At 42.6% G+C, this 72089-nt stretch overlaps 1 protein-coding gene across 1 annotated transcript; it reads left to right on the top strand.

Annotated features, from left to right (window-relative positions):
• Nucleotides 1-20718: 20718 nt before the first annotated feature.
• Nucleotides 20719-67254, top strand: LOC148028105 (protein MID1-COMPLEMENTING ACTIVITY 1-like). The gene is made up of 3 exons (XM_087689788.1): nucleotides 20719-21368; nucleotides 21469-21977; nucleotides 66344-67254. The coding sequence occupies exons 2-3, from the start codon at nucleotides 21570-21572 to the stop codon at nucleotides 66638-66640; spliced, it is 705 nt and encodes a 234-aa protein (XP_087545914.1). The 5' UTR covers nucleotides 20719-21368; nucleotides 21469-21569; the 3' UTR covers nucleotides 66641-67254.
• Nucleotides 67255-72089: the final 4835 nt, after the last annotated feature.

Here is a 72089-nt window from a genome sequence, read left to right as displayed (position 1 = left end):
GGATTCTTAGAGCAAACCACTGCTGTAAGAACATGGAAGGCGAGCTTGCCATCTGTGTGAGCTCTTGCAACTCGTGCTCAGGAATAGAACGAGGAGGCTTACGATATGAAGTGATTAGTCTTCTAAGGGCAGCTTGCTCGTTTGAGATTTCGTCGTTTGCTATCAGTTCAGTAGCAATTTTGGAAAATTTACTGGTCATAAGTTCGTATTCTTCCCAAGTGCATGGTAATGCACGAACATCCGAAGCAAGTGTTTTATCAAGAAGACCTAGGTCTAGCCTCTCATAACTTCTAGCAAATGTAGTGAAAGTTTTGTCCAACATCTTGATGTAGGTTACTAAGTCATCCCCAGAAGTCGCAGCGAGGTCTTTAGCCAAGGAAAGGAAAGGTCGTACCGCGTAGGAAGGTTTAAGACCTGCTGGTGGGAATGGTGCAAATGGACTGGATAGTGGTGACTCCATCATTGGTGTCATAGGTGTGGCTTTGCATTCCGAAGCACTTTGAGGTGCCGTAGGAAGCTCTGGGGACATGGGAGTTGTGCTGGGTTCTGAGTGAGCAGTCATGGGGGTATTTAAGTTCTCTAGATTACGTAAGTCTAAGGCTTGTTGCGTTTGCTTTGGTCGATAGATGAGCTGGGGCTTACTAGCCACAGCGGGCAATGGTTTGCTGACTATGCCCTGGGCCCCATGTGTGCAAGCCTCCCTCACTAGGGTGAGATTGCTTGTAGATGAGCTTTTAAACTTGCCATTTTTAGGCACCCAAATCCAGGGGTTGCCCTCGTAGTATCCTTGTGCTCGCAAGAGATCTTTGGGGATCCATCGCGGCGTGGTTGTGTGTCTACGTCAATAGCGTCTAGACTGCCTCTTAGGCCGTGATGGCTGATTATTTTGGCATTTAGAATCACGTTTGGGTGGTCTACCCGGATGTGGTCTTTGCCGATTTGGCACTCATATAAGCTTAGACTCCTTGGCCTTGTGAGCACTCTTGGTGGGTTTGGGCCTAGGGTCGAGAGCCTGGCATGAGGCCTTAGTTTTCTTCTGTTTAGACTTGGGCTGAAGCGTGGTCGTAGGGGTTTCTACCGGTGGCTTCGTAATGGTAGAGAAGTCAGGACAGCCCTTGCTGAAAGTCGTCACTATACGCACATTTCCTATAGCAAGATGAATGCGGTTTAGGTTTTTCACATTACAATTCGTTTGCTTCTTGAAAGTATGACCTAATAGTGACATATTACCAGCTCCTTTAGTGTCAAGCAACACATGGAAGAAAGCTGGTAAACTTTCAGACTTGATAGAAACGACTACCTTGCACTTCCCTAGGAGTGAATAAGCATTACCCCCAAACGGGGTGAGTTTGGCATTAGTGGGATGTAGTTTCGGTTGACCAATGCGTGTCCAATGGTCATGCGTCAAGATGTTGTAGTTGGCACCTTCATCAATCAAGGCATCGAAAGAATACGTCACTCCTACTATGACTGTGATTCGTAGATACGTCGGTGCCACTACTTCTTCGTCCTGATCTGTAAGGTCGGTTATAGTAGCCATGTAGACGTTCATTGGGGGTTCTAGCATGGGTGGCTCATGTAATGGATGGGAAGGAGGATAGTACTTCTTTATGCGGCTGCCATTAAAAAAGCCTATTCCTTTGCCTTCAAGTGTCTCTAACTCAACATTCCCTGTTCTACCAATCATGCGTACTCTGAAAGGCCCTAGCCCCCAAAACTTCATCTTCTGTTTATGTCCTTTTACAGAGTATAGCAGAACAAGGTCCCCTTGTTCAAAGTCTCGTTGTTTGACATGCTTGTCAAACCACATCTTTCGTCGAGCCTTCTCACAAATCAGAGAGTGAGTGGCGAGAAGTCGGGTCTCCATTAGGCGCTCTAACTCCACTAAGCGATTGGTCCAAACCTCTATTCCCTCCCAACGCTCCTGGACTACTATCCTTAAGCTAGGGATGAAGAATTCTAAGGGTAAAATGGCTTCGGTTCCGTACGTCAGCCTAAAAGGCGTCTGTCCTATAGTCATTTTATAAGTGGTGCGATAGGCCCACAAGGACGTTGACTAAGATTTTATTCATGGATTCAACTTGGCCATTAGCCTGAGGGTAATAGGGAGAGGACTTCCGATGAATTATTAGGAAGGTAGAGAGCAGGTGGGAAATCACCTCATTAATGAAGTGCGTGCCTTGGTCGCTTACAAGTTCGATTGGACAGCCAAACCGTGAAATGACCTGCTCCCACAAGAACTTTGCAGTGGTTCTAGCATCATTTTTCCTCGTGGCTTGTGCCTCTACCCACTTCGTTAGATAATCGATTGCCACTATGATGTAGCGAGCTTGGGAATATTGTGCCGCAGGACTGATAGGTCCAATAAAATCCAATAAAATTGATGTTCCATTTTTCAAAGGGTTGTCGGGCTATGACAGGGGTCAACTCCATCTTGTCTTTCCACACAATCACTTTGGTCCTTTGGCACTCATCGCAGTGCTTTACGAATTTAGTTGCATCGCGGAAAAGGGTGGGCCACCATAGTTGGGATTGTAGCACCTTTTGGGCTATTGTGTCCCCACTAAAGTGTCCTCCAGCGATTCCACCATGTGCTTCTTTCAATGCATCGTGCATCTCATGCTCACATACACATCTGCGCAATAAACCGTCTTGTCCCAACCTGTAGAGTTGGCCGGCTACTATCAGTTGGTATGGCTGAATTTTCAGGATAAGTCTTCTCAGCCTGGCCTTCTCAATGGGTCTCTCAGCTAGTCCGCTCTCTAGCACTTGCACTATGTCATCGGCCCAGTGCAGCGTCAGATCAACTTTAAACAATTCTCTCTCGCTAGACAGGTTAAAGAGATGAGCATCTGGTAAATCGTCAGGTATGCCTTGTCCAGCGGCTTCTCCTGTGGGTATGCGGGACATGTGGTCAGCCATGTAATGCTGCTTTCCTTTGCATACAACCACAGAGAAGTCAAACTCCAGTAGAAGGAGTAACCATCTAGCTATGTGTCCCGTAGCGCAAGGCTTGTTCACAAGATATAGCAAGGCTTGATGGTCAACAAAGAAAACAAAAGGAGTGGCCAACAGGTAATGCCTAAATTTCTTTACCGCAAATACCATGGCCAACCCCTCCCTTTCTGTCGTGGAATAGTTCATCTCGGTCTCTGTGAGCTGCCTGCTGGCAAAACTCACTGGGTAATCTAAGTTATGTTCACCAGGCTGGCATAGCACGGCTCCAATAGCGAACTTAGAGGCGTCTATGTGTACATGAAATGTTATGTTCCAGTCTGGGGCTCGTAAGATTGGTGCAGTAGTAAGAGCCTTTTTCAACTCCTCATATGTGCGTTGGCATTCCTTAGTCCACTCAAAGACTATTAACAGCTTGTACAATGGTCTATCAATTAGTGCGTAATTTAGTACAAAGCATCGATAATATCCAGTGTGTCCTAAGGAAGCACTGAACTCCCTTGTAGTTATCGGGTGGCGGTAAGTCAACAATGACTCTGACTTTAGAAAAGTCAGTGGCAATGTCGTTCCTTGACACTACGTGCCCTAAGATGCATCCGTGTTTCACCCAAAACTAGCACTTTAAGGGGTTCAACGTGAGGTGGTACAACCTACACCTTTCAAAGATATCTCTCAATTTCTCTAAGTGTTCGGCCCAACTAGAGTGTACGCATAAGTCGTCTACAAACACTTCCAGTTTGCGCCTAAGCATGGCCTTAAAGATAGTGCACATTAGGCATTGAAAAGTCGCAAATGCGTTCATCAGCCCAAAAGGCATGACAATGTAGGCGAATACACCCCATTCTGTGGCAAAGGCAGTCTCGTGCCTATCGTCGGGGTGCACTTGCACTTGATTATAGCCCGAGAAACCATCCAAAAAACTGTAGGCTTCTTTACCTACTACCCTCTCAAGCATGTGCTCGGTGTAAGGTAAAGGATAGTTATCCCTCTTTGTAGCGGCATTCACTTTCTTGTAGTTCACGCACACTCGGATTTTTCCATTTTTCTTCATGATAATCACGATAGGCGATACCCAGTCCGTGTGCTCGATCTCATATATGAATCCTACCTTCATGAGTTTATCAATCTCCTCTTTTACTGCATGGGTGTGTTTGGGATTCATGGGGTAAGGTCGTTGTTTCGTTGACACTGCATCAGGGACCATTGGGATATTATGAGTCACAACCCTAGGGTCGACTCCCTTAAGTTCATCCAATGTCCAGGCAAATACGTCAATGTACTCTTGCAAGAGTGCAACAAGTTTGGTCTCCTCATCCTCCGTCAAGTCATCTGCAATGAATACAAGTCTTGGCTTTTCACCTTCCCCAGCCAAGTTAACTTCCTTGACTTTGGCGGGCCCCTCGATCAGTTCACTAGTTTGGCCTTGTCTTTTCGCACCTAGCAGAATCACCACTCTGTCACCCTTTTTAAATTTTGTAAACTGTTTGGGTAGATCCTGCAGTTTCTTTTGCCTTTCTACTTCTGAGTCCTTTGCTTGCTTCCTGGTCTCCTCCTTTAGCCTCCTGCGCCTTAGGTGGACTGGCAAGTCTCCCTTGGTGCATTTGACTTTAGAAGGTTGTGGTATCTCGGGATCACTCTCAGTGCTGACTTCTGACTCTGAGTTAAACTCGCATTCCTCACTTGAGGAAGGTATTTCCCCAGGGGATCGTAGTTCAGTAGGTGCATCCGTCTTGAGCACTGGGATTACCCATGGTCATGCCACTCCGGCTTGCTCGTAATCCAAGGCTCGTATGTGTTCTAGCTAGGATCTGTCACACTCCATTCGCATGACTCCTTTTTCGTTCTGACTGGTCCTTCCTCTCCTAGGCCTCGAGTCTGCCCTGATTTGTTCTATCGCTTTTCCTTCCGTGTCTTACTTTATTGTATCTATCTCTTCTTCACTCTCCTCTCTCGTAGAGCGACAGTCCTCATACTCCTCATCATCAAAGTCCTATCCTTCTGACTGCTCATCATCACCTAAACTTTCCTCTCCAGTATCCTTGTCATCAGTAACTAAAGCCTAGTTATATAACAAATTCAAGTCGTGGACCTTGGTCCATTTCCATTCTGGCTTAGCTAATAGATCACGTAGAGGTTTTAAGTTAGCAGCCAAGTTGCCTTCCAATTTATTGGTCAGATACTCTATGATTTCGTGAAGCTCTAGTTTGTTGTTGGGGATATGGAACGAGGCTGGTTTGCCTAGGTTGAGTGAGCTTCCTGCCATCATGCAGAGTGGCACAATTGGCTCCTCAATTGGCATGGTTGCGGCTTTAGTAGCCTGCCGATATAGTTCTTCCTCATCCGAGAATGGTAGGTCAATGGTTGCCAAAACGTGCATCCAATCCCTCTCATCCTCAGGGCAAGGAATATATTTAGTGAGTGATCCATAGGGTTTGGTCATTTGAGTATTGCCTTTCAGCATAGCTGAGATGGCATCTAGGTCAACAGGGGTCGTCTTCCAAGTGTCCATCTCTACCCTTACTGCACTAGTTCTGCTCCCTAGGAAAATCAAAGCATTGCCCCAGTCCTCAATGACACGCGCATTCCTCATCCAAGGTCGGCCTAATAGCATGTCGTAATCCACTCCCTTCATGACAATGAAGTTTACAGAAAACTGCACACCGGTAATCTTTACTAGCCAATTCTTTAAGACCCCAAATGGTCTTACCTTCGTTCCATTTGCTAACGTGACGTTAAACCTGGCAGTCTCTACAGGAGGGTTTCCCCATGCCTCTAAGACTGCATGGCTTAGTACACTAACACCTGCGCCTGTGTCTACAATTCCTTTTCGCGTCATATCTCCTAATGCTAGGACGGGTAAAACTGCATGCATTTCAGTGCCTTCCCAAAAAGCATTAATGTGCAAAGACTTAGGAGTTGAGTGTAGAGTTAGACTTGGGATCTGTGTAACTGCATCATGATCTTGCAGATCAGCACCTGCAAGTCCTGTGTGTCCCTCCATCAAGTCTTTTAACTCCTGCCATAAGGAATGATTCTGCCTAAGTAGGTCTTCCAAGCTTAGAGTTACTGGAGTAGACAACAAGGTTGTGAGGAGGCTACTAGGCTCTTGTCTTCCCCTGAGGCTAGCATTTCTAGGCCATGCATTCTGTCTGCCCTGGCAAGTTTCCCCTTGGCCTTATTGCTGAGTTGCCCCCAGTGGTGCAGGTATGCTCGCAGCTTGTGGCTTTGAAGGTGAGACTGGTGTGTTCACGTTGGAGAAATCGTCAATAGGATCTTTTAATATGGGTTCAGCATCCTTGAGGTGCTTTTGGGCATCCTTGACACACTCCTTGACCTTAGATATAGCCTCGAGCTGCCGTTTGGGATGGGGATATTTCCCTACCTTGGCACTCCCTAGCTTGGCTATCTTAGGAGCTGAGGTCTCCGCCTCTGCGTCTGTGACCCTCTTTCCCATTACTAACATAGTCGCTTCCTCGATTTTAAGAGTTATCTTTGCATCGGTTCTCTTTTTCCGTCTCCTCCGGCTTTTCTCTCCTATTGAGGTTGCATCAAGGTTACTTGGCCTTGGCAAAGAGATGCCTGCCTATTTTGTTTGAGCTCACGTCATAACATGTAGTGGGATGGGTGTATCCTCACTGTCAAAGGTTTCCACTCCAAAAAGCCCCAAAGTCACCAATGGCATGTTGGTAGAGCTGGTTGATGGCTTCCGCCTAGGACAGTCAGGAAACAGATGTGTGATTCCACACTCTGTGCATCGGAGATCTGCTTTGTCCTTGTTAGCTTGTTCTCGTTCTGGGCAACGTGATCAAATGTGGCCTGGGTGGCTGCAAGTCCATCATGTGACTGGATCTTGGCTTGGCCCTCCAAAGCCTCTTCCTCTTCCTCTTCCTAAAGCCATCACCGGCACCGGCCGATAGTCCATCAAGACTGGGTTGCCCTCCTCGTCATAGGATATGTACAGGTTGACATATGTTTCTTCCTCATTAGGCTCCTCCACAAAGTGAACAGGAGCATCGCTAGATGGGTGGGTTACAAAAGGCCCTGGTGGTCTAGGTATACCAATTGGGTTCATCTCCAACCTAGGTACTGTAGGTCTTGAGTTAGTCGGTGCTGGGAGAGCTAACTGGGCTCCCCTCCCAAAGAAATTGGGTGGCCTATTACCTAAGTATGGAGGGTTGTACTGCTACGCATATGGGAATCTCCTCGACATTCTGCAATGCACTGCATCATGCCCGAATCTACCGCAATTTGAGCACGGCCGAGATCTAGGATTTTGGCACTCAGCTGGGAGGTGATTGCCGCCGCAGTGTATACATTGTACATGCGATCTCACAGGCTTCCTTACCAGCTCTTGCAACCGTGCAATCTCCATTCTCATTTCTGCCATCCCCTTGTCGTGATCTACACTCTTTCCCTTATCCTGCACACTAGCAGTTGCTTTTTCCCCCAAAGTAGTTGATCTCTCAGGGTCCCTCTGGCTTGCACTCTCTCGGTTGGTAGTCCTCATGCTAGTTCCCTGAGTTGATCATCTGCGCGTATTGCCTCCTCGAAAACTCTAGCTAGCACATCTCGTTGCAAGGTGGAGTTACTAGCCAAAGCCTTGTAGAGCTCCTCACTCCAAATCCCGTTCATGAACACTGTAGACACTGCCCTCTCGGTAGGTTGCTCATTGGCAGGGATTCTCTCGTAGAGGCTACACACCTGAGTGACGTAATCCCTAACGTCTTCCTTCTCCCTTTGACTGATATTCATCAACCTAACGATGAGGTTATCCGAATACCCTGCCTCCGAAAACCTCTTGGTGAAGAGGCCCTTAAGGCGAACAAAGTTCGTACGTTCTGCGTCATCTAGACTAGAATACCAGGTCCTCCCCTTATCGCCTAAGCACAGGCCAAAAGCTTGAGCTTGCTGCGCAGGGTCAGTAAGACCGTTTGCCTCACATACTTGCTCGAACTGCTCCATGTAGCTGTACGGGTCACTGCTAGGTTCATATCTAGCTAGTTGTTTTGCTACGATGGGGATTCTAGCCTGCCCTTTAGCCCCTTGCGTGACTCCCAATCCCGAAAGTAGCACAGTGGCTAGGGCAGTAGCGCTCTGTTCAACGGACGTATTGTCCAAGAGTTGCTTTGCTACCAGTTCGCTCAATGTCATGTCAGCCTCTGCTGCATGTTCCCTCTCTACATTCGGTCCAGATTTGGCCGCTCCAGCTAGGTCTAGCACTCATCTAGCCTCGTACATATCTACGTCTTGCTGCAGCCTTCTAGCCCTTTGCTCATGGTTGTAGGCAATTATGCCTTCTAGCGCTCTCTTGATTGCTCTTCTCTCTTCTTCTAGGTTTGCTACCACTTCCTCTACAGGTCTGCCCTAGATCACGGTCCTAGTGAGTAGATCATAGTTGTGGACCAGTTCCTGGACTGAGGTTGGAAATTCTCCTAAGTTTAATTGGTCCTCTCCTCGTTCGCCTCTTGATCCCGACATTGTTTCTACTTCAAGCTCCACGAGGTTGTCAATAAATCCAAGTAGCTCTGACAACATCCAATCCTCTATATTGTTGCTTTCCGTGTCTTCATGTCTTCTCCAGGTCCTACTAGTAGGGCACTCAAGCACCTGTCTAAATCTTGGGGTCTTCTCCTACTAGTGGGTCCCTTAATGTTATTAGATATCCTGATGTGTTCCTTGTTATTTGAAAGCAGCTGCAATCCTTATTCACATGTTATGCTTAGTGCTTTCGTGGTGCTTGGTGCGAAAACATGCTTTTCTCTTTTCTTGCAATGCAAACTTAGTGGAACACAAGAGTGAAGTGCTGATACAGAAAGCGTTTAATGCAAACTCCACTCTGTTTCTCTCCACATTCTTAGCCTGATTTGAGTTCTAAGCTCGGTTCCCGACTATTCTATGGTCTTTCTGAAGGTCTGTGCTGTGTTTTCTATTCTGCTCTAAGTTCGATTGGTCTCTGAGGTTCTAATGGTCAAACTGGGTCTTGGGGGTGTTCAGGGTTGTGTCCTGGGGGTCAAGTCTATGGCAGGGTCAACTAAAGATCCTTATTATTTCTTCTGGCAGGATGGTTCGATTCCCAGAATCGGACAGGGCTGGTCCGACTCTAGTAGTCAGACGATCCGATTCTTGCAATCGGACAGGGCTGGTTCGACTCTAGTAGTCAGACGATCTGATTCTTGCAGTCGCGGACAGAGTGGTCCGAGTGCCATGTGGCACGTCCGATCGGACTGTCCGATCCAGTAGTGGGGTCCGATTCTAAAATTGTTTGGTCCAATCCGAATGTTGGATGTTCCGACTAGCACGCAGTCCTACTCCCTCAGTTGGACGGTCCGATTCTTGAAATCGGACGGTCCGACTCCAAGACTCGGGTGGTCCGATTCTGGGAATTGGACCACTGAGACCTAGTCCGACTGCGTCTGGCGGCAGGCGCAATTTCGACGCGTTTCGATCCTACTTGACGCCTGCTACACACAATCACAAGAGACTTTCCAGATATGATTAGGGCACTACTAAGAAGCACCAAACTCACGTGGAGTAGCACAAATCGATGGCACCCAGAAATTTGAATCTGGTCCCTTGTTTCCTGTTTCCAGCAGCAGCAGCCAAAATCTTCTGTTTTCTCTTTTCTTAACCTAATCTAACCTTAATCTAGTGCAGCCAAAATGCAAAAAAGAATGGTAGTCCTACACTAATGCTTCCAACAAACCAAAACACTTACTTGTTTCACGGATTAAAACCTCCTAAATCTCCTAGCTATCTCGAGCACCGGTTCGGGTTGCAAACCCTACTTCTATGCTCGATTTGATGCGCGCGGCGCTCAAGGCTCAATTCTGTCGGTCCTAGCAATGGAACCAAAATGAAGGGGAGCTACAAGCTCTACCCCGAGACCTACAGACCACTTATTGCTCAAGTGTTTTGAACCGAGCGGCCATGGCTACCTCTCACATAGCCGACGCGCAATGCCTACCTTACAGGTGTAGTGAGCTTACCTTGATGCTCGATCGAGTACCCTCCTCTTTCTTGCACACCGGTAACTCCACGATCCTTGAGGCAAGCTCAAGCAACCTCAATCCCTCTCCCATGAGCTTCATCCTCCATAGCCACACACGAGACAAGAGAAGAGAAGAGAGGAGGGGAAGATGAAGAGAGAAGATGGAGAGCTTCTTCTCCAAGATCCCTCACTCTCACACAATCACTCCCTCACACTCTCTCAATCCCTCTCTCAAGCACAAGCAAAAAGGCAATAAACAAGAGAAGAAGAAGAAGAAGCTTTGGCCACACACAAGAATTATCTTCTCATTCACTTTTTGAACTTTATATACATACCCTACTTTTCATGGGTGGTCATCCCCTTTTTTACATGGCCGGCCATTAGCCTAGGCCCATTTCTCATTTCCCACTGTTCTAATCTATCCTATTCCCAACTAATGCATACAATTTGCACAGGAGTGAGCCTGGCGCTCTTTTACAAGGATTCAGGAGCGCTTTCACACTTAATGGTGCGCTTTTTACTCTTTTACTTTCCTTGGGCGACTCTAAGACTTCCTGAGGGTCGTGCCCGTGCTTTTAATTTTTTCAGGGTCTGGTTACCGGTTAAGGCGCCTTTTCTTCCTTTCGTCTTGCGCCTTTTGCTATTTCCTTTTTTCCATTTCCCGCTCCTTTGTGCTGCGGTAAACATTAGGTAAACAAGTACTATGTAGACATGGCTTGACACGTAAAAAGATTGATAAGGATATGTAGAGCTACATGATTCTATTTGACGATACGCTAGAGGCTATGGTTGAGAGATTATCCACCTTAGGAGAGGATATTTTGAGAAAACCCTCCAATAGCTACAATGTAAGTTTTTTCCACACAAAAAAAAAAGAAGAAACATTGGAAATGGTCTTAAGAGTTTGTTGCACTCACTTTTATTGATTCTTATCAGTGGTAGGACCTTGTTTCCATCAGCTTAGGCCATGTACAGTTTGGGTAATGTTATTCAGGTTTAGCGACCAAGGCATGGATTCTCAAAATAATTAGACTTTGTTTGCAAAATTTGAATTGTATATTATACTTAAAGGCACTCTTTACATTAACTTTCCTCTTATCCAAATGCAATGATGAGCATCCTGTATTTAGGTGGAGGAGTAATAGTTCTCAACTTTCAGCAATACAAGTTTTTGTGAAGATTGCATCTCCTTAATCTACCCCAATTGTGCCTCCTATATCAATGGTCCGAGAAGCCAAAGCCTATCCTCTTAGGTATAATCTTCTAGTTTATTGAGTTTATTTTAGTTAAAATTTGCATGTGCTTTGGATTTTCTTTATATGTTTGGATACCTTTGTTCTTTAGGTTACACCACCTGTATGAGGTGATATTGATCATGATGGTTGTATTATCGTGCTCATAGGAGGTTTGGTTTTCTTTCGACAAATGCACGACATCGTCAATCTATATATGCCACAAATTCATTTATAGTAGTGAATGTAAGTATAAATGCAAGCTTATTTATATAACGTGAATCTAACTCTTATATTAACTCTATTTGCATCATTGTGATAAAATATAAAGATCAGGATACCATGTCAAAGAAGTTTGTGATTGCACAATGGGAGTAGGAGTTCATGATAGGCTAGAGTCAAAAGAAAGTATTGCATGACATCACTCTCCTATTGCAACATAGATGAATGGTATGTTCACATTCATTAAAGTTAGGTTTCTTGAGTGGTATTGATAAATAAAATTCGAGGGAGAGGGAGCTTGAGAGAAGAAACTCGAGATGCATGATTATGACTAAAATATAATATTTCATACAAAAATACAAAGGCAACTTTGGAGGTTAATATTTGTGAGAATGCCTTTGGAATGGTTTCTCCTTGAATGAGCTTACGTAGACCACATGTTTTGAGCAACACATGTCCTAGTTGACACATTTCACTATTAGTAGTGATCCTTCCACATGTCATGCTAAATGCTACTAATTCATCCCTCATCAACTACATTGAATGAGATTTACACACCTTGGGGTGGTAGGGTGAAGTGTTTCCACACAGTCATATTGCAAGACATCTAGGTTACCCTTCCTTCCTTACCAAAACTTTTCCTTACTCCCTTTGGTCATGCGAAACCTTCCCACCTTCATAGATAGAAAAATCTACATACACATGTGTTTAACCTTGGTAGATAGCAAATCCTACAGAGGCATGTGTTTAACTTAAGATCATATGTTGACATTAATGCTTTTAGTGGTTGGAAATTTAGACATGCATGTCTTGTTACTTTTTCCATAAATGCTACCTTGAACCTTTAGCAATACAATAGTAATGATAATGATAAGCGGTTCATAGGAAGCATATAAGCCATAATATGCATGTTCATCACAGAAAATCAACAAGTGTGTAAATTGGGCTTGCATTGAAAATGCCAAATGAAAGATGCTCTAGAGGAGGGTAAATAGCAAGTGGCATGCTCAAATAAAGAAATTTTAAGCCCCAGGGGAATTGAATCATTGTTGACCTTTAAAGGCCATCATCACCATAGGGCTCCCCACCCCTCTCTAGTTCGTCAGTAAGTTTACACACCAAGGGAATCAAACTCTTATTGACCTTTAAATGTCATCTCACCAGAGGGTTCTCCACCACTTTCTAGTTCGTTAGTACGTTTACAAAAAAGTACACATAAAAATTGCTATAAATCGGTCAGAACCAATCATCACACATAGAAATATCTCATATTTTTCTTTGTCAATGTGGAATACCACATCCCATCCTAGCACCTCGTATACCTCTTAGACTATTGTTAGTGTTTCTTAAGATAATAACATATGACAAGCCCATAGGATTAGTGTAAAGCAAGATGCTTTTGTTGACATATCAAGATTCCAAGGATTTAACTTCAATTTTCTCTTTGCAAAATCTACTCAAGGAAATGCCTCCTCCAATAATAGACATGAGCAACCTTCTATCAACACTCTTTCCAATTAAGAACAATCATCCTTCTTTGAAAGTTTCTTCTAGATTTAAAGCTAAGATTGTCATGTATAATGGATCATGATGTAGAAATATATTGATGTTGTATTGAATCTCCACTTGCATGGTAAAGAATCACAAATTATGATAAAATATGTTATGAATAAAGATAAATGAAGTATTTTGCTCTACTTGATCATTACATATTTTTTGTTCAAATTTTAAAAAATTGGAAACATGCGATCAAGGAGAACAAGAGACTGCCAACATTTTTTAGGAGTCATTGAGCCACTTTTGCTAGGAGGTATAGATGTCATTTCCTCAACAACAGGTATGAGATTAATGAGAGAGCATTAAAGGCTAGGATAAAATAATATAAGGTGTCCAAGATGCAAAAACTAGGCAAAAGCTATATCCCACCTTTGTTGAGATTCAAGCTCATGCTCACCGTCACTGACTCTATCTTAACAGTTGCAGTCTTAGCTGTAATCATTTGCCATGTGTGTTGTAATAAATGGGTCAGAGACTCAACCATTGTTAGTGACATAGTCAGTTATTAGTGACCTAGACTATTATGTAGTGTGTGACTAGACTTTGGTCTATGGGGTTCTGAATAATAAAGATGAAGAACATGAGAGTACTCTACTCTTTGTGTGTGGGTTTCTCTCAATGTCTGTGTCTTTCTCTTCCCCCTAAAACTTTGACATGGTATCAGAGCCATGAAGCAATGAAACCCTGAGCTTGTGAGTTCATCATTGGAGTCACAGAAGTTGGAGCATGAAGAGGAGAATACTGAAGTGGATCTACAAGAAAAGGAAGTTATGGCCAATTTGTAGTGTGGCTTGCTTAAGGCAAATTAAGGCATTCCTGATGCCAGGAGGCATATTCCACGGTGGATTCCGTGAGACCACGGTGGATTCTGTGAGTTTTTTAATTCCATGGTGGATTCTTGAGGTTTTGTGATGGATTCCGTAAAACTATATTTATTTGCCAAGCCTCGTACACAAGGTGGATTCTTTGTGCAAGAAGTTGACGGAGACGCATGTCCTTTTCGGGTGTCATGTTAATTTAATGTGCACGTGGGTGATTCCATGGTGGGTGATTTTGCAAAATACATATTTAAATTAATGGACGTTTATGAGTTTAGAGTGCACTCATATTAAATTAAGGTTAGGATATAGTTCCAACCTATTTATTTATTTTATAGCTGAAGACTGCTAGGTATTCACTTTTGTCGATTTAATTTTATTATTTTCTAACAATTGTGAATGATTTAGTTGATGTGTAGAGCAAGCAACTGTGGCGTTGGGAAGCATTGGGCAATAGCATGTATTTAGATTACCTAGAAGAAATTATCATTTTTTATAGACGCACGTCTTATCATTAAAGGCGTGGTGCTAATATTTATTTAGGCGTGCTTATTTATTGAAGAACTTGATAACTATTTATTATTTTGTATGTGCATGGGCACTCAGTTTAAATATTTCATTATTGGACATTGTATTTAGGCACAACTCCTCTTGGGCCGCCCAACTGCTTTATTCTTTATTTGGACAAAAATCAAACACAAAAGCTAAAGCATGCTAATTGTAAAATTGGACTATTTTTTAGCTTTGAGATGAATACATACCTTGTGAATAAATTTTTGAGCTTTGAGATGAATAAATTTATAAATACATATCTTGTGAAGCGCTCACACAAGGCATGGGGGAAGATTGTACCCAATTTGTCTTTTTGTCTCATGTCGTGCAAACTCTCTTCTTGTTTTTATGAGTTTTAGTAGAGTTTTTGTTCTTGGGGACCTTCCGGCGCTCACTATGTATGCATCCAGCATCTGATTCGCACACCAATTCCAGGTGGACCTATTGACATGTATTGGAGCCTCTGAATGAGCCTATAGTAACCAGCATTGACATAACTTGAAAAGCATGACACTCTTAGATTTGCACCTTTTTTTTTCCCTGCAAGTGTCAAGAGTTTCCAGCCATCAAATGATTGGCATTGACATACTTAAACATCAATGGAAGTTTGACAAGAGCACAATAGCAATAGGACATATGTGAGCATCTTGAGAGTGAAAGGAGGTGCATTTGTTGAATGTATAGGATAGGCAAGGTGCTGTCATAAACTCTGTGATAGCTTGTACTTGATAAGTTGAACTCATTGAAGCTTGAGTTGCTGGCCATTAATGCTTGGATGATGCCACATGATTATGGGATGGTTTGTGAAGGTTATGAAATATAAATGCTCAAGGTCTGGCTGGTTACAGTCAACAGAAAGGGTATGTGGCATCTCTACTTGATGTATGTGCAACCTATGATGCCCAGTTGGATAGGTATCAACTACCACATGGAGTGATAAATGTCTGAGATGATTTGCAACTGTTTTGAAGTCTGAATACTTGTGTTTACAACAAAGAATTCAGTGTTGGTCATAACACAGAACTGGTTGAAATCTATCCTGAAATTGGACAATACATATTTAGTGGTTGCTGGAGCCTCATGGAGCATTGGTTGGCACCTATAGGTGCTTGGATGTTGATGGATATATGTCAAAAGGTTTATGAATTGAAGTGAGCACATTGAATGCTCAAATTTGGATAGTTTTTTACTATTGGATTTATAGTGAGCTGGCTGTTTACAGCTTGTGAAGAGTTTGTCTAACATTACTATTGCTCATATGAATCATTATTTATGCTCCTATGTACTCATGCAGTGAACCCTAGAGGTTATGGTGTGTATCTAGGATGTTTTGAGACTAACTTGAGCTAAAAATACTTCAGTTTATGCAAAGAATTTATTGTTGGTTACTCACAGACTGTTGTCTATCCTAAGTTTTGGGAAGATATCTAGATCAACTATATGCTACAAATGTTATCTACTTTGCATGCTATTACATCTCGATGTTCTACATGATTGGGGATGTATTTGACATGCATCTAAGCTAAGACACATTGGTTACTGTAGAGATTTATTTGTAGAGAATCAGGTAGCACGCTTACAGGCTGTATACAACACTGAATACTATAGTTGCAGATATGGCAAGTGCTTAGGGCACTGAAAAAATCACTCAAATTATGGGAGGGAAGCTTGATAATAAAAACTTTGCTTTGTGGAAGTTTAGGATGCAAAATTTCTTGATTGGCAAAGGCTACTGGGATTTGTGTATAGGGGTTGAAGCAGAACCTAAACTGCTTGAACAAAATCCGTCAACAGAGAGCTCATCGACAATGGTTGGAAAGAGTAAGCAAAGTGTTACACTGGTTCTCTTTATTCATTTTTTATGTGATGGCTATGCAAAAGTTGTCATTCCCCAAAAGATGCTTGGGATATTCTCATGAAGAATTATGGTAGCATTACTCAAGCAAAGAAGATATAGCTGAAGCAGTAGTTTAATAATATGTCTAGAAATGGCATGAGCATTCAAGCATATATGATAGAGATAAAGACCATAGCAAATCAGCTTGCTACTATTGGTTTCAAAGTCTCAGAGGATGACATGATTGTGACTACATTGAATGGATTAGGCAAGTAGTACAAAGCATTTGATACTTCGATTTCTGTGAGAGCAGATCCCCCTGACTGGGATGAATTACTTGCATTGCTGCTACATGAGGAAGTCAAGCTTAGCTTGAATACATGTTCGAGTACCCTTTAGAGCAGTAGAGATACTGTCTTGTACTCTAATCAGTGAGCTAGAGGTGGTAGAGCTTGTGGAGATTTTCGAGGTCATGGGGACACTCGGAATACATATGGATAGCAACAAGAAAATGCATGGCAAAGCTCAAAATGCCTAGGGACAATGAGGATTTGGAGCCTTAAGGCAGGGTGACATCACCTAGGAGGCAGAGGTGGCTCTTGGAAATCACATGCACAGTTTAACAGGGATAAAGACTGTCATTATTGTGGAAGATATGGACACATAGCAAAGGACTGTCATAAATAGCAAGTAGATATGGAGGCAAAAGGCAAACAACATGAAAATTATGCATCTTCCAGTGGTACACAAGATGATCAAGAAGATAGGCTATTTGCTATGCAATATGTTTCTAAGAATACATCTAAGCAAGGCAAGGATGACAAGTGTTATATAGACTCGGGAGCATCTAGTCATATGACTTTGCATGGTGAGTGGTTTGATGAGTTGACAGTAGGTTCCCATGGACATGTATGCATTGGTGATGACACACAACATGATATTAAGCATACATGTGTGGTTCAGTTAATCATGCTGCCTAATGGTAGAAAGAAGAGTCTATATCATGTACTACATGTGCCTTCTATTACTAAGAATTTATTGTCGGTTGAATAGATGGTAGAACAGAATCTGCAAGTCAGATTCAACAGAGATGGTTGCTTTATTAAAGAATATGGAAATGGCTACAAATTGATTACTAAAGGTAAGAGATATGGCAAAAAGTTCACTTTGGATGCATCTATCCCTAAATTGAAAGCAGCCACGTTTGCCCATGATAATGGAGTAGTTTATGTATAAATCTGGCACAAACACATTGGTCATGTCAATATTTAGAGGCTGAAAAATATGCAGTAAAAGTAGGTTATACTTGGTCTGCCAAAGTTAAAGTACATTGATCTAAGACATGTTTGCTCCGCTTGTCAGTTTGGGAAAAAAGCAAGGTTTTTGTTCATGTGACATGTCATAAACAGTTCTTGACCTTTGCAATTGATACATTCGGATGTATGGGGTCCTGCCCATAATGCATCTTTTTTGGTGCCAAGTATATGTGTCATTTATTGATGATTTGAGCATATATACATGGCTATATATCTTGAAGCACAAGGATGAGGTGCTTGACATATTCAAGGATTTTAAGATACATGTTGAAAATGAGTTTGGATGTTATATCTCATGTTTGAGATTTGATGGAGGTGGAGAATATGTCTCTAGGGATGAAAAGAACTTGCTAAATGCTTATTGGGCTGAAGCAGTTGTCACTGTTGTTTATGTATTGAACAAAACACCTACAATTAGAATTCACGACTTGACTCTGTATGAGAAATTGTACATATGAATTAACAGTGAATTGGGCATATGATCAATTATGATGCCCGGTTTAAGACAAAGCAGGTATGTACCACCTCATGAGAGGCAAGCGCAAAGTGAACCGCAACTAAGAATGTCTGAAAGGGTCATGATACTAGTTGATAGGCTGACATACAGTGGGTTTTTAGCTAGACATTATGCATATATGACTAAAGTATCAGGTCATAAAGAGCCTACAAAGTTCAGTGAGGTAGTTGCATACGAAAATTGGTGTGCTATCATGGATGAAGAATATGCAGCACTGGCTGAAAATGAAACGTGGGATTTGGTTAGTTTGTGTGAAGGGAAAACACCCATTGGTTGTAAATCGGTTCATAAAGTGAAATGTAAGTCAAATGGTTCATTGGAAATGTATAAAGCTCGGTTGGTTGCAAAGGGATATGCATAGTAGTATGGCTTAGACTATGAGGAGACTTTCAGCCCGGTTGCAAAGATGCCATAACTATATATAGAGAATGTCACTATCTATAGACAGATGGTGGGTAGCCTGATTTATCTCACTATCACCTGTCGTCTTGACCTTAGTTATGCAGTGGGGCTGATTAGCCAGTTTATGCAAAAGCCTTGTAAGCAACATCTAGAGGCAGTCAGGAGAATTATGTGGTACATGAAGGGTATTGTTGATTATGGGTTGTTTTACGAGCATGGAAAGTTACTTCACTTTAACAAGTTATACAGATGCAGATTGGGCTGGTTGTGCCTATGAACAAAAGGTCAACCAGTGGTTATGGTTTAAGCCTGGGTAGTAGCATGATTAGCTGGAGTAGTAAGAAGTGGTCGATCATTGCTTTTATCTAGTATAGAGGTAGAATACAAGGGTGCAGCCTTAGCAACATGCAAAGCAGTTTGGCTTGTGAAACTACTACAAGACTTGGGTATATAGTTAGACAGGAAGGTCACATTGCATTGTGACAATCTCAATAGTGTGATGTTGGTGGCTAGCAATCCTGTCTATCATGCTAGATCCAAACACATAGAGGTTCATTGCCATTTCATCACGGAGATGGTACTTGATGGACAGATTGATCTACTCCTTGTGAAGACAAAAGACCAGGTAGTAGATATATTTACCAAATCACATGATAAAGAGAAGTTTTTGCATTTCAAGGAGCTACTTGGAGTACAACAGTTAGTTTGAGCTTGAGGGGGAGTGTTGAGATTCAAGCTCATGATTATCGTCCACCGACTCTATCTTGACAGCTGTAGTCTTAGCTGCCATCATCTGCCATGTATGTTATAATAAATGAGTCAAAGACTCAATCATAGTTAGTGACATAATCAATTAGTGACCTAGATTGATATGTAATGTGTGACTAGACTTTAGTCTATGGGGTTTTGAATAATGAAGGCGAAGAACATGAGAGTACTCTACTCTTTATGTGTGGGTTTTTCTCAATGTCTGTGTCTTTCTCTCTCCCCCTAAAACTTTGACAACCTTTTTATGGATTCTCCACAAAATATTAATATTTGGTGTTTATTGCAACTTATGATAATGTCTTATCACCCTACGATGTTGAATTTGAAAGTTGGGAGAGATATATGGGTATCCCCCCTTGTTTGGAATTGGTTGAGGAGCTATTATTTGTGGAATATCTTGATTAGCAAGAATAAAGCTATCTTTGAATATAAATTGATCAATCTGGTTTATGGTTTGAAATCTAATATTTTTTGGCCATGCATAATTTGATGTTGAGAAGCTCCAAGAGCAAATGGAACTACACATAAACAATAAAGAGGGATAGGAGGTAGAGATCGCAATAATCTTACTTAAAATCAAAAGAAAAGCAAGCTAGATAAAGGGGATAGAACCACCCCATTTTCTAATGTCTCATGCTGTAGTCATTTTGAAAAAGATACGAGGAGCCACCTTGCACTAAAAGCATACCTTTAAGTAGCTCTAAATATACATATACTTTTAATGCAAATCTATTGCTTCCTACAAACAAAGAGATGTTAAACTAGGTTGCCATAATGGGCATCCAATTAGACACTCTAGAGTTATATCATAATTTATGCTACTTTTTGGCTGCCCAAAATTTGTCATTAATAATTAGGGGCTATTGGTATTTTTAATGTTCGATTGGGAAATTTAGACTACAAATTGGGCATGTGAGCATAGCCCTCAACTCCCCTCTAATTGTGTAGGGTATGGGGCTTGAAAGAGTGACACTCAACACCCCAGTAAAGTCATAATTTTTGAATGTTTTGATCGGTCGAAGAGAATAATAGAGTGACTTGATTGGCTCAATTGCGAAGTGGAAGATGAAACCCTTTTGGCCCCTCATTGTCACTCAAAAATTTTACACAATGGTCATTGCATTAGCTTGAATCTTGTCAAATAAGTTTTTTCCCATGGCTCTCGTTAACCTTGCGAAGCCCCTCCATGCTCAACAGATCAATATCCTTCTTCAGTCGCCATCATTGAAGGTGCTGAAATTTGGTGGCACTCTTCTAGCTCCTTTACCTTGGGTCTCCCTTGCCAAGCATGATGCCTCTTGCATGATCTCCAAAGGGTTGTACCGCGTTTGCAGCCTTCTTTTGCATGCGACGGAATCCATACCAAAGAAAGGAGTAGAGACCTAAGAAATGACAATCTGTCCACGTGAACATGAATGCAAAAGGACAGGTTAATTGGCATGAAAAGTCGTGTGTCGTGATTCACGAGCCTAGGCCTAGCCTAAGAATTATATAAGGCTTCTCCTAAAACCATGGATGATGGTCCTACCTTCGGGAATTGCCTTTAAAGAATCTGTAGAGAGCACTCAGCAGCAAACTGCAAACTGGGTGGTTTCGCCTCATCATTGTGAAAGGATTTGGGGGCCTGGCGGGGAGCTCAGGAGAGGGACCCATGAGTCATGACATAGCAAATGAACCCACCAAGAAGGGGCAGGAGAGGACACTTGTATCGATGTCCTCGCTAGCCATTCAAGTCGGTTAAAGTAGACCTGTCTTGAGATGCATGGGTTTTGGCTGCAGCATCCTACCAGAAAAGAAGGGCTATCACCACTCCCTTTGCAACCATCTGTCTCATGTCCCGTTCGATACATTGACCCCCTTTTCTCTTGTGTTGATTCTCCTCTCTCCTCATATCCCTTCCCACAACATGACTAATTGGTACAATGTAGCTCATCCGGCCTAGCTTTATGCCTTCTTGTTCCCTGTTATGACCCTCGTACCAGATTTCCGTGGAAGCTTTACAGAAGAGCTGGATCTTTGTCTTTATCAGGGGTATAGTGCATTTTCAAGTCACACTTTTCTCCCACTGGAATGGATAGCTTAGACTATATGCTTAAGTTCCTACTGGTTATGATGCCCTACTGCTTCATACTCTGTTTCAACTGGTTATGATGACCTGCTACTTTTCTGGAGCAGTCCGAGTTGATCCGGCAGTAAGGCTACCGGTAAAATTTTCTCTGTGTGTGTGTGTTTTTCTTTTTTATAATGCATTTGGGCGTTTCATAAGATCATCATTATCATCGTCATCATCTTGATTGTGACCAGTTAAGGAAAGCACTTCCAGACTATGTGATTCCTGATTAGTGAGAGCACCAAAGGCTCATCATTCAGATCGCACTTGGCAAAGCACAAACTTTCAGAGGGAGATGCCTTACGTCAGCTGGAACTCTCTAGGGGAAGTTGCCACAGCAGCCCAGCTCACTGGTCTAGATTCTGTCAAGCTGGTAGCTCTGATTGTAAAGGCAGCAAGCAATGCTCGCATGCACAAGAAGAACTGCAAGCAGTTTGCCCAGCATCTCAAACTGATAGGCAACTTGCTGGAGCAGCTGAAGCTCTCGGATCTCAAGACTTGGCCTGAGACTAGGGAACCATTAGAGGAACTTGAAGAGGCACTGAAGAGGGCTTATATCCTCGTGGATAGTTGCAAAAACAAGAGCTACCTGTACTTGCTAGCTTTGGGCTGGATCACTGTGTCCCAGTTCAAGGAACGTCAGGCGGAGATTGACAGATTGCTCGGTTTGATCCCTCTCATTACTTTGGTGGATAAGAACCGGGTTAGTACTAGGCACACTCTTTTTCCCGTTACAGTTTTGTACCATTTGCAAACAGTCATACTGGTTTGCCCCTCTGACTCGCACCGACTGTATGTGTCAAGATGAACATTGTTACGTTTGGTTAATACTCACTTATCATAGCACAATTCAAAAATGGTTTCCATTGATAGGAAGGTGGGCATATTTGCTTGCTTTAAAAGAAGAAGAAGTGAAGAAGGTAACTATATGCTCATCTTTGGTGATAGCTTGGTCGTCCTTGGAATGATATCTTTGTCTTCCCTTGGACATGGTTATGCTCTGCTCACTTCTTAAAATGATCCAACATTTGGAAATTTACTTACCAACATTTAAGTTACTGGATGTTGTTGCCATGCAACTGTTTGTGGGTTTTGATCTCTTTTGGTTTTGGCATGGAAGCAAATTAGAGGCACCAAAAAGGTCTTCAGTAGTGATGTGCCCACTCCTCCGTCTCCAGCACAGGTGAGTAGTAACTCTGTAGGAGGCTTGTTTCCCTCGAGAGCCAGCTGTTGACCTTGGTGATATTCACATGGATCTGGTTTCTACCATTCAGAAGGTTCCTCACCAAAGGAGAAAAGGATACTTGAGAATGAACATGACTTGAATGATGCTGTTTGTCTATCAATACCACAACAATGTCATGATGACGATGATGATGATTACATTAAGTCTTTCTTTCAGATTGGATCTACCTTCGTTTTGGGGGGTATTTCCTTCTATTAAACTCTTGCTTGCCACTCATTGAAGAGCAATGGAGTTTTGTATCTTGTCATCCTAATTTAGTGGTGGGGCACTCTAAACTTTCATCTCACACTTTCAAGGTTGGGTTTCCATCTTAGTGTGGAACTCCTCACATGTACAACCGAGGCCCACGATGTAGAACTCTTGTGGAAGGAGCTAGGTGAGATGGGGGATTGTGAGATGAAGACATAGAGTTTCCTGTTGGATGGGAGGGGCTGCTTTATTGTCAAGGGAAGGTCACGTATATATGGAACTCGTCACCTCTTGTGTGGGGCGGGGTTGAGTTGTGAGACTGATAAGAGGGGAGGGAGAAGGGTGTTGAGCAACCAAATCATGGCTGTTGTAGTGCGGTACTACCTACTTTTTCTCTTTAATAATAGCCTCCAAATGAATTATTTGTATCTTTTGGCTTACATTTTACACAATAGGACAAATGCACCAAAATTCCCTATACTTGGCCACAGCTTGACTGATGACATGGCAGCTGTACGGCAGCTCTGAATTGCAAAATCAAGCCTAGCCTGGTGTTGCTTGGCTGAGAATTGGCTGGAAAGGGTTGTGCTGCAGCTAATGCAATAGTAGAGGAGGTGGTTGTAGGTGCTTGGCTGATGAACAACACCATGAACTAAGCTATTCGCTTGGAGAATGGTGTAGACAGTAGTAAACTGGGCACCAACAATTTGCAAGACAATAGGAGCCACGACACAAGCTATACCCAAAAAGGTGAGCCAAGTGGAATCCTAAAGCATGGCTTGTCCGAGAGGTCTCACCCTAGAGCAGCTAGGGCATTGGACAAAGGGTGCATGTTGGCTGCCCAGTGACCTACCAAGACTATATAGATGATTAGAAAAGTACCTCTATTTTAACCCAAGAGGTCCCACCCCAAAATAGCTAGGGTATTGGTCAATGGGTGGTTGTTGGCTGCCCAAGGCTCTACCAAGACTATAGAGGTGATGGCTATCTTCCCTTGGGATGAAAATTTGTGTCTCCATTGTCCTTGGATTATGACTAGTCACATACCTAGTGAGGGTACAAGTGCAAAGTCAAAGTGGAACGTGGGAGAGGTGGAATTTGGTCTGTTGGAAGGAGCCAAAAGGCACACCTTGTTGTCCTTGGATTTGTTGATCAGGAAGATTCCTTGTTAGCAGTCAGATCAGATCCTGTACAGGTGCAGTCGGACAGATTTGTCCAGGTGCAGTCGGACAGATTTTTGGCTCCTGTTTCCTGGCTATTTATAGCCGAGATTTCTGCAGTCTGGTCACACTTTTCTGCTCGCAGATTACAGACTGGTGGCTCGTGCAGATTCCATCTCTGTTCGCAGATTTCAGACAGGAGACAGTGCAGACTGCAGCGGGCTTCGAGGTGAACAGCAAGTTGCATCGTTGAGGTGGAGACACGCAGTCCAGCGCACTGCGCCCGTGTACATATCTGCATATCTTTGTACACAGCACACTTTATACAGCAGATCTTCATCTTCCACTGTCTCTTTCTCTCTCTTCTCTCTCTGCGTTCTCTCTCTCTCAGTCCTACGCTTCTGCACCACTGCACTCTGACATGGTATCAGAGCAGTGTTGAAGGGCTGATTGAGTGCAGAACCAACTTGAAGAGGAGTTTCTATCGCGACACAAGGTTGCGTTTTCAGCGTTTGAGGGCAGGCAGGAGGGCTGCGCCTCGGAACAAGGCTGAAGCAAGCGTGGGCGTGCAAGAAAGGAGTCCAGGTGGTGGATTTGCTGCTGTTTACTGCTGTTTGACGAGGAGGAAGTTTGAGTTTTCAGCTTTCAAGTGCAGGTTTTGCTTTTTCATCGCCTCCGACGGGTGAAGAAGTTTCAGGATGTGAAAGAGCCCTAGCAGGCTGAGTTTTCACAGTCAGAGGGGGCTGCTTTTGCGTTTGTGAAGGCATTACAGGTAAAGATGTCTACAGAGATTGACTTGGAGTTCCAAACGATTATGGACCGGAAGGTGCCTGTCTTACCGGCTCTTCCCGCAGATCAGAAGCTCGATGGCGACAACTACCGCATCTGGCGCGTCATGATGTTGGCCATCCTTGAGTCCTATGATTTGGCAGAGCTTGTACAGGAGATCGACCGGCCCTCGGTAAGAGATGAGTCCAAACTCTCTTCCGATGCTCGTGCAGAGTTGGCCAAGGCTCAGTCTCACTGGGACAAACTGAATACCAGGATTTGTTCCTTTCTTTTTTTGTCTTGTACTACAGCCGTGATAGCTCACATCGAGCACTTGACAGTGGCTCGGGAGATATGGCTGGAGCTTGATCAGATGTATAGCCGGATGACCCTTATGAAGCGGATTTCTTTGGAGGTTCAAATGCGGACCTTGTGCGTGAACAAGTCTTCTTCGTTGCGGGAGCATATCAACAAGCTTAGACAGCTTCAGATGCAAGTCCAAAATGCGGGGAAGCCGATTTCCTCCGAAGACATGGCGATCACACTCTTATCCCAGTTGCCGCCACGATTCGGTACTTTCTACTCCGCTCTTATTGCTTAGGGGCGAGAGTACTCTTTGGTGGGAAGAGTTGGTTCCTATGGTCTTGGAGCAAGAGGAACAACTAAAGGGACAGAATGCTTCCAAGTTGAAGGCATTGACAGGTCAAGCCTCTCAGAAGAAGGGGAAGGACCAAAAGAAGAAGAAGGGGGATAACAAGTCAAAGAAGGACAAGGACAAGGATAAAGAATCCACATGCCATATTTGTGGAAAGACTGGCCATTGGAAGAAGGATTGCCCTGACAAAGACAAGAAGGACACCAACAAGAAGGACACGAAGGATTCTGGAGCGGTGGCTGCACCCTCATCAGCTGCATTTCTTCATCTAGCTATCATTGAGGACTCTTCACCGAATGCTTCTGATGCTGCGATGATGGCTCCCCAGGCTCAAGAATGGATCGTTGACAGTGGTGTCTCCTGGCACATGACTCCTTCATCAGATGGTGTTGCCCAGTTGCAACCTTCGCGTGGGTAAATTCTCATTGGAGATAGCTTTTCAATGTCTATTGCAGGACGGGGTGAGATGCAGCTTATTTCAGATGGACGTGGTGGTACCCATACCTCAAATGTCTTGCAAGTACCATGTTTAGGGTATCATCTATTGTCAGTTCATAAGATTTGCTCCCTTGGACTTATGGTGGAGTTTGACAGTGATTCGGTGCGAGTCCTTGGTCGTGGGTCAAGGAAGGTTCTCTCATCCGGATATGAGGAGAACGGCATCTATAAATTGAAGTCTTTCACCGCCCTCTCTACTCTTCTTTTTATCTCTAAGACACCATCAGAGTTATGGCATGCTCGGTTTGGTCACCTCAACTATGATTATCTTCGGAGGGCGTCACATGGACAGCTTGTTCGAGGGCTTGTATCTATGGATCTTTGTGGCCCTATGAGGAACGAGTCCTTGCGAGGGAGCTCGTACTTCATGTTGATCATAGATGACTACGGCAGGATGACATGGGCCTATTTTTTGGCATTGAAGTCAGAAGCCTTTTTCCACTTCAAGGATTGGCTTCTCTTTGAGGAGAATTGATCAGGCCGGAGATTGAAGACCTTGCGATCCGACAAGGGAGGTGAATTTGTTTCTAATGAGTTTGCTCGTTTTTGTGCAGATAAAGGTATTCACCAGGAGTTTGCTAATACCAACACTCTTCAAGAAAATGGCATTCTTGAACGGAAAAACTGCAGTGTGATCGAGATGGCGCGCACCATGATGGAGCTCCGACAGACACCTCAGTTTCCGTGGGCCGAGGCTGTGGCTACTGCAGTCCACATCCTTAATCAATTCCCCACTTCGGCCATTGATGGGATGACACCTTTTGAGGCTTACTTTGGGACTAAGCCCGATGTTTCTTATTTTAGGGTCTTTGGGTGTGATGCCTATGTTCACATTCCCAAGGCTCACCGTGATAAATTTGAAGCAGCTTCTTGAAGACAGGTATTTGTTGGCTACAGCTCCCAGTCCCAAGGCTATCGATTGTATGATCTCGTTAAGTGGGATGTGTACACTAGTCGAGATGTGCGGTTTGTGGAGGTTCTGGCCATATCAACGGGTGAGGAGTATCCCATTCTTGGAGATCCAGGGGAGAGTTGGGCTCCTGCTACAGTTCCTTTGGAGCCCGTGCCTTTTGATTCTGATTCTGTTTCTGACACAGAGTCTACTGTTCCACCGGTCACCCCCGAGGAGTTACCACCGGTGGATATCCCAGAGTCTTCAGTTGATGGAGAGAGACGAGGGGAGGTCCGGCCTCCTCGTTGGGCCCGTGACACACTCCGTGATTCAGGGATCGAGGGGGTCCCTGAGGAGTGGGGACCACAGGATGGTCCGCGGCGGTCACGGAGGCACCAGGCACATTCTACGGAGCTTGTTTGCTCTAACTATTGTTTGATGACCCGTGTTATGCAGGATCGAGAGCCCATCTCCGTGCAGGAGGCTTTACAGTCCGCACCATGGAAGAAAGCTATGGAAGCCGAGTTGGAGGCTATTGAGAGGAATGGCACTTGGTCACTTGTGCCACGCCCCCCGAATAAGAAGGTAATTGGCGTCAAATGGGTCTTCAAGACCAAATACCTTAGCGATGGTTCTTTGGACAAGCACAAGGCTCGCCTTGTTGCTAAAGGTTTTGCACAGTGCCCAGGGATTGATTGTCATGATACTTTTGCCCTCACTGCTCGTATGGCGACCATTCGAGCTGTTCTTGCCTTGGCTGGCCATAGGAGATGGCCTGTCTATCAGTTGGATGTGAAGTCGGCCTTCCTCAATGGTGATTTGAAGGAGGAGATCTTTGGGCCATGAGATAGTCTCAGAGGGGGATTTTCATCTCTCATCAGAGATATGTACAGGAGCTCTTGGTTTCTTTTGCGATGGAGGATTGTCGGACCCTTTCTACTCCTATGGATCCGAATTGGAAGGTCACTTCCCATTCAGCTTCTCCTATGGCGAATGCTTCCCGCTATCGTCAGTTGATTGGATCATTGATTTGGCTCCTCAACACTCGTGTTAATCTTTGTTTTGCTGTTGGGCTCTTGGCAGGGTTTATGAGTGAACCTCAGACAGTGCATTGGCAGGCTGCTCAGTGGATACTTCGGGATTTGAGGGGGACATCTGATTTCGGGATTCATTACCCCGCAGGCACAGGTGGTTCAGATCTTGTTCTTGCAGGTTGGAGCGACTCGGATTGGGCCGGTGATGTGGACCACAGGCGGTCTACTACAGGTTACTGTTTTACCTTGGGTACAGGTGTTATCTCATGGAGTAGCAAGAAGCAGCCCACGGTAGCCCTTTCGTCTACTGAGGCGGAGTATCGGGCCGCGTCTTCCACCACATGTGAGGCTGTGTGGCTTCGGAGATTGTTGGAGGAGCTTGGCTGCCCCCAGACTCGTCCTACTTTGCTGCAATGTGACAATGAGAGTTGCATTGCATTGGCACGGAATCCTGTTTTTCATGCCCGGACGAAGCACATAGAGATTCAGTACCACTTCATCAGAGAGAAGCTTCTGGATGAGACCGTCACTGTGGAGTACCTTAGGCTCTACTTCGGAGACATTCCAGATCCCTCAGGCTTTTGCCCCGCCCAGGCTCTGAGAGGGGGTGTTAGCAGTCAGATCAGATCCTGTACAGGTGCAGTCGGACAGATTTGTCCAGGTGCAGTCAGACTGCACAGTCGGACTGCCACGTGGCAGTCCGACCTGTCCTGTCAGTCGGCTGCATTAAAATGCAGCCGACAGGCCTATTTTTGGCGCCTGTTTCCTGGCTATTTATAGCCGAGATTTCTGCAGTCTGGTCACACTTTTCTGCTCGCAGATTACAGACTGGTGGCTCGTGCAGATTCCATCTCTGTTCGCAGATTTCAGACAGGAGACAGTGCAGACTGCAGCGGACTTCGAGGTGAACAGCAGGTTGCATCGTCGAGGTGGAGACACGCAGTCCAGCGCACTGCGCCTGTGTACATATCTGCATATCTTTGTATACAGCACACTTTATACAGCAAATCTTCATCTTCCACTGCCTCTTTTTCTCTCTTCTCTCTCTGCGTTCTCTCTCTCTCAGTCCTACGCTTCCGCACCGTTGCACTCTGATATTCCTACCTTCAAAGCAAGACAGAATTGTTAAGAGTGCAATGATATAAACACATGCATGGATTGATCGTGAGTGTTGAACACGGAGAGAGAGAGAGAGAGAGAGAGAGAGAGAGAGAGAGAGAGGATGAATGCTGAATAGTGATGCACATAGTTGGAACCTCATACTCTCCGAGTACAAACACATAAAACTAGAGTGGTTTGTGGCTAGCATTAGGGAACCTATAAATAGGCAAATAAGGAGGAGAGGGAATGCAGCAGTTGGCCAATAAATCTAGTCCAATTGATCAAATCAGGTTGGACCTACTATACAATTGCATTGTCTGATTGGGCAGGTACTATCCCATGCTTGATAACTTGTCTGCTTGCCTTGCATTGCCTGTCCACATTGCCCTAGCTGCTTGTTGGTATGTTGCCCTACTTGCTCGCTCTACTTGTCCAAGAGGTGATTGCTAACATCCTCTCTTAGATCCTAGATGTTGCATAGCTTAGGGATTTGGAATGTTGATGTAGATGGCCTGAAAAAGAGCTTTGGTGAAGAGATCCGCCAAGTTGTCTGTCGTCTTTAGAGAACTCCATCGTAAGTGTATCATCCACGATCTTCCCACGGATGGAACGGTTCTAGGTCTTGACAACCAAGTTCTCCCAACATCCTTCTAAGGCACATGATCTCATATGTAGATGATGTTGCTTGATTCTTAGCCTTCATAGAAGATAGGGCAATAATCAATTGTTGGTTGCTTTTTGCTGCTCCCTGAGATAGCATGTGCATCGAGTGCAAAGTAGAAACCTGTCATCCATCATTGAAGATCAACAGCTGTAGCTCAATTAGAACCTGTCCATCCTCACAACACTAGATTGGTGTCTCTTGAACTTGTGGGGATAGAAGATACCAAGGTTGGGAGTGCCCTTTAGGAAACAAAGAATCCTCATGGTAGCTTGTACTAATGAGCTTTCTTGGGCTCACTCATAAACCCTACAAATAGACCAATCGGAAAACATTGGCTATGTGAGTAGCCAAATGAGGGATTCAATTAGTTGTTGTTAGCTAGAAGTGTTGATGGTTGACAAATCTGTATGGCATGAAGTCTTCCAATTAGGATCCATAGGAGTGAAGATGGGACAACTTGTGGTTATCTCGGAGGTGGTCAAAAGCTCCTGCACATATAGTTGTTGAGAGAGAGATCCCCTCTCGGTTTGCCATATTTTATTATTGGTAATACTATTCATGCTCAATTATCATTGCCATCATTGTTTTGTTTTCAATGAGCATCAATTATAAAAGACCCATGTTGGTCATGTCGAACTTCTTATCAAGGCATCTTTTGCGTGTTTGACCATTTCGGCATGGTCACTTGCAAGCAGGAGGTCGTCCACATACAACACAAACAGTGTGCTAAACATTTGAATTGTGAATGTATAAATTCAAATGGAGTTTTCCCTCTGATACCTCAACCTCTCTTGAAAAAAGATGTCAATATTCTTGTCTCATGCTCAAGGATTGTGTTTGAGGCCATAGAAAGCCTTGTTTAACTTGTACACATTACCATCTTGACTCCAGAATCAAGGAGGTTGCTCAATATAGATCTCCTCCTTGTAGTGTGGCCTTCTACAATCAACAATTATACTTTGATGCCTCACTAGTTGATATGGGTTCCCTGTTTGTCATGGCACGGATCATCAACCCTCATAATTGGGATGTGATAGCTCCTTTATGTGTCCGTGGTTCCAATGAGAATGCCAATGTCCATCTTGTGGTTCCCACTCCTATACCTTCTATCCTTGTAACACGAAGTGTCTTATGTAATATGAACCCATTTGGGAGGAGGCCTATGCTCACCTTGCTTCTTTGCCCCCAATGAATTCTAAATTTGGTAGCAAATGAATCTTCTTCTTAGGAGTCTTGGACTCTACTAGCTCCGCTCAAATTGGCTCTTATGTGCTTCAATCACCTAGATCTCCAAGCATGGGGTGTTCTTCACTTGCCTTTGTAGCTGGAAGCCCTAGAATTCAGAGGTCTCGAATAGTGTAGACATTGTGGAAATCCAGATTATAAAGCTGATTTCTAGACATTGGGAATCGGGATTATAAAGCTAGTATCCCATTGACTAGGAATTGTAGCACACAAATACTTGCTTCGTGGACTTCAGCTCCATCTTATCACGCTCCTTTTGGATGTAGACATATCATCAAACTGGAAGACCTTGAAATACGAAACATCATGCTTTTGGCCAAAATACACCTCAAATGGGGTCATACTTGGAATTGTTGATGTGGGGGATTGTTCTTTTGCTCCAATCACGGACTTGTTCTTTTGCTCCAAGATATCTTTCTCCTATGGGGTATTGGTGTTCACAAACTCTTGGTGAGTCCCTTGATCCGCGCAAAAGCATGCCCTTTCATTGGAGGTGAATTCCTAGCCTTTGTTAGCCCTAATTGTCTTCATCTTTTGCCTAGATTGATGTTCTTCAAAGATAAGCTAGTCTTGAAAATGTGAGAAAGCTTGTGATTGAACCTGCAAAAAATAAAGCCAAGATATCTTGTTGACGTCATCCACAATCAACATGGAATTTTTGCTCCCTTTAAGGGGTTCTTGCCTTATTTTGTTCACATAAATTGGTAAATACAAGCTCCAAGGGGGCTATGGCCCATCGAGAAGCCTTCTTTATATAATGGCATCATATTGTTGTTTGCCCTTAATGCATGACAAACAAGAAGCATGGATAACCCCAATATTTAATAAGTCATGAACCATTTGTTCGTGAGCCACCTTTCGAAGGTACTCATGGTTGAGGTGACCAAACCAAGCATGCCACAACTCCGTTTGACTGAGAAAAAAGGAGATAAGAAGTGAGGTTTGCTATGCTTTGAAGCTTGTAGACACCAGTATGGCCTAGTGCACATACCTTGCTCACCAAGAGTAAATGGTAGCCAAGACTTACGACATATAAGACCTTGAATGTAAAGGCTCCACCTTTCCCATTAGGAATAACTTGCATTTGACAAATGTTATGAATGGGGATAGAAGACTTGTCTCGAATAAGAGTATGCCCTTGCATCGAAAGCAAGTGGGCGATATCTTCCTTAGACCGAGTCATGTGGTGGGAAGCACCATTGTCCATGATCTGCTCTAGAGCATGAGGGGCCATCAGTGTCACTTCAGATGTGTCAAAAGATGACGTACCAGTGAGACAGTAGGGTTTGCAGGGAGGAACACGGAGTGAACTCTGCAAACATGGAGAAGAGAAGAGGAGAGAAGAAACTCTGATGAATGGAATGATGAAGTTGTGAATCATGGAGTGAATGTGATACAAGGGAATAAGGGTGCTGTAGCACAAGGAAGATGATGAAGACAGCCAAGAACCACAAACCGCAACGTCCTCCTAAAGGGGTGTGAGGGTAGTGGAAAGGCTGGAGAGAAGAGGCGACGGACTGAATGAATCAGCCATGAGGAATGAATGCAAGAGTGGCCTATAAATAGGCTTAGTCAGTCTAGGATGGCGCCCCTTTTTGGGGCTACAAACCCTAAACGCAAAACGCAGAAACGCAAAAACGCAAACTGCGGGTGAAGGGTTTTTCAACACCCCCCTCTCAGGCCCAAAAAGGGGAATGAGAGAAGAGTGAGGTGGAGATGCAATGCTACATGTTGAAGAATGTTCATGCAGCAGGTGCCACTTGGACAATGTCCCTTGTGGGTTCACTTGCCCAAGCGCCCTAGTACAAAGATTATGAAAACATGCAAAGCATAGGAGGAATGTCAGACTTTGTGTGGTGCCGAGAACCATAAGGATATGCCCGTACTCGATCTCGGGAGGTGGCTCCATGCTAACCAAGTGACGAAGGCAAGAAGAGAAGAGGAGAAAGAAGATGTAGAGGATCCCTAAGATCCAAGATTTCCATTGGAAAGGGAATCTGCAGTAAAGACCAGTAGACAGAGTGAACTGGAAAACCCGAAACACAACCTGAAGTTGGCAAGCATCGGTGGTGTGTCCGGTGAAGCCACAGTAGGAGCACCCAGTAGTCCGGACATCTGTTGGTAAAGAAGCTATGGATACTAGTACGCCTTGCTGAAGAAGAAAGAGGTCAGCCACCACGAACCACGAATCGCAATGTCCGCATCAAGGGGTGTGAGGGCAGTGTGAAGCACGAACCGCAATGTCCACCTCAAGGGGTGGGAGGGTAGTGGAAGGGCTGGAAGTGAGCTCGAACTCCTGTATCTCAAGGATCAGGGCAAGGGTAATGAGTTGGAGAGCGTGTCGTACTTTGAACGGATCTCGAATTGTAGCAAGATAGCCTCTGGATGTCGAACACTAGCAAACGCAGCATTGAGAAACTGGATCTAATGCATACAACAGTGAGGAGAGAGAAAGACTAAAAACGCAGGTAAGACGGCTTGTAGGAGAGAGAGAGATTAAAAACGCAGGTAGGACAGCCCACAAGAGAGAGAAAGACTAAAAACGTAGGCAGCAGGACTGTGATGACGTGACAGGCTGTATGGCAGCAAGTTTGCACAGGAACAGCAATCGCATGGCTGGAATCAGCTCCAAACTGCGTGAAGAGGGCTGAAAATCAGGCGCCAATTGATGGAGATAGAATCGCCAGCTTGGACCGCGATGTCCTTTGCGTCCGGGGTGTGGGCAGCAAGCTGAAATACTTGAAATCTACAAAAACGAGATTTTGATGCAGCAGAAGAAGAAGAGAAGTGGATGTTGAACCCGCCACCGGTCTTTGCCTTCACTGGAGTGGAGGATCTTCGCTACTATGTGAGTAGATCCAACTCTGATACCATGTTAAAAGATGATGTACTAGCGAGACAGTAGGGTTTGCGGGGAGGAACACGGAGTGAACTCGGCAAACATGGAGAAGAGAAGAGAAGAGAGAAGAAACTCTAATGAATGGAATGATGAGTTCTGAATCATGGAGTGAATGTGATACAAGGGAATAAGGGTGTCGTAGCACAAGGAAGATGATGAAGACAGCCAAGAACCACAAACCGCAATGTCCTCCTGAAGGGGTGTGAGGGTAGTGGAGTGGCTGGAGAGAAGAGGTGATGGACTGAATGAATTAGCCATGAGGAATGAACGAGAGAGTGGCCTATAAATAGGCATAGTCAGTCTAGGATGGCACCCCTTTTTGGGGCTGCAAACCCTAAATGCAAAAGTGCAAACTATGGGGGAAGGGTTTCTCAACAGTGTGTGTCTCCGTCACATTCGGATGAAGAAATACAAATTAGGGTGGACTAGTGATTGCTCTAGATGACTCAGAGTCCTTCTTGGGCTTGGGCAGCCTCCTATTTATAGGTGTGGATCCTCCCAAAATTAGGGTTTTGGCTTATGGGACACACAAACTTTGGTAATTTTGAGTTTTGGGGCTGTCTTAATGAGCTAATGAAAATTTAATGTGTAATGCATCTTTTTTAGCTTATCAGGCTAGCCCCTCTTTGTCTCCAAAAACGCAAGTAGCTAGGACTTCCTTTGCCTATACAGCGAGAAACCTTTACTATCAAAGGCAATAAAAAATCAAATCTGCTCCAAAAGGCTGAAAATGCAGCCTTCTTAATGCTTTGACAGCTGTTCTCACACACATAAACAGCAAACAAGTCTCCGTTCACACATCTCTCTGCTTGCTCCAGCTGTGTGTTGATGTGCAGCCCTCCGGCTCATGCCCGTACTTTAGTGCAGCTGTCTCTGCTTACTCCAGCTGTGTGTTGATGTGCAGCCTTCCAGCTCATGCCCGTACTCTGAAAACACAGCCTTCCAGCTCATGCCCGTACTCTGAAAACACAGCCTTTGTTTCGCATGGAATTCTCCTCTTCAGGTCTGTCCACACTTGATCAGCCCCTAATACTGCTCTGATATGATGTCAGAGTGCAGGGATGTGGAAGCGGATCCCATGATTGTGAATGCTGAACGCAGAGGGAGGAGAGAGAGAGAATGCTGAACAGTGAATCAATCAGGGCAGAAAGAATACAACAGGCGGTGCATGTATGCAAAAAGCCAGACCTCACTCTTCAAGTACAAACACAGAACTGGAGTGGTTTGTGACCAGCAGCAGGGCACCTATAATATGCAAAAAAAGAGGAGAGAGAGTGTAGCAGTTGGCTAGTAAATCTGGTCAGACTGATCAACTCCGGTCTAACTTGCTACATGGTAGGCTGACTGCACTGTCCAAATGGGCAAGCACTGCCTGCTACTTGAAAACCTGTATGCTTGCTTGTGCTGCCCTGGCTGCCCGTATTAAGCTAAAAAAGGAGCATTTCTCATTAAATCCTAATTAGCTCATTTAAATAGCCCCAATCTCCAATTTTAATGCTAAAAAGAGTTTCTTGTCTTAGAAGCAAACTCTCCCGAGTTGGTTGGTTCCTCATCTATAAATAGGTAGTGTGCTCAGCCACTCAGCATCATGTTCATTTCAGCCATCAGTCTAGTTCTTTACGGGGCTGTCCAGCCCTCAGCCGATTGCTGCTACACCCTCTCCAATCCCAGATGACCAGTCCATATCTGCCACCTTGCTCTTTGGAGGCTCCGCATAGCTGCTTTTACAGCATGTTTGCTGATGTAAATTACTACACCATGTTTGTCACTTGTTTTCCCTGCATTCTTAGGCTTTTGCTGCGAGATGACAAGCTACTGCACTTTTTCTTCGGCCTGGATAGACTCTATCATTTTTTAGCTCTAGATTTGCTCTTCTGGCAGCCACTTTGATCAGTCTAAGTGTTGGTACAGCTATGTTTTTATCCAAGTCTGCACATACTATTGTTGCTTGCTCCTAGAGGTCTTTGACAGCCTGACACACTCCTATAGGCTGCATTTTGCTGCTTGCCTGCTCCAATTGGTGGTTACAACCCTTGAGACCCGTCTTTGATGGATGTCACTCTCTGACTATTGCCTTAGCCTGCTCCTACGAGAGTCATCAACTGTTGGACAGCTTTGCCTTTGAGCATCTTGTACACAAATATAGGGTCTTTGGGTTCTAAAAGTTGGTTTAGAGCCTATGCTAGACCCTTGATTGGCCCACCTTGATCATATGTCTCAATGTAGGGCTCACAATGTTGTAGAAAATTGAGAGTTAATGCAAGGGTTACTTCTTTCACTCACAATTACAATAATTTTTCCTAACATCTGATCATTGAAGTCTCCTGCTCGACCATTATGTGGTACGAGATCGTACTTGCCGTATCAATCTTGATTATGAGCTACAAGAGTTTTCTATCAAGAAAGGGGATGTTTTAGAAGTTAAGTTGGCCAAGTATAAGCAGTTATAGTTCAATTGGCCACTACTAGCTTACCAAAGTCAAATGACAATTTAAGTCACATTCTTCTTAAATAAGTTGCCTTCTAGTACTTGCATTTAATGCATCACATCATTTCATTACCCTCGTTGCCAACATTCTATGAATTCGAAAGTCAGTTCTTGTGTTACACAAGGTTGCATGGTTAAGTCTGCCAAAAGTCCTCTTCTCCATGCCTACTTTTAGAGGGGGCTCTAGTATCATATTCTTCTTCGAAACGGGGAATTCAGAGGCGGTAATGGTGCGCAAATTGGATGTTGGATGTGCGCATAGTGAGCGCCGGAAGGTCCCCAAGAAAAGAACTCTACATAAACTTCATAAAAGCAAGAAGAGAGTTTGCACGACATGAAGCAAAAATACAAATTGGGTACAATCTCCCCCCATGCCTTGTGTGAGCGCTTCACAAGGCATGTATTTATAAATTTATTAATTTCCAAGCTAAAAAATAGCCCAATTTACAATGAGCATGCTTTGGCTTTTGTGTTTGCTTTTGCCTAAATAAAGAATAAAGCGGTTGGGTATCCTAAAAGTCGGGCTGTGCCCAAATACAATGTCCAATAATGAAATATTTTAGTCGAGCATCTATGCGCATATAAAATAATAAATGTTTGTCAAGCGCTTTAATAAATAAGCATGCCTAAATAAATATTAGCCCCATGTCTTTAGTGATAAGGCGTGCGCTCATCAAGAATGATAATTTCTTCTAGGTAATTTGAATACACACCATTGCCTGGTGCTTCCAAACGCCACCTCTGCCTGCTCTACACATCAATTGAAGCATTTATAATTGTTAGAAAATAATAAAATTAAACAGACAAAAGTGAATACCTAGCAATCTTTAACTACAAAATAAATAAATAGGTTGGAACTCTGTTCTAACCTTAATTTAATACGAGTGTACTCTAAACTCATAAACGTCCATTAATTTAAATATGTATTTTGCAAAATCACCCATGTGCACATTAAATTAATCTGACGCCCGAAAAGGATAGGCGTCCCCGTCAACTTCTCGCACAAGGAATCCACCTTGTGTACGAGCCCCGGCAAATAAATATAGTTTTACGGAATCCACCGCAAAACCTCACGGAATCCACCGTGGAATAAAAACCTCACGGAATCCACGGTGGAATATGCCTCCTGGCATCAGGTAAGAACTCTCTAGATGGGAAGGCAACCCAAAAAGGTGATACCTCTTCATCACAAGAAACCAAAAAACCAAAGAAACTAGATCCATCTTGCAGCAACTTCCTAAAAGGATTAGGTTTTGCATACTTTGCCTATGTTGGGCCATGTAGACAAAGAGTATCGTACTAAGGCCTAGGGTCTTCCAGCTAAGAATCCACAAGAAGTTGTGATTGCATATATGGGCCATACCCCCCTCAATGGTCAAGCGGGGCTCCTTCAATTCTAGTAGACAATCACCTTAGTGGTGTATCGATAGACATGCAACCCTCTTTGCCCCAACCTTATAGGACTCTTTGAATGTTTAAGTGATATTGACTAGTTTGCTAACTCTTCCTACTACATTAGATTTGTCACCACAAGCACTTCTAGCCACCACTATGAGCTCTCTTGATGCACCTCCACCTAAGACCACTTCCTTACCTCACCATGAGTTTCTTAAATAAATTTACTTCTAAATACTTCCACTTTATACAACATATCATTTTGTTACCCATTGCCAACCTTCTATGTGTTCAAATGTTAGTTCTTGCCTTATGCAAGGTTGCATGATCAAGTCCACAAAAAGACCTCTCCTCCATGCTTACTTTCCAAGGGGCCTCTGGTGTCTTCTTTTTTGAAAGTGAAATTTAGAGGTGGCAAGAACTCTCTAGATGGAAAGGCAACCCAAAACAAGGGAGACACCCCTTCATCACATGAAACCAAAGAAACTAGAGAAAGTGAAACCATTTGGCAGCAAATTCCTAAAAAGAATAGGATTTGCACACATTGCCAGTGCTTGAGCCATGTAGATGAGGAGTATCATACTTAGGCATAGAAGCTTCTAGAGAAAGTGAAACCATTTGGCAGCAAATTCCTAAAAAGAATAGGATTTGCACACATTGCCAGTGCTTGAGCCATGTAGATGAGGAGTATCATACTTAGGCATAGAAGCTTCTAGCTAAGAATCAATAACAAGTTGTGATTGTATTCATGGATTGTACTCCCCCCCAAGAGTTGATGGGGGACGACTCCTCAATCTGCTGCATTGACTGCTCTTGCTCATTCTAGAACACAATTTCCTTAGTGGTATACCACTGGACATATAACATATGGGCAGCCCCCTTCGCCCAAGCCTTATACGACTCCTAAAGATTTGAGTGACTAGTTAGCTAACCCCACCATATTAGATTTCTCACCACAAGCGCTTCTAGCTACCATTCCAAGGTTTTCTAATGCATCTCCATCTAGGACCACTTTTCTACCTAGCTATGAGTTTCATTGGAAGAGACTATTGATAGACATGCATGATGGTGGTGGCCACGACCTTAGGTTTGTACCTTTTGGGTCCCTTGTGGTACCCTAGGCTAGTCTAGTATTACTAAGTAATTTTATTCCTTAGGCTAATGAGTTGGGTTCATAAGCTACTTTAGCTTCAAGATCTCTTTCATTTGTCTTTCATTGCATTCACATGTTTCTTTACTTTGTTATTCGTTCATTTTAGCTTCTCTTTACCTTTGTTTTGCTTAGCACCAAAGCATCTCACTATGAAATAGTAGTATGCAGGTTGTAATCTCTTTTGCTACTTACATGTTGGTTTTGTACTTCAGTTTAGTGTGAACATGCAAGTTTGCACCAGTCCTTCTTGGGTTGGAGACATGGGTTGCTTGCTATTCCTTTGTGGTTCCATTTTACTTAGGGAATTACTCGTCTACCACCATGGAGGCATTATCTTTTGAGGTGGACTTTAGGCATCTCTTGATGTAATCACAGCGGTTGCTTCTCCTTAGCTCTTCTAGTAGGGATGCCTTATGTTCATCCTTCATCATGGTTCCCGCAACACCACATGAAGATTGACATTAGGTTCCTCTTTCTCATTTAGTATCGAAATCCATGGTTGAGAGGGTTCCCACCCTTCACTTTGTAGAGCCGAAGCGGAAGCAGATCGAGAAAGAGAGCTGAGAGCAGGCACAATAATCAAGGAGTTCAATGACTCAAAGTTGAACAGTGTTTGATAGTGATAGTGTGAGAGTGAGTCGTCGGATAGGTGTGTACCAGTGTGGTACACAGAATAAAATAATGTGTTTATACTTAGGGTATGCTACACTTACACCCGTTGGGGTGGGTTTACATGTGTGAAGTAATATATACACGGGAGAGCACGTAAAGGGCCTTCACACCCAACAACCTCCCACTTAAAGGTCCTAAGGGAATCTTTAACCAACTCCCACAAGTCTAATGCAATGCTCATGTTGAGCCTTTGCAAGACTTTTAGTGAGAACATTTGTAGGGTTATCTTGTGATTTGATCTTAGTTAGGGTGACTAGACCGTCATCCAGAACCTGTCTGATAAAATGATACCGAACATTAATATGTTTGGTACGTGCATGAAACATGGCATTCTTAGCCAAGCATACAATGCTCTGGCTATCACATCTAAGTACAAGTGTTTTGGTGGGCAGCCCAAAATCCTTGACCAAATGACCAAGCCAAACTGCTTCTTTTGAAGCTTCAGTGGCTGAAATATATTTAGCCTCAGTAGTAGAGAGTGCTATTATTTTTTGCAATCTAGAGCACCAAGAAACCGCGCCACCCATCAAGGTAAAGATATACCCGCTAGTAGACTTGCGAGTATCCAAGCCACCTCCCATGTCTGCATCACAATATCCCTGCAGATCCAACGTATCCTTGCCATAGCAAATACATTTTCTGTGTGCCCTTAAGGTACTGTAAGATACATTTCAATGCTTCCCAATGTGCTTTGCCAGGATTTGACATGAACCTGCTTACAACTCCCACTGCATAAGCAATATCAGGTCTAGTGGTAACCGTAGCATACATGAGTGAACCATAAGCTGAAGCATAAGGAACACCCTTCACAGTATTGGCTGCCTTATCATCTTTTGGGAAATTTGCTTTGCTAAGATTAAGATAGGGTGGAAAAGGTACACCAAGAGGCTTAGCATCAGCCATAGAAAAACGATCAAGTACTTTGTTGATGTACTTTTCTTGTGAGAGAAATAAGAGTTGTTGCTCTCTATCTCTGTTACACGCATGCCCAAAATATGTTCAACTGCACCCAAATCCTTCATAGAAAAGGCTGAATTCAGCTACCTTTTCAATGCATTAATCTAGCTTTTATGCTTACCAGCAATAAGCATATCATCCACATAAAGCACAAGTATAATAAGGCTCCTATCATCAGCCTTCTTAATATATAAGCAGTGATCTGCACTACTCCTTCTAAAACCATATGAGAGCATGAAGGCATCAAACTTTTTATACCATTGTCTAGGAGCCTGTTTCAAACCATACAAACTTCTCTTAAGCTTACATACCAAATGCTCCTTTCCATGTATAACAAAGCCTTCGGGCTGTTTCATGTACAGCTCTTCTTCCAGATCACCATGTAGAAATGCAGTTCTAACATCCATTTGATCAAGTTCAAGATCCATAGATGCTACAATGGTAAATAACACTCGAAGAGTGGCCATTTTGACAATAAGAGAAAACACTTACTGAAAATCGATGCTTTTTTTGTGTATAGCTCTTAGCCACAAGTCTGGCTTTGTATTTGGGTTTGCCATCCACACATTTGATTTTATAGACCCATTTGTTAGGAATGGCTTTTCTATCCTTGGGCAATGTAACCAAATCCCAAGTATCATTTTGATACAATGACTTCATTTTTTCCTGGATGACTAGCTCCCACTTTTTCTTTAACTCACATGATAAGGCCTCTTTATACGTAAGAGGCTCACCTTCATCTGTGAGCAAAATGCAGTCCAAAGAAGGATCAAATCTTTCTGTAGGTCTTCTAACATGTATAGACCTTCTTACCCAATGATCTGTGTTATCAGGTAATGGATCCACATCCAAGGGAATGTCAATGACCTCATTGTTTGGCTGCTGAACTGCATGTTCAGGTTGTTGCCATACAATTCCAGGCTGCTGTAATTCATTTTCAGCATGCTGATTTTGGTGCTCAAGCTCAGCATCCCCTTGTTGCCCATTTTCATCTAGCTCAATAATGATACACTGATTGTCATAATCAGCATCAAAAGGAGCTGAATTTTCAGTGACTAAGGGTTGCTCAAGTAATTGATAATGCTGAAATTTAACTTTCTTTGTGTCTAAGTCATTAGATGTGACATTTTTCAGCAGCTTTGACTCATTAAATACCACATCCCGGCTGCTTAGCACCTTTTTTATGCTTGGAACCCAAACTCGATAGCCCATTTCACCTTCATCTCCATAACCCATGAAGATGTCTCTATAAGATTTTATATCAAGTTTGGTTCTGCTATCAATAGGTACATGTACATAGCATTCATAGCCAAAGACTCTTAAGTGGTTATATGAAGCAGGTTTGCTAGACCAAACCTCTTTAGGGATGCCACTTTCAAGTGCACGATGTGGAGACCGGTTGCAAATATGAAGCAGGTGTGCTAGACCAAACCTCTTCAGGGATGCCGCTTTCAAGTGCACGATGTGGAGATCGGTTGCAAATATGCACCGCGGTTTTAAGTGCCTCTCCCCAAAATGATTGTTAGAGATTAGTTGTGGATAGCATGCACCGAATCGTCTCACATAACGTGCGATTCATTCGCTCAACCACACCATTAGATGATGGATTGTAAGGAGTTGTAAGCTCTCGTTTAATCCCATTGTTATCACAAAACTTATTGAATGCTTTAGATACATCCTCTCCCCCATTATTTGTTCTCATGCATTTTAACTTTAAGCCTTTTTGAGTATTAACCAATGCATAAAACCTTTTAAAAGCATCCAATGCCTCACTTTTCTGCTTAAGCAAGTAGATCCATAGCTTCCTAAAATGGTCATTAATAAAAGACACAAAATAATGGAAACCACTATGAGTTTTTATTGGCATGGTGCAAACATCAGAATGGACTAAATCCAAGATATATGTCTTCCTAGAGGCTCCATGAGAGTATGGACACTTTTTCACATAAACTCTTCCAAGTGAAGAGAGTGCCTGCAAACCCTTTTGGCTCATATATCCAAGACACTTGTGCCATAACTCCATGTGTGACTATACTTGAACAACTGCAACAAACTTTCCAGGAAGTGTCTTGCAGTAGAGATAATACAGAGTCTCCTTTTTACCACCTCTAGTGATTAGCATAGATCCTTTTTGGATTTTCCACATACCACGACCAAAAGTAGTGAAGTAACCTTTGTTGTCTAGGTGCCCATCAGAAAGCAAGCTCTTCTTGATGCCAAGAACATATCTAACATAATGAAGAATCAATTTCTTACCATTTTTTAGAGCCAGGTGTATGGTGCCCATTCCTTCAATATCACATGCATGATTGTTGCCAAGGTAGACTTTTCCAAGATTACCTTCTGTATAAGTAGAAAAACACTCGAGAGATGGAGTTACATGAAAAGAAGCACCGCTGTCAACAATCCACGATTGTGACAAACCATCATGAGTTGACAATAAAGCATCTATCACATCTGTTTTAGTGATATATATGTCCTCCACTATCATAGCAAGCGGATCTGAAAATGCAACTAGTAAATCGACATCTTTATCATCTTCTATTTCCTCAATAACAACACTAGATACCACATTTACTTTTTCTATCTCTTTAGGGGTAGAGCTGCCATCCTTGTCATTCTTTTTGCCTTTTGCATTAGCCTGCTTCTTACGTTCTTGTTCCTTTTTAAAGTACTTGCAATTGGTCTTTTTATGCCCTTTGCGACCACATTGATAACAAGTTACATCTTGCTGTTTTTCCTTGCTTTTGCTGCGATTTTTGTTTTTATTTGTAGCATTATACATTTTTCCAGTTCTTCCTCTTACATTGTAGGTTGATCCACTGTTTTCCCCTCTTGTCTTGCGTCTAATCTCTTCATTCAGAATAGAACCACGCATAACATCAAATGTCAAGTTGGGATTATTGCTCAATGACACAACCAATGCCTCCCATGAATTGGGCAAGGTCATGAGCAAGAAGATAGCCCTCAATTTAGGATCAAAAGTTGGCAAATCTGCATCCTGTAATTGACTCAAAATACCAGTGAAAGCATTTAAATGCTTTGAGGCAGGTTTGGACTCATCAAGCTTCAAGTTGACCAACTTCCGCATGAGATATACCTGATTGACAGGAGTTGTATTCTCATAAGTAGCCTTAAGTTTCTCCCAAACTACATAGGCAGTATCAAGCCCCTTTATATCAACCAAGATATCATTTGTGACAGCCATTTTAATGTAAGTAATGGCTTTTTTATTCATTTTAGGCCAATCCTTATCTGACAAAGCAACGGGCTTATGTTCTTCTAAAGCATCATCACAATCCTTTAGAAAGAGTATACCCTGCATACGATCTTTCCAAAGATCAAAACCATTTCCGTAAAATTTACGAATCTCAAAGAGATTCTTTGTGTCAAATGTAGATGCATTGCCAACCATCTTCAGCAATACACAACTGCAATAAAGGGCTGAATGCTTTCAGCCAAAAGCAAGATTTCGAAATTATAATAGCAAGTAAACACTCTTGTACTTCCAAAGTGTCCAAGAAGCAAATGTTTAGCTGCAAATTTCAGTCTCAAGTACTGATTACAGCATATGCACGAATCAAATCTGATACATTTGCATTAAGGATAGCTCCCACTTCAGTAATACATCACCAAAATTTCCAAATGCGATGACCCAAATGCTGTATTTACCACTGTTTCACTGCATAATAATGAGTATTCAGTGTTGGGAATAAAGGCCTTGTGCCTTTTAAATGTGCTCGGGTGTGAACACACCCTTAGCACTTGTACTTACACATATATATCTATCTAAAAACCTAAAGGTACTCTCTCGTCATTGTACCAAAAACGTGCTCACTCTCTCTCTCTCTCTCTCTCTCTCTCTCTCACTACGCGCAACGATAGTCTTTCTCGATCTCCATGCCTAACCGTTCCCACAAATCGGTATCAGAGCTGCAATTGAGGTGTTCGTACCTCTCAGAGTTCGAATAGGACAGGCGAGCAAGTCGTGAGCTGCAGAAGGTCCAACGTGGACCACGGTGACAACAGGCATGTGACAGGTTGGGCGAGTAGGCAACGGCCTGATACGGGCGATAATCAGTCGAGTAGGAAGAAGGCCTGCAGGATCGCAGCGAACAGGATTGACGAATAGCGTGATGGGCAGCAGTTGACGGGCGACTAGCTTACGACGGTTACAGCAGACTGGACGACTTCAGTGGGCGACCAGCGGGTGGCAATTTGGCAAGCATGATAGGTCACGGACTTGAACGGCCCGTTGACCCGCAATTTTTTTTTCTCCTATTGTTTTTCCAAAAATATTGGAGATTACTTTTGCCTCCTCTTCTCTAGGTGTTTGCGCGCACAAGCATAGTGTGCAAATCTATGCAAAATTGAGCTAGAAATTTGGGGATCTCAACATAGAATTGGACAATCTGACTCAGAAATTGCAAACTCGGTGCACATTTGCCCGGGAATTTTGGGGCTTTTCACATTTTAGTGAAATTCTTTCAATTTTACTAAAATTAGCAGGACTTGGAAAATTTGGGGATTTGTCCAGATTTGGTGCAAGCAAGATGCAACGGTGATATTTGTCTCAGAAATTGTAGGAATTTGTAACATTTTGTCCCCGACATTTGGGGCTTTTAATGTACATGCGCAAATTGGGCTGAAATTTACCCAATTTCTCAATATTGATGCACATTGGACCCCGTGCAATTTGGGGCTTTTGTAGTTTGGGCAAAATTTGTGCAGCATTTGGTTTGTACATGCAGGTTGAATTCCACGCAATTTGGATATGAACACTTGTAAAATTTGGGGGTTTTGCTGAAATTGCTCTATTTTGGCAAAATTGGACTGTTCTATGCATGACAGAGAAAATGCGGATGTGTGGTTGATGCTTTGAGCACAAAGTTTTGGGGCTTTTGTCTGTTCGTGTCAAAATTTATGCCCGTGGGTACATGTACAATAGAAATTGCAGCTGAAATTTTGGGATTTCTCATATAATGTGATGCATATGCCCTTGGAACAATTGTAATCAGTTGAATAATGGTGTAGCACATGGTTTGGTGCTTCTGAAAATTTAATTACGGATCTGAAATCTGTGCTTCTGCATGGTCTTTTATTGCTGATTGGTACTTGTTTATACCTTGGTCACTTGGGTGATAGTGTGGGCCTGCATTTACTGGTTTTTTTGTCACATTTGGGCTGAAAATCATGGCTGGCAGCAATGACAGCAGTAATCTGATGCACATAAAGAAGCTTGAAGGCGCACATAAAGAAGCTTGAAGGCGCACATAATTTTACAGTTTGGCAAAAGCAGTGCTACAATATCCTGTTACATAAGAAGCAGGCAAAGCTGATCAAAACCAAAGGGGCAAAGCCTGTGGACATGGATCACGACGATTGGGATGAGTTGAATGAGCTTGCACGCCCCACCATAGAGCTATCGATTTTTGATGCCTTGCTCTCCAACATTGAAGGTTTGGATTTTGCATATGCTATATGGACTAGGTTGGAAGAATTGTATGCACAAAAGAGTGCTGCAAGCAAAGTGTATTGGTTGAAAAAGCTCATGGATCTGTATGAAAGAGGGTACAGCAATGTCTACTCACTTGAGTGAGTTTAACTCCATTTTCAGCCAGTTGGTTGCCTTGAAGTTTATGATTGATGAGGAATTTAAGGCTACTTTCTTGCTTTGCACTCTACTAGAGAGTTGGGATACATTCAAGACTGCTATGAGCAATTCTAATGTGATCCTTTTGTATGCTGATGTAGAGAGTGCTCTATTTATGGAAGAGATGAATCGGCAGAACAATGCATTCAGTAAGTCTTTCAATGCTTTGCATACTAGGGGCAGATCACAGCAAAAGGGCAAATATGATAGCAAGGGACGCAGTAAATCACATGGCAAAGATGTTGAATGCCATCATTGTGGCAAGAAGGGTTACTTTAAACATGACTGCTACAAATGGAAGAAAGAGAAAGGAAAAGGCAAGAAGACAAATGATAGCAAGGAAGAGAAGAAGGACAGTCAGCCTAAGAAGAGTAGTGTAAAAATTGAAGAGGTGAATATAGTCACTCATAACAGTGACAGTGGGAGTGACGTACTCTTTGTCTCTTCACACTTTGGTGCACATGCTTTACTTGCAGATACAGATGATGATATGCATACCTGGATTCTCGATTCAGGTGCTTCCTTTCATGTCACTCCTCGTCGTGAGTGGTTCTCCGCCTATATAGGGGGTCGACATGGTGTTGTCCATCTTGGGGACAACTATGCATGTGAGATTGCAGGTATTAGCAGTGTGCAGTTACAAATTCAGTATGGCTTAGTTTTTACACTTTAGCATGTACGGCATGTATCTCAGCTCAAGAAGAGCTTGATTAGCATAGGGCTGCTAGATGATGATGGTTTTCATACCACCATTGGTGATGGAAAATGGAAGATTTGTAAGGGATCAAGCGTGATTGCCAGAGGTTGCAAGAGTGATACTTTGTATCCACTTCATGTATCTAGTGTGCGTGACCATGTTGTTGCCGTGTGACCGAGCAGCCAAGCGTTTCTTTGTAGCATGGCTGGTTGGGACACATGAGTCAAACAAGAATGAAAGTGCTTTCTTGTTTGGGTTACTTGCCTTGTCTTCGTTATGCTGATTTTGAGTATGTGATCATTGTATTTATGGCAAACATGCATGGACGTGTCATAAAAACTCTCTTTCTTTGAAATCTTCTCCTCTAGAGTTAGTACATTTGGATGTATGTCAAATGCCAGGATTATCTTTAGGAGAAAAGAAATATTTTGTCACCTTTGTCGATGATGCTACACGGAAGGTATGGGTTTAACCCATTCGTAGCAAGGATGAAGTGCTTGATAAGTTTAAAAAATTCTTGGCATTGGCTGAAAATTAGACTGATAAGACACTTAAGTGTCTTCGCTCTCACAATGGTGGGGAATATGTATCCAAGGCCTTTTAGGCATTTTGTGACAGCAAAGGGATAAAGAGGGAGCTCACTGCCCCTCATAATCTGCCCCAAAATGGAGTTGTAGAGCGTATGAATCGGACCATATAGGATAAGGTGCGTACGATGCTGTCTCATGCTGCATTACCCCATGGTTTTTGGGTAGAGGCTGTTATGACAGCTGTTCACTTACTTAATCGGTTCACTAGACAGGTCTTTAGGGGGGGGGGGGAGGGAAGTTCCCCAAGAAGCGTGGTCGGGCAAGCGACCTTCATATGCTCATTTGAAAGTGTTTGGCTGCGAGGCTTTTGTGCACATTCGTAAAGAAAAACGCAGCAAACTTGAGCCAAAGTCCTATAAATGCATTTTCCTAGGATATGGTGACGAGGGTGAAATGGGGTATAAATTGTGGGATCCTGAGAAAAGGAAAGTAGTACGTAGCAATGACGTTATCTTCAGGGAAGATCGCATGCACAAACAGCCTGAAAAAACTGAGGAGGCCCGTAGGGTTGTATTTCAGGAAGAAATACCTTTTGGACAAGTAAATGTGCCCGCTGTACAGCAGCAAATACTTGCTGTAAATGAACCTGTAAATGTAGAGAATGATGCTCGAAATGATCAGCTAGCTATTGCCCATGAAAATGAGCCATAACATGTGCAGGAACAGCTATGACAGTAAGCTGTTAATGTTGATTTGCAGGCTGAAATGCTAGGACAGTATGCTGAAAATGGAAATTAGCAGGAACAGCCAGCAAACAATGACCATTGGGTTAGGAGATTGTCTAGGGCTACTAGACAATCTAACAGGTTTGTTCCTGGTGCAATTAATGTGGTTGATTATGTCATGTTGACAAACTGCGGTGAACCGTCTTGCTTCAAGGAAGCAATGGACAGACAAGACAACAAGAAATGGTAAAAACCATGTTGTCAGAGATGGAATCTCTCGAAAAAAATGGCACTTGACACTTGGTGCAGTTGCCTAAAGGGCAGAAAACCCTTCCATGCAAATGGGTTTACAAGATGAAGGCCACTTCTGGTTCCTTATCAAAGTACAAAGTAAGATTGGTTGCAAAGGGGTACAAGCAGGAGCATGGAATTGACTTTGATGAGATTTTCTCTCCTGTAGTCAAGATGACTACATTGAGAACCATTTTGGGCTTGGTTGCAGTTGAGAATATGGAGCTCATACAGATGGATGTAAAGATAGCGTTTTTACATGGTGATTTGCATGAAGACATATATATGCAGCAGCCTGAAGGGTTTGTTGAACAAGGGAAAGAAAAAATGGTATGTAAACTCAAAAGGAGTTTGTATGGGTTGAAACAAGTACCAAGAGAATGGTATCATAAGTTTGATACATTCATGAAGTCCCAAGACTTTTATAGAAGTCAAGTGGATCACTGCTTGTACACCAAGAAGGCAGCAGATGGCAGCCTGATTATCTTGGTTTTGTATGTTGATGACATGCTGATTGCTGGTAGGGATACTCATGCCTTGGATTCATTGAAGCAAAGTCTTCATGGCAGCTTTGACATGAAGGATCTTGGTGATGCAAATCACATTCTTGGCTTGCGAATACTCGGAGATAGATCGAAAGGCTTACTCTATCTATCTCAACAGGAGTATATCTCCAAAGTTTTGCAACGTTTCAATATGGAGGGGGGGGGGGGGGGAACAATTGGGGTTCCATTGCCTCCATATGTGAAACTTAGTGTAGAGGATAACCCTACATCTAATGATGAGAAGGCTGAAATGGCCAAGATACCATATGCTTTAGTTGTTGGCAATTTGATGTATGCTATGGTTGCTACACGTCCTGACATTGCCTTTGCAGTGGGATTGGTTAGAAGATACATAGCAAACCCTGGTAAAAAGCATTGGGAAGCAGTGAAAGGCATTATGAGATACCTCAAAGGCACAAAGGATTTGTGCATTTGCTTTGGAAAGCATAAGGCATCTGTTGTTGGCTTTACGGATGTAGACTATGATGGTCATGTAGATTGGAGAAAGTCCACTTCTGGATATGTGTTTACCTTCACAAGAGGAGCAGTCTCTTGGATCTCTAGGCTACAAAAGTGTGTTGCATTGTCTACTACAGAGGCAGAGTATGTGGTTGCCACTGAGGCATGCAAGGAGGCTTTATGGCTTTCACGTCTGGTGGGAGAGCTTGGCATCACAGAGTTACCTGTTGTCCATTGTGATAGTCAGAGTGCTATTATGCTAGCTCGGAATCCTGTCTTTCATGCAAAGACAAAGCACATACATGTGAAGTACCACTTCATTAGAGATGTACTTGACAGCAAGAGCATTGACCTTGTCAAAGTGCATACAGATGATAACCTGCAGATCTTCTCACGAAGGGTCTTGCAGCAGAGCTGTTTGCTCATTGCCAACAGATGATGGGAGTTGGATAGATATATGTATTTCAGCTTTGTACATACCTAGACTTAGCTGACTTTTTCTCCTCTTTAAGACACATTGCCTTTAGGTGGGAGGTTGTTGGGAATAAAGGCCTCGTGCCTTTTAAATGTGCTCGGGTGTGAATACACCCTTAGCACTTGTACTTACACATATATAGCTATCTAAAAACCTAAAGGTACTCTCTCATCATTGTACCAAAAACGTGCTCACTCTCTACTCTGCTCTCTCTCACTCTCTCTGTCTCTCACTGCGCGCAGCGACAGTCTCTCTCGATCTCCATGCCTAACCGGTCCCTACATTCAGCAATACATGTACCAAGAGAACCTGCCCTTTTTCAACATTTGAAGCATCCAAAACTCTAAAGACTCCCACTCAGCAGTGAATCTGCTGCAAATTTCATTGTCTAGTCTCAAAACGACTCAAAAATACATCACCAATGTGGAAAGCCCCAAAATTTCGCAGTGAATCTGCTCCAATTGCATAAATACATCTTCTTGAGCATCAAGTGCGGGCTAATGTTGAAGAAATTTCACGTTTTTTGCAAAAGCCTCAAATTTCAAGGTCCAAGAGTGCAGAATTTCCAAGAAATTGGCTCAATCAAGTAAAAAATTTCACTTGCATTTGAGAATCCTCAAAATTTTTTGAGACATGTGCACTCAATGTTTGCAATTTATGGTCCAGTGGTCACTAAAATATGTGTCAGGCACCAATTTTGGGAAAAGCCTCAAAATTTAAGAAACAAATTTGCGCTCTGCGCTTGTATGTGTGAACACCCGGTAGAGAGGGGAAAATAAGATGAAGTAAAATAAAGAAAAATAAGATAAAGTAAAATAAATAAGCCGTCACGCATGTAGATTTGTCCACCTGTACCATTCGACTGTTGACACCTAGCTCGTTAGCTGCACCCGACCAATCAACCGCCCGATACTTGGTCGTTTACTCCTCAACGGCTTGATAGACCAATCTCATGCTTGCGTGAGCCACCGGCTTTGCAGAGTCGAAGCAGAAGCAAATTGAGAAAGAGAGTTGAGAGCAGGCATAGTAATCAAGGAGTTCAATGACTCAGAGCTGAACAGTGTTTGAGAGTGAGTCGTCAGATAGGTGTGCACTAGTGTGGTACACAAAGAATAAAAGAATGTATTTATATTTAGGGTACGGTACACTTACACCTGTTAGGGTGGGTTCACATGTGAAGTAATATATATACGGGAGAGTGCAAAAAGGGCCTTTACACCCAACACACTTGGTACCCACAAGTTCGGGCATTGTCTTCGTTATTGGCCTTCCTTCCTTGTGTACTCACCCCTTGCATTGCATGATCATTGTCATCTCTTTAAAGGGCACTTGGGCAAGTGACCGATTTTCCCCATGAGGGATAGTGTCCAAGTGACACCTCGTTGCATGCGCATTCTTATCATGTAGCATTCCTCTATACATCTCATTGTGCAATGCACCCTTGAGTGGATCTTGAGTTGTCTCCACTGGCACTACATGCCTCTTCACCCCTTTTACCTTGTCATTGACACCCTTGTGGGTGATTGAGTACATATTGTTTGTTTTGTGATTTGAGCCAACCAATCCCTTTATTTTTCCCCCCTCGGGCATAGTTACTTATTTTTAAAAACAACATGTTCAAACAGGTTTTACATTACCTTTGCATGTCCTAGTAGGCCACTAGGCAACTGACAAGCACTCTTTGTCTGATGCCTTGACCTCTCTATTATGGCCCTTTGGAACCTTGAGGCAAGATAACCATCACTTTGTAGTCTTGACATGTTCTTGGGTATCCAATGTGCACCCATTGATTGATGCCCTAGCCGCTTCAAGGCAGGATGTCTTGGGGTATACATGAAGTGCATCAGGCTTGAGTGCAGAGTCCTTTTTTGGTTTTGGTTATGGGCTTGAGAGCGGATATGAAGCTATAAAAGGAGCATTTCTCATTAGACATTGATTAGCTAATTTAAATAGCTTTGAAAGTCAAACTTCAATGCTAAAGAGAATTTCTATGTCGCACAAGCAAACTTTTCAAGTTTGGTTGGTTCCTCATCTATAAATAGATAGTGTGCTTAGCCACTCACGTATCTTGTTCATCTCAGCCATCAGTCTACTTCTTCACGTGGAAGTTCAGCCCTCAGCCAATTGCTGCTACACCCTCTCCAGCTGCAAGTGACCAGTCCACAGCTGCTGCATTGCTCTCTAGAGGCTCCACACAACCGCATTTACAGCCTATCTGTTGACGTCAGCTGCTGCACCATCTTTGCCACTTGTTTTCCTTACGGTTTTAGCTTTTGCTACCAGGTGATAGGGTGCTGCACACTTTCTTTGACCTAGATAAACTCCACAGCAGTTTTCAGCTCCAGTTCTACTCTCCTGGCTGCTGCCCTAATCAGTCCGAGTACTCGCACAGCTGCATTTTAATCTAGATCTGCACATACTACTGTTGCCCTTCTCCTAGAGGTCTCCAACAGCCCAATGCACACCACTAAAGGCTGTGTTTTGTTACCTGCCTGCTCTGATTGGTGGTTACAGCCTCATGGATACATCTCCAATAGATGTCACTCTTTGATTACTCCCTCAGCCTGCTCTCATGAGAGTCCTTGACTGTTGGATAGCTTTGCCTTTTAGCATGTGCACACATTAAGTAACCAAAGTAGCTTTCGATACTTGTTATGAGCTTACTCCATGGAATGCACAACATGACCATGGATCCCCTGCCTTTAGCTAGACTCCCAAGTGTCCCTTCATGTGAGCTTAGACTAGGAGCAAAGCCCACTCTTTGTCTAACCAAAAAACTCATCATGAAGTTGGATGTCAAATTGAGCTCCAGGCTTTTTAAACTTGCTGGACTTCAATGCATGTGGAAGCCTCATAATGAGTCCACTACACTTGCATATGGATGAGGCTCGGATGGCCCACTTCCACCATCCTCTTACACTTCCTCTTTGGCATGGGATAATCATGAGGGATGATAATCACCACTGGGGCTAGAAGACAGAAGAGGCCTTAGTGACCTTTTGAAACCAACCTTCCTTCCGTGGATGGGTGGTAAATCCCTGATTACAACTTAATAACAGCAGCAAACAATAAATGCAAATTTGAAGTTACAAATTTACCTATTGATCTTGGACAATGCACATCCGATTGGCCCCAAAATTGGCGCCCCTTTCGGTATTTATTTAGCTTTATTGAAGAAGAAGTTGATTTACAATGGGATTCTCCCGATCCCCTTCACAATCCAAACTCCTCTTGCTGTCCAAAGTGACCAGCAAGTCTTCAATTTGTTTTGCCCCTTGATTCGGGTACTTAATTGGTCTTCACCCACTTTATAGACGATGGAAATGCCCCAAATTCAATGGTTGGCTAGTCCTCCACCTGAATTTAGCTGAAATTCACCTTCAATCCTAAAAAATCCAAGTCTTGGAGCTTCCAATTTTTGGCACGTTTCTCAAGGCTGCTGCTAAACCCTAATTTCTGTTGTAAATTAGGGTTTATAGCAGAGAAATTTGCAATTTCTCAACCTCTAAGGGTCCAAATGTTGAAATGTTTAAAGCAAGATTGTGAAATGGCTAGGAGATGAGAGAGAAAGTTGTAGAGAGAAATTTCAGAGTTTTGTCATGAAGAATGACTGAAAATGAGTCAAATGTAGTTGTTGCCCTGCCACAATAGCATTAAATGTTGTCGCCTACAGCTGAGACATCTAAATCAGTTGTCACCTTGTACTTGGATGCAATCGCCCACTTGCGAAGGTCTGAATCTACAATTGCCTCCTCAAAACTCACTCGGGGATGGTTGCAATGGTTGAAAATAGGCTGGCCATGGCTGCTCATAGCTCTTCCACATTTGCTACAGCAAGAATGATCCCGTTTTTCCTCTTCTTTAACCTTTTATTGGCCTGTATAGGCAGGTTTGCCAAGTGGCAGCCTTCCCAAATGGTTTGTCCAACATTATCCATAATTAAATATTAATTTTCAACCTTTAATTATTGAAAATTAATTTAATAATTATTTTTGGATGCCCAGAAAAATAATCGGACTGGCCAATAATTAAATTGGCTAGTCATCTTCCACTTCTTAGTCTCTCTGTGCCATCTTTGACCATTGGATCGGTGTAAGGTACCATTAAATGCCACATCTCTAGTGTCAGACACTTATGGCCAAATGAATGATCTAGGCCAACAACTGACACCAAATACCAAGTATCTGTGCAACATAACTTCTAGCAACTTTTGCCTTTGACATTCCATGACTTTCTCGGGTCCTAGGCTTGTAATTTACTCTAATCCCAGTTGCATCTCACATGGGCAACATTTACTTAATCATGTGATTAAAAATTAATCCACATGTTAAGTGAGGTTTCAAAAATACATGTCCTCATGACACCTTTGCTTTCTCTGTAGAAGATGAGCCCTTTGATGCTTGTGCCTTTACCCTTCTTCTTCTCTTGTTTCTTCTATAATGTTGCTAGATCCTTGCATTTCTTTCAAAGATGGCTCCTCTCGCCATAGTGATAACTTTGTGCCTTCGTCGTCTTCTTCCTTTGTCACTCCTCTTTGAAGCTACGTAAGTCTTTTGAGCAACCATATCGAGATGGAAGCCTACCTTGTAAACACAAAGAAGCTTCATATGCAAGTAGCATGGAGAAAATATGCTCAAAATTGACAAATGTTGTGGCTCACCGATATTTGAGGCCCGTAAGTGTTGGCCATATCATAATACTCTAAAGGAAGCTTGTAGAGAGTAGTCACCATAAGATGTGCTTGTGGAAGGGTGAATTGCATATGTTGAAGTTGATCTTGTACATGTGTCACCCAAAGAAAAAAGAACTGGATTGTACCAATTTTAGCTCGAACTTGATAGTTTATAGATGACTATAGATAGTAATAGCTCATAAGTTCTTTATATATCATTTGTAATGTTGGGAATAAAGGGCCATCGTGCCTTTTATATGTGCACGGGTGTGAACACACCCTTAGCACATTGTACTTGCATATATATATCTATCTAAAAACCTAAAGTGGTACACTCGTCATTGTACCAAAAAAATGTGCTCACACTCTACATTGCTTGCTTTCTCTCTCTCTCTCTCTCTCTCTCTCTCTCTCTCTCACTGTGTATACGATAGTCTGCCTCGATCTTTGTGCCTAATCAATTCCTACAAATTGGTATCAGAGCATAAGGTGCTGCAGACAATCGTCAGGCTAAGGTAGAAGACCACAGTTGGCAAGAGACGGCTCAAAGGCGAGTAGGAGAATCACAGTCGTGAGTTGCAAAAAGCGGATAAGCTATGGAGAGTGTGACAAGGCCAGGCTCCAGTTGTGCGATAAGGCTTGTGGCAAGACGGCGAGGACCAGGCTCCAGTTGTGTGATAAGACTCGTGGCAGGACGGCGAGCGGACAGGTTGTGGAGAATAATTGAGGCGTAATAGGCGATAGGGGGAGTAGTCGACGTGCTGCACAGCGACCAAGCGACAGCAGGGCGAGCGCGCGACGGTGACGGGACCAGCGAGGCGAGCGTGCGACGGGGAGGACGGGAGACAGTCCTGACGGGTCAATGAACCCGTCATCCAAAATCTTTTTTTTTTAAAATCCTTTTTTCAAACTCCTTTCTCTAACCAGGGTTCGCGCGTGCAAGCACAAAACATCAAATTTGTGCAATTTTGGCCTAGAAAGTTGGGGCTTCACCAGACTGAGCACTATTCGTGAAAAATTGAGGCATCTGTGTCGGAATTGCATACATTGTGTGCATTTGAATTGGGGATTTCGCCAAAATTGTTGAAATTTTGCTCATCTCAGTGAAATTTCTCAACATTTGACCCACAAAATTTGGGGCTTTTCCCAGATTTGGGGAATTTGATGCAGGACAAGCAAATTTGTCTCAAAAATCGCAAGAATTTGTGACATTTTGTCCTTGAAATTTGGGGATTTTAATGTATATGTGCAAATTGGGCTGAAATTTACCCAATTTCTCGACATTGATGCACATTGGACCCCGTGCAACTTGGGGTTTTTGCAATTTGGGCAAAATTTGTGCAGCATTTGGTCATTTTATGTACATGCAAGTTGAATTCCGCGCAATTTGGACATCAACACTTGGTAAAATTTGGGGGTTTTGCTGAAATTGCTTTATTTTGGCAAAATTGGACAGTGCTATGCGTGACAGAGGAAATGCAGATGCTTGTTTAATGCTTTAAGCACAAAATTTTGGGGCTTTTGACCATTCTTGTCAAATTTTATGCCCGTGGGTACATGTACAACAAAAATTGCAGCTGAAATTTTGGGATTTCTGATGTAATGTGATGCACATGCCCTTGGAACAGCTGTAATCAATTGAATAATGCTGTAGCACATGGTTTGGTGCTTCTGAAAATTTAATTACGGATCTGAAATCTGTGCTTCTGCATGGTCTTTTATTGCTGATTGGTACCTGTTTATACCTTGGTCACTTGGGTGATAGTGTGGGCCTGTATTTGCTGGTTTTTTTTTCACATTTGGGCTGAAAATCATGGCTGGCAGCAATGACAGCAGTAATCTGATGCACATAAAGAAGCTTGAAGGCGCACATAATTTTACAGTTTGGCAAAAGTAGTGCTACAATATCCTGTTACATAAGAAGCAGGCAAAGCTGATCAAAACCAAAGGGGCAAAGCCTGTGGACATGGATCACGACGATTGGGATGAGTTGAATGAGCTTGCACGCCCCACCATAGAGCTATCGATTTCTGATGCCTTGCTCTCCAACATTGAAGGTTTGGATTTTGCATATGCTATATGGACTAGGCTGGAAGAATTGTATGCACAAAAGAGTGCTGCAAGCAAAGTGTATTGGTTGAAAAAGCTTATGGATCTATATGAAAGAGGGTACAGCAATGTCTACTCACTTGAGTGAGTTTAACTCCATTTTCAGCCAGTTGGTTACCTTGAAGTTTATGATTGATGAGGAATTTAAGGCTACTTTCTTGCTTTGCACTCTACTAGAGAGTTGGAATACATTCAAGACTGCTATGAGCAATTCTAATGTGATCCTTTTGTATGCTGATGTAGAGAGTGCTCTATTTATGGAAGAGATGAATCGGCAGAACAATGCATTCAGTAAGTCTTCCAATGCTTTGCATACTAGGGGCAGATCACAGCAAAAGGGCAAATATGATAGCTAGGGACGCAGTAAATCACATGGCAAAGATGTTGAATGCCATCATTGTGGCAAGAAGGGTTACTTTAAACATGACTGCTACAAATGGAAGAAAGAGAAAGGAAAAGGCAAGAAGACAAATGATAGCAAGGAAGAGAAGAAGGACAGTCAGCCTAAGAAGAGTAGTGTAAAAATTGAAGAGGTGAATATAGTCACTCATGACAGTGACAGTGGGAGTGACGTACTCTTTGTCTCTTCACACTTTGGTGCACATGCTTTACTTGCAGATACAGATGATGATATGCATACCTGGATTCTCGATTCAGGTGCTTCCTTTCATGTCACTCCTCGTCGTAAGTGGTTCTCCGCCTATATAGGGGGTCGATATGGTGTTGTCCATCTTGGGGACAACTATGCATGTGAGATTGCAGCAGGTATTGGCAGTGTGCAGTTACAGTTTCAGCATGGCTCTGTCTTTACACTTTAGCATGTACGGCATGTACCTCAGCTCAAGAAGAGCTTGATTAGCACAGGGTAGCTAGATGATGATGGTTTTTATACCACCTTTGGTGATGGAAAATGGAAGATCTGTAAGGGATCTAGGGTTATTGCAAGAGGTTACAAGAGTAACTTTGTATCCACTTCATGTATCTAGTGTGCGTGACCATATTGTTGCTGTGACCAAGCAACCAAGCGTTTCTTTGTGGCATTGCCGGTTGGGACACATGAGTCAAACATGAATGAAAGTGCTTTCTCGTTTGGGTTACTTGCCTTGTCTTCGTTATGCTGATTTTGAGCATTGTGATTATTGCATTTATGGCAAACATGTATAAATGTCACATAAAAAATCTCTTTCTTTAAAATGTTCTCCTCTAGAGTTAGTACATTCGGATGTATATCAAATGCCAGGATTTTCTTTAGGGGAAATGAAATATTTTATCACCTTTGTTGATGATGCTACATGGAAAGTATGGGTTTACCCTATTCATACCAAGGATGAAGTGCTTGACAAGTTTTAAAATTCTTGGCATTGGTTAAAAATCAGTCTGATAAGATACTTAAGTGTCTTCGCTCTGACAATGGTGGGGAATATGTGTCAAAGGCCTTTCAGGCATTTTGTGACAGCAAAGGGGTAAAGAGGGAGCTTATTGCCCCTCACAATCCACCCCAAAATGGAGTTGCAGAGCGTATAAATCGGACCATATAAGATAAGGTCCGTACGATGCTATCTCATGCTGCATTACCCCATGGTTTTTGGGTAGAGGCTGTTATGACAGTCATTCACTTGATTAATTGGTCACCAAACAGGTCTATGGGGAGGGGAGTTCCCCAAGAAGCGTGGTCGGGCAAGCCACCTTCATATGCTCATCTAAAAGTGTTTGGTTGCGAGGCTTTTGTGCACATTTGTAAAGAAAAACACAACAAACTTGAGCCAAAGTCTTGTAAATGCATTTTCCTAGGATATGGTGACGAGGGTGAAATGGGGTATAAATTGTGGGATCCCGAGAAAAGGAAAGTAGTACACAGCAATGATGTTATCTTCCGAGAAGATCGCATGCATAAACAGCCCGAAAAGATTGAGGAGGTCCGTAGGGTTGTATTCCGGGAAGAAATACCTTTTGGACAGCAAAATGTGCCTGCGGTACAGTAGTAAATATCTGCTGTAAATGAACCTGTAAATGCAGAAAATGATGGTGGAAATGATCAGCTAGCTATTGCCCATGAAAATGAGCCATGACATGTGCAGGAACAGCTAGGACAGTAAGCTGTCAATGCTGATTTGTAGGCTGAAATGCCAGGACAGCATGCTGAAAATGGAAATTTGCAAGAACAGCAAGCAAACAATGACCATTGGGTTAGGAGATCGTCTAGGGCTACTAGACAACTTGACAGGTTTGTTCCTGGTGCAATTAATGTGGCTGATTATGTCATGTTGACAGACTGTAATCAACCGTCTTGCTTCAAGGAAGCAATGGACAGACAGGACAGCAAGAAATGGTATAAAGCCATGCTGTCAAAGATGGAATCTCGTGAAAAAAATGGCACTTGGGACATAGTGCAGTTGCCTTGAGGGCAGAAAATCTTTCCATGCAAATGGGTTACAAGATGAAGGTCACTTCTGGTTCCTCACCAAAGTACAAAGCAAGATTGATTGCAAAAGGATAAGCAAGAGCATGGAATTGACTTTGATGAGATTTTCTCTCCTGTAGTCAAGATGACTACATTGAGAACCATTTTGGGCTTGGTTGCAGTTGCGGATATGGAGTTCCTACAGATGGATGTAAAGACTACGTTTTTACATGGTGATCTACATGAAAACATATATATGCAGTAGCCTGAAGGGTTTGTTGAACAAGGGGAGGAAAAAAAGGTATGTAAACTCAAAAGGAGTTTGTATGGGTTGAAATAAGCACCAAGAGAATGGTATCATAAGTTTGATACATTCATGCAGTCCCAAGGCTTTCATAGAAGTCAAGTGAATCACTACTTGCACACCAAGAAGGCAGCAAATGGCAGCCTGATTATCTTGGTTTTGTATGTTGATGACATGCTGATTGCTGGCAGGGATACTCATGCCTTGGATTCATTGAAGCAAAGTCTTCATGGCAGCTTTGAAATGAAGGATCTTAGTGATGCAAATCACATTCTTGGCATGCGAATACTCAGAGATAGATCGAAAGGCTTACTCTATCTATCTCAGCAGGAGTATATCTCCAAAGTTTTGCAACCGGGGGGGGGGGGGAACAATTGGGATTCCATTGCCTCCATATATGAAACTTAGTGTAGAGGACAACCCTACATCTGATGATGAGAAGGCTGAAATGGCCAAGGTACCATATGCTTCAGCTGTTGGTAGTTTGATGTATGCTATGGTTACTACACGTCCTGATATTGCCTTTGCAGTGGGAGTGGTTAGCAGATACATGGCAACCCCTGGCAAGAAGCATCTGGATGCAGTGAAAGGTATTATGAGATACCTCAAAGGCACAAAGGAGTTGTATATCTACTTTGGAAAGTAGAAGGCATCTGTTGTTTGCTTTACGGATGGTCATACGGACTGTAGAAAGTCCACTTCTGGGTATGTGTTTACTTTCATAGGAGGAGCAGTCTCTTGGATCTCCAGGTTACAAAAGTGTGTTGCGTTGTCTACTACAGAGGCAGAGTATGTGGCTGCCAGTGAGGCATGCAAGGAGGCTTTATGGCTTTCACATCTAGTGGGAGAGCTTGGCATCAGAGAGTTACCTGTTGTTTATTGTGATAGTCAGAGTGCTATCATGCTAGCACAGAATCTTGTCTTTCATGCAAAGACAAAGCACATACAGGTGAAGTATCACTTCATTAGAGATGTACTTGACAGCAAGAGCATTGAGCTTGTCAAAGTGCATACAGATGATAATCCTGCAGACCTTCTCACAAAGGGTCTTCTAGTAGAGCGGTTTGCTCATGGCCGACAGATGATGGGAGTTGCATAGATATATTTATTTTAGCTTTGTACATACCTAGACTTAGCTGATTCTTTTCTCCTCTTAAGGCACATTGCCTTTAGGTGGGAGGTTGTTGGGAATAAAGGGCCATCGTGCCTTTTATATGTGCACGAGTGTGAACACACCCTTAGCACATTGTACTTGCCTATATATATCTATTTAAAAGCCTAAAGTGATACACTCATTATTGTACCAAAAAAACGTGCTCACACTCTACAGTGCTTGCTCTCTCTCTCTCTCTCTTTTTTTCGTAAAAGGTAATTGTATTAATTACGAAAAAAGGTACAAGTTTACATGATTACAAGATACACGAGGGCCCTAGGCCAACGTGTGTAAAATCCCAGAACTAAGCCACGAAAAAGTTCCACAAGTCATGGCAAAGACCCAGAGGAAATTGCTCTCTCTCTCTCTCTCTCTCTCTCTCTTTGTGCATATGACAGTCTGCCTCGATCCTCGTGCCTAATCGATTCCTACATGTAACTTCTCCTATACTTGTAAAACTGTCTTGTACGGCGAATCATTAGAAGGACCTCTATAGAGATTCATTTGTGAAGAGTAGGCATGAGGATCATCCGTTTCCCAAGTAAGAATTGCCTTCTTGTAGTTGTCTTGTTCCAAGTTATTTGCAGCAAGATTTGGCATCTAAGGATGAAAGATAACTCCTAAAATGACATATCACAGGTGCTTCTTCACAAACCAAGCTTTCATCACGGCACTTTAGGTGAGATAGTCAAAACCTTTAAGCTTATCATAAGTAGAACAATTGGGAGGTGCCATTGAAGAGGAGAGGTAGAGAAGATGAAGTAAAGAAGAGGTATAGAGAGAACCACCAAGACTTTAGCCCAGAAAACAGTCCAAGAGTTCAAGCAGTGTAGGCGACAGCTGTACAAACAAGCGACTGCTGCAAAATGAAAAGAGATTAAACAGGAGGCCAAGGCACAGCCAGCAGATGATTAAATGCTGAGTTTGCAGCCCATGAAGCAGCCACAAAGCCTAAGAATACTGTTGCCTAGCCCTAGAGGAGGTGACAGCCTGAAAATGCAGATGCTGCCAGCTAAATGCAGAATGAGCAGGCCTCAAACCAGGTCATACAGCAGGCAGTGTGGTCACCCAGCCCTGCAACAGATGCAGAGATAGAAAGAAAAATTGCAGGTTGCTGGGTACAAAACGCTGACCGAACAGTGCAAGAACCAGGTGGTTTCAGCAGTAGAAGGTGTTGCCCGGGCTGGAAAGAGGTTGCAGCAGTCAAATACAGGGTGAAACAGCCTCAGAATGAGGTAAACACAGACCTGCAGCATCAAAAAACAGCACCAGAGCCTCTAACATGGATGTTAGATACCATATCAGAAGTGGGGGCAGTAATAGAAGCATGAAAAACTGCTGTATTAGACTGCACAAACACCAGACACAGAGAATCGCTGCAAAGAACAAAATGACTCAAGAAGAGAATGCTCAAGAAATGGAATCCATATACCAAGGCACATGACACTACAAGCTTGGGCTCTGAGTCACTTGCAATGGGCATGGTCTCCCTCTCTCCACTAGGATGTGAATGAGATGACTAAAAGAGGGAGCCTCCCTATAAATACCCAAGAAATACCAAAAGTGGGTGACCAGTTTGGCAGCCCCAAAATTGGGTTCCAAAAATACCAATTGGCCAGTAAAATGCTGACGCCCAAAATCAGGGTGGCTTGTCTATACAATCTCCAGCAATCAAAGAGAAATGCCTACTAATAAACATTGACTCACCCTATGAGATGTACAATTTGCTAATGAGGGGGCAGATGAATGAAAGGCTGGTGGTGGGGGGGCCACATGTTGTGCAACTGTGGTTCATGCCATCTTATAATTTGTAATAAACTTTTTTGGCTGATCCCAATGCTTGGAAAGGATGCTTATTCAATGCATGCTAAACATGCCTTTTGCATGAAGATGCAGGCTGCAGCTACCTTTCAAACCCTTGAGTATCTGCAAACATGTCCATTTTCTTGATATGTTATCCTGTGTTTACAGGCAGACCTTTTAATACATTCTGCATAAAAATGTTTTCTTCCTCCTCACGTAGGTTTCCAATTGACTTTGTAATATCAAGCCATCAAGTGCATAGTATAGGGGAGTTTCGGAAACAGGGGAAACGGAAACGGGAAAAACCGGAGTTTTGGAGGTTCAGCCAAATTTTGGAAACGGGGAAATGGTGTTTCGGATTGTACACAAAAAAAAATACAGTAATATGTGGGTATGTAAATATATCAATGTCTACAACAACATGTATCCAAATTTCATACAAAACTGAGTCTTTATGATTACACATTTCACGAGTCACGAGTCACAAGTCACGACTCACGAGTGAAGATTGAGGAGTCAAGACTTAGGACTCAATGGTTGAAACTTAAGACAACTTAACACAATTAAGACTCAATTTTCAAAACTTAAGGCAACAAAATGAATTAGAATTTATGACTCATGAATAATCTATGATCCAAGGAGCAGTGAATATTGAAGACTGACATCAAGATTCAAGAACAATGGAACAAGAATCAAGATGCATAATAAGTGGGATCAAGATACAATGATAGTAACTATGTCATGTGAATAATCTGTCAAAACTCCAAAGTCCAGTGAGGCTATAAGTATCAACATCAATGAATAACTGGCACCTCTAGTTTGGACTCTGCACTACTAAATTGACTCCTGTATATCACGAGTCATGACTCATGACTCATTGATTTTGAGAATCTGTGCACCATCTCCTCATCCGAATCCGAGGACCCTAATCGAGAAGTTGATGAAGCAGCCTCAGCCTCCTTAGACTTTGGCTTTGACTCTGCCTGTGATGCATGACCACGTGTGGCTCTCACGCTAATCCTCCTCTGTATACAAGTCTCATGTACCAGTGCTAATAGCTCCTCATAGAGTATGGAGTAGATATCCCGCTCCTCCTATGGTATCTGCGGAATGTCATGCACCTTCTCTATATCAATCTTGTCAACATTCACCTATAAAGGTGAACGAGACAAAGATATATCATATGGGAGGAGATTCAATATGTTCAATGTTCATACGTAACACAATTTACAATTCAACTTCCAAGCAAATTAGCAATGTCAAGTGTCAAGGACTCAAGGTTAAAAAGTTAATTATACATAATACTAATCATTACCAATTTACCTGTGAAGGCTCAAGGGATAGAGCGGTCCTCTCAAGAAGCTGGAGATTGCAATGGCAAAACACTAAACGCTCCAGCTGGGCAGTTGTGAGCTTGTTTCTCTTTTTGGTGTGGAAGAGAGTCTATGTGCTCCAATTCCTCTTAGCAGGCCTTGAACTACAATCTTGTGAGAGGACCCGAACGATAATGTGTTTCTATTCAAATTTAAGAGATTGAGGTTAAGTAATTAGCAATTGCTAATATGCAAGCCGCAAAATCAACATTTGAGTGGCCAATAGATTACAGAACTTGTTTCCTAGGTTGCATAACACATTAGATAATCAAGATTCAAAATATAAAAGTCACCAGTCACATACCAAAGTAGAAGCACAATTGCTGTATTTCTTCCACCAAGAGACAGACTGAAGTTGTCTCTCTTGAAGCTTAGCTATGGGTCGGTTAAAATGAAGAGAATGATTGCGGAATGCCAGCAAATCATCCTCTACTTTTCTCATCATATCTATATCATCCCCTGTGAGACGCCTCATGTACTCCATGAAGCCCTTCTCTAACTCCTCGCTAGTGTACTGCTCCTCGCTATGCCAAAGGGGATGCAAGATATGTGCGACAACATGGATTGGTTTATGGAACCAATCCCATTGTGCATTCCACACTGCACAAATCTCATCAATCCTATAGATAAAATAAGTTAGAAACTTAGAAGTTAGAATAATGATCAATCATCAAGGAGTCGTTAATACCAAATAATTACATGTGTAAAAGCTAAACAAAAACTTGTCTTGGGGCAAAAAGCTATTGCGAAGCAAATCCTCACCAATTTTATCCATATACTCATATAGAAGCCCCAAAGTACTCCCCTCTATATCAGTGATGCGCAAGACAGTGTAAATAGGAGTGAGACTTTTTACCAATGTCTCTGTCTCAACCCACCAACTCTCTGTGCTATTGGCTCGAAACATGCTTGTGACGGATGGTCTCTTTTTCACAAATCTTATCATGGTTATTGCCGTATTGAAAATGTCATCCACCCAAGATATTTACCCAACATCTTTAATAAGCAAGTCAAGGCAATGGGATGCACATGGAGTCCATACTATGCTAGGAAACTCCTCAAGCATACGTCCCATAGATACACAATTGCTTCAATTATCTGTCACCACCTGTACCACATTTTGGACTCGTATGTCCATGATGACCTGTTGTATGTGCTCCCAAATGAAAGCTCCTGTGATGGTAAGACCTAAGGTAGAGGCATCGATGGCCTTAATGAATATTGTGCCTTTACATGAAGACACCAAAACATTGTAAACATTCCTTTGGTGCATATCTGACCATCCATCGCATAATATTGTGCATCCATATTTCACCCATGTCTCCTTCAAGGGCTCCAATTGAGCCTCTATGGATGCTTTCTCCTTTCGAAACTCCCGTGTACGTAATGCATCTGTGGATGGGCCTTCCCACTCACACCCTTTACTGCCCTGATTTTCTTCTTTCATTGATGTGTAGTGGCCACATTGAAAGGAATAGTACACTGAATAAATAAGCGTGTGAGTTTCCTAGTTGCCTCCACAATTGCCTGCCTCTGAAGTCCTGCATGGACACTTGCACCATGCAAGGAGTCCTTTTTCCCACCACCACTAGAAGATGGCAACGTGATCCTTTTTGCACTTGGACCCAATACGAATATGGATGCAGTTCTTTTTTATGGGCCACTAGCACCTCCAATTTGGCTAGCGCCATTAGGCCCACTAGCCTCTCTTTGCCCCACTTGTGCTTCATTAGCCCGATGTGGTGTTGATTCATCCTCTTCTAGCTCAATACCCATACGCTTTCAGCGCCAAAGATGGAGACTTCCTGTTACTTATGCTAGCACATTTGCACAAGGCCCTATGTCTTTGTTGGGAATGCGTGCCAAGTGGTCTTTCACGCGCGTTACACTCCCCGATTTCTCCAATCCACAATAGTTGCATCGCCACTTCTTTGATCCGCCGGAGCCCTCGTATCCCTTGATTGGAGTGACATGCCTCCAATATGGGTTTGGCACCATGATATGATTAGCCTTTAGGACCTAGGTAATGGATTAAAGGAGGAGGAGAAGAAGAAGAAGGAGAATAAGAAAGAAGAAAGAAGAAGGAGGAGAAGGAGAAGCAGAAGGGGAAGGAGAAAGGAGAAGAAGGAGAAGGAGAAGGAGAAGAAGAAGAGCTTAGAGGAAGAGGAAGAGGAAGTTGAATCGCGATCCGGCGCTGGATAACCACTTCGAAACGGGCCGTAGGATCCCGAAACGGCGGTCTCCCGTTTCCGTCCCGGTCTGAAATGGCGGGTCCGTTTCGGCACTGCCAAAACAGCGTTTCGGGATACTATGATTAAGTGCCATTTCAAGTCTATACCACGATGTCAAATCTGGTGTATATCTCATATATAACCTACCATGATACAGATTGTGAGGGGGGGACTTCTCTGTTGTGATCATTTTTCTATCTTTATATTTTCCTGCCTGGAAGTTAAGCCATCACTGAGATGCACCTTGGTTGCTTGAGGAAAGTTGCTTTGGACTTGATACTAACAATTGGAGGATGAGACATGACTGTTAGGTGTTGCTCTTGCCTCTCTTACCTAGCTTTTCATGTGTCCACAATGGTATTCTAAAGAAGGAAAAGAAAAGGTCCAGCTATTTGGAGACTTCCTCAGGCATCAATTCGCACTGACGTTACTCAGTCTGTCCTGTGTGGTTTTCACTGTTGTACTGCATGCACATTCTTTTGAACAACAACCCATTTTGGGATGCATTCAATTTGCTTAGCTGTCTTTATGCAGCTCATGTGCGAGGGACGCAGCAAAGGAGGAAGGAGCATGAGAGGGAAAGAGGGAGCAAGGGAGATCGCTCTAATTTATGGTGTTGTCAAAATGTGCAGGAACGGTTGTGGGACATAGAGAAAGATCAGCGCATGTATGCATTAGACAAAGAAGAGTCTGAGGTTCGTGAGACAATCTTAAAGCCGGAGATGACTGAAAGCGATGCCCGCATCTTGGAGAAGTCTCTTTCGCGAAGCTATCCAGGTCTAAGTTTTGATAAAATGCTTGAGAAAGAAAAAGAGAAGCTCACAGTAGAGCTTGAAAGGGCGCGAGATACCATGCAAAAGGATACTGTGGATGTGATTGATCATCTGATCAATGTAACTGAAAAACGTATTTCCTGTGCTTCTCCTTGAAGCTGTCATGTTTATCCAGCTCATATGATATATTCAAGAGTTAAGTCTAGATATTTGTCTGAAAATGAGCTACTGGATAAAAGGCAGAATCACGCTTGGATTTGGGCTTATGTGTGGCATCAGAATTGCATTATATTTTATATTTTGACTTAAAGCTGATGATAGTGAACTGCGACTATAGCAATCAGGCTAAACTACATATAAACTGGCTAAACTACATGGATTTTTATCTGGATTTCTGGTCTAGTAGTTTGGTTTAAGCAGACTATCACATTAGCATAATACAATGTAGATCGTCATTCTGCCTTCATTCATGATGGAAATGGGATGCAGTTGGAATTCTCTCTCTGCTTATAAACTATGATTTTAAGGTGATACAAAAAGGTGGAGTCAGTAGACAGCTTCCTTTCTGGAGGCAAGCTTTCTTACATTCAGCTCCTGATCATTTTCCAGAACATATTCTTGCTCATTTCTACCTCGAAAGGCAAGCTCTTACCTGTCTCACAAAGCTGTTGCTCACTTCTCTCTCTTATCTGCTCTTGTTGATTTTCTTGTGGGAACTTTCAGTATTTGTTTTCCCATGTTGATGCTAATGCAAAAAAGTGTCACTTCTTGTCAATTTGGTAGTGTAGGAGTAACAGACAGTAGTCAATATCTACATTCTAGGGAGGATTCAAATTGGTCTTGCAACCAGATGATTTCTGCTGAGGACATTTAACTACATTGTTTGTCTTGTGTAGAAGGGGCCACATTCTGGCAATCATTTTCCTTAATAGCAGTTAAGCCCTATTATTCAGGCTGCTAACTTCACCTGTGGACATTTTGACATCTTTGTATGCCTTTGGCTTATGGCAGTGTGACTATTATAAAGGGTGAGATCAGTCTCGTTTTGTTTCATGCTTTAATCATGCATAATCTAAAACTAATTGCTTTTAGGGGCATGATCAGATACATATTTGTGTCTGAAATTATTCGATGCAGACCTAGTGTGGCTGCTGATGCAGGCTATATATACGGCTTCACCATTTGAGGCAGACCTGTTGGGGGTTGGTACCTAGCTAGCTTTCATTGTGGCTTGCTATTACATGAGATGTGGCACCTACTTCACTGTCTTCAACCCAGAATACCACTTCAGTTGAGAAACATCTAGAACCTATGCCAATAGAGCTTATATGGGCTTTCCACCCTTGATCCAGAAGTATCTCTAGAGGAGCTCATAAGGAGTATAGTGGATGCTTTACTCAATGGAGCAACTAATGGCGTATCTTGGAGATTAGTGTTCTACTGCTCCAGTAAGCACGTAGGTAATTGTTGAATCTATTGTTATGAGCCCCCCATATGAGAAGGCGTTTGTGAACAACATATTATCTAGTAAGCCTCGGCTTCAATATTGGATGGTGGTTGTGGCAAGCTAGAGACGCCTTAGAGAGGATTGACACATTGCCCACTTGGCTATATACATGTATAGTCTTATTATGCTAAGTTCTTATTTGGAGGGTTTGTCACAACGCAACTTTTCCCACCAGACTTCTTGGGGGGAGGTGTAAAGGGGGCCAAAACCCCTCTACGGGGTTTACTAGGGAGCATGCCCCCCTTCCCCCCCAAGTGATCCAAAGGGCTATTATGCTAAATACCATGCATGATTCATGGACCTATCAAGTATCTATGTTCGGTGGTTAGTCTTGTTTTCACGCTTGAAAAATATGCATGCAACTATTTAACGCAATAGTTTGTGGCTTATTTAATAAGCTTTAGCCATGCTTTGTTGTATACACAACCTATGCTCTCTCTTATTTCTTGAGTGCTATCGAGCCTTTATAACAAAAGCACATGGTTGGGAAGCATTATTCATCTATTGTAATAATCTACAATAAACATAGTTATTAATTCTCCATATTCTATGTTCATCACTTGCTTACAAATTTCTTGTACTTTGTTGCATTTTCTTTTATTTCATTGCATGCACAAAATGTAACTAGAAGTGTCCCTCAAGTCACTTGGTTCTTTCAATTGATTGATATGAGGATGATTATGGCATCATATTAAACAAATTACTATAGGACATTACACTTTGGATAAGTAGTCAAAGATGCTCATGTGATACCTAATATGGAGGAAGAAGTTTGATTATCTAACAAAGCTTGAGAGAGAATTGTACAAGACCTTTTTCGGGTAGGATAACAAAAGAGCATAGAGAATGCTTCAAGAAAGGAACTTCCATTGTAATTAGTGCACTAGAGGTATGGCATATATAATGATAGGGATCTATATAATGTCCCATTGTGATTAGTGCACTAGAGGTATGGCATATCTATGATAGGGATCTATATAATGTTTCATGAGAACCATTGATACCTCATCCCATTGTAGCTCGGCCAACCATTGGTGCATTATTCACATAGAGCATAGTTCTAAAGGCCATCAAAAAATTACACACATGCATGGCTCAAGGATAGGATGGCATAGTGGGGGAGGACTTTTTATACGCCATGCATGCACTATCTTCAATTTTGGTACACACGTTAATATCATTATTTGCCAGGATTTTCGAAGTGGGTGGATTGAGAACACGATTGTGCCACTTCAAGAAAGGAGAATATATGATCCCTAACAGTTATCAAATTACATGATTGGACAAGCCAAGATGTATGAATCTATTTGTGAGTGTGACTTCAGTCATTTGAGTAGAAAAATATAGATATAGGTACAAAGCTTGAGGCAAGCTTGCTTTTAGGACATGCTACACTTTTTACATCATGTGCATACACTTGGAGCAGTCATTGAGGGTTGAGCTCATGGGAAGGGAATTCATTGCTATTTTGTGGACCTTGAGAAAATAATTGGTACCACACCACATGCTTGATTGATGAGGAGCTTGCATGATGAGGTCTACCAAATGAGAGAAGGTGCGGGATATGTGCACTCTGAGTCTATGATCAACTAAGCACAAATGGTGGTGTGACAAAATGCTCATTTTAGACTCACTAGAAGGCTCATAATGATTTCTAGAAACATTGTGAACCTTTTGTACCAAAAGAGACCTCATGGTGAATCTAGGGAAGATTAAAATTATGGTATTCAAGACCACTCATGCATGGGTGATCGAAGCATGGGTTTTCTTTTGGTGGAGAGCTCATTGAGATTATTAGGTCTTGTGTGTATGAGGGCATTACTTTTAAGTGTTCTGAATTCTGCATGCAAAGTTGTAGATGCAAGGTTGGTATGTTGATATGCAGCCTTAGGTGTCCTAGGCTGACAATGTGCAATTACAAAATTCTAAGATCCACACACTATGTTATGGTTATTTGAGACACTAGTCATACCAACCTTTTTATATGTAGGAGTGATTTAGGGGCCTAGCTTGTATCACACTAGGGAGAGCCATTGGTATTACGACTAGTTTATATGGATAGGGAGGTTTGAGGACACAACCCTAGAGGACCACATGTGCTAGATATGTGGACTGGAGTTGAATTTAAGGAGCACTACATCTACAAATGTACGTTATACTATAAGATTAAGGGGAGGTACCAATGCCCTTTTTGGAGGGTTTTGGACATCTATACCAAATCATGGAGTTCGAGAATCAAAGATGTTCAGGGATTTCCTATCAAAGATCCCCTCTTGTAAGATAGGAGTAGATACCATTGACAACCAAGATAGAGAACCTTGATTGAGTTCTTTTCCAAGGTAAGCACTAGTATGCTAGGGCAAACTATCATCAAAAGGAGTCACCTTGGAGTAGGCCATGACCCTAGGTAGAGTAAGACACCAAGACCTTTTGGGGGGCTCCTTATTGCCCTTATCACTTATAGATGGAGACCATCATCCCCCATCATAGAGGTGTCTATTGAGATACCTTATCTCAAGATGCCATAGCTTAGTGTTGAGATGTCAAGCTCAACACGAGCTGCCGTTCGTGTACTTGGATTATCGTTTTCACATTCATATCATAGACGTGGTTGGTACTTGCATGACAAATTGTTCTAGCGATACTTTATAACATCATCCACCTATCTAAGCTCTAGGATATCGATTCAATCATCTTTCTAGTCAGCGTGTCCACACTATGGACCATTGGTATATTATGTATATTGTATTCTCTCTTTATTCTTGTAGATTGTTTTAGTGGAGAAGAAGAAGAAGAAGACTAGGGTTTTTACTTCCTATCTTGTGTGCTTTCTTTGTGTCTTGTGTGTCTTGTAAGAGCTCAAGCTTCCTCTCTTTCTGTCTTCCCCCCAATGTTTTCATGGTATCACAGTAGCATTCAAGTGAGGAGATGTGAGCCGCAAGCACAAGTGTCTACAAGGAAGCCTTGTTATTGACTATACCTATGGAGATCTCTCTCTAACAATCTCCGATTGACGAGCCCTTTTGGTGAGCTTAAAGTGCTTGAGGGAGTGTAACAAACCTTTGGTGTGATTGGATTTGCGTTTCGGGTGTGTTTCGGTCACCGTTCGGGAGTTATAGAAGACTATTAGAATGTGTAAATTTGGTAAGGTTCACAAACTTCACAAACCTCATCATTTTACAAAGAGGTTGTAGGTGTTGGGTGCAGTAAAAAATATTTGTAGACTTATAATGTCTAACAGTCTCCAAATATGAATAGGTATATATATGATGCAAACAATCCTGTAGAAATATACAATAACTTGCTCAAGTTGTTTGGTACAAATACAAAAGCTAGAAAGTTGCAATTGAAGTCCGAGTTAAATAATGTCAAGCGTGACAATCTATCTACCAACGACTATGCATTGAAGATTAAGAGCATTAATGAATCTCTTAGATCTATCAAAGTGTAGGCTGATGATGATGATATAGTAGTTGCATGTTTGGATGGTTTGGGTGAGGAATACAAGCAATGTCCACCTCTAATTTTGTTGATCTAATATATCTATGTTGATATTAGAAGAGAAAAACTTGGCTCTTGCTACATCTTTATCACAAAGCAAAAATAGTTTAGAATATGTGTTCTACTCTAATATAAGTAGAGGTAGAGGTCGTAGTGGTAGAGGTTGGAGTAGTGGTTGCTATGGGTAAAATTAGGGACAATCTCAAGACTCACAAGAGCAATTATATATAGGTGGTAGGGGCCAGTCTTGAGGCAAAGGGAGCCATAGAGGACATGGTAAATAGAATGCATGTTATAATAATATAGAATGCTATAATTGTGGTAAGAAAGGTCATATTACATATGACTATCTAAAAATGAGAAGAGGTGGAAACGATAAAAATGGGAGAAGGCAACATGATAATTATTCATCTACAAGTAATGATGTTGATAATGAGAAGTTATTTGTTATGTAGTACATGATGAATGTAGTGAATGTAGATGCATTAGTAGTAATGACTGATGGTGTATAGTATGTGGATTCAAGTGCCTCTAACCATATTACATCTAATGGAGAATGGTTTAGAAAAATAAAAAATCTACTTAGTTTTGTGAAAA

This window comes from Lygodium microphyllum, chromosome 12 (genome assembly GCF_053477565.2).
Source record: "Lygodium microphyllum isolate KBCC chromosome 12, Lygodium_microphyllum_v1.1.10, whole genome shotgun sequence".
NCBI classification, from domain to species: domain Eukaryota; kingdom Viridiplantae; phylum Streptophyta; class Polypodiopsida; order Schizaeales; family Lygodiaceae; genus Lygodium; species Lygodium microphyllum.
This window is presented reverse-complemented; position numbering and strand designations above follow the sequence as displayed.

Excerpts from the sequence above, each read along its gene's own strand:
- LOC148028105 (XM_087689788.1), top strand. The coding sequence starts at position 21,570 with ATGCCTTACGTCAGCTGGAACTCTCTAGGGGAAGTTGCCACAGCAGCC. Across the intron at positions 21,978-66,343 it reads CTTTGGTGGATAAGAACCGG|GAACGGTTGTGGGACATAGA; the intron begins GTTAGTACTAGG and ends CAAAATGTGCAG.